Here is a 51,081-nt window from a genome sequence, read left to right on the forward strand (position 1 = left end):
AGAAAGATGGGCTATGCTCTGTCTGGGCTCCCACCAGTATCTTTCCGACAACCTTCACCTTGATCTTGGCCAGACAGCGGAGGGACTGAGTCTTTAGTGGCTTGACTGTGTCCCAGGCAGAACTTTTGGGGCACAGCTCATCTCCTTGGTCCTCAGGCTTTCTAACTTGTTTCATGCCTGCCTTTCCCCACAACCCTTGGAGCCAAGAGGGAGCATGGACAGGGACATCTCTGGGATCAGTACATCTCTGGGGCCCTTTACAAAATCCAAGGTGAAGGGTTGGTTCCTGCCTTATTCCCCCAAGTCAAGCAAGACACCAGGTGCACACAAACCATTCGGCCAAAAGCCAGAAAAGTTCCATTTGGAGCAGAAGCCCATGACCAGTCAGAAGCTAGAGCTGGATTGGAGTGAAAAGGGCCTGGTGTAAGCCCTATAAATAGCAGGTAACAAAGGCAAGAATGTAAGTTCCTTTCCAGTCAGAAGGCAGACAGGTATGGGCATTAGATGGGCAAGCTCTTTAACAAGATAACAGCCTTCACTTAGGACACGACCTGAGAACAAGTCAAGGCTATCCTATTACTGCAGGCAACTGGAGACTTTGCTTACACTGCCCTGCCCAGCACAGACCTGGACCCCGAAGACCCCAACCCCAGTGACTCCTTGACACCTCCATGTCAGCAGGAAGTAGCCAGAATGACGACCATCGACTCCTATCCCACGTCTTCTTGCTCAGCCCAACTATTTATTTTTATCTATAGACCCTGCATGAAGGACTGGTCTCTTCCCATCTCGGCCCAATCTTTTCATGTATCTAAAGATGGAATATGAGGGGTTCACTCCTGCCTCATTCCCCCAAGTCAAGCAAGACACCAGGTGCACACAAACAGGCTTGACCACATGCCTGTCCAAAGGCAGAGTATTCCAACCTGGGCTTGGCCCCCGGGAGACCACAGCCCCTCACCCAGGGGGAGCATTCCATTCTGGGCCTGGCCAAGGACGTTGCCATGGGCCCTCAAGAGGCCATAGGCCATTTTTTACTTTCTGCTTCCTTGTTAAGCCTAAAAGCCCATCCCCAAATCCAGTCCCTGGCACAACCTCCAAACCTGTGGGAAGGTCTGTGCCCCCAGCTGGCAAAAAAAGAAAAAAAAAAAAGTCCTGGCCTGTTGCCAATCGAGTCTGGCCTATTCCTTTTCCATTCTCCTCCATTTTCCTAACACAAGGTGCAAGAATTCTGCCCAGGAGTACAGTTCAAAAGGTTCCCATGAAAACTCCAGAACCGCTGAGAAAATCAGACCAAGGAAGCAGGCAACAGAAGCCAGGGGGGCCACCTGAATCTGGTTTATTGTTCCAGTTTCTCCAAACTGAGCAGAGCGGTGGAAGAAGCCATGTGGGGGGCGGCCAGGCTGTTCAGTGTGGCCAGCCAGTCAATGTATGTGGGGAGTCACAGTTCATCCACTGGAGACTCAAAACCCGGGAGACCTGGAACCCCCTCTTCACATCCTCCATGCCAAAGCCCCCAGGGGAGGCAGGATGCAGCAAGCATGTGTGTGGTCTCAGAGGAGGTAGGGGCAGCACAGCCGTAGGGTCCGGAGGCTGTAAAAAGCTCCATGGGAGCCTGGGTGGGCCTCTTGAGGCTGCTGGGCCCCGGCCTGTTCACTGGAGAGAAGTTGGGATGCTGGGCCGGTTGAGATGGGTCAGATGCAAAAAGGACCTTTGTAGGTCACCTCTCCCTGAGCTGTGCTATTTCCCATGGTCCCCAACCTCTGCTTTCCTCACCGACATCCCTGATCTGTACAAAATCCATCTCTTCCAGAGGAACCGACCCAGTGAGTGAGGCCCAGCACCCCAGCACCTCCCCGGGATGCTCTCCTGCCAAGAGCATTAGCACAGTGTTGGGGTTTCCAACCAGCCCCAAGAAAGGGAGGTGAGAGAAACCCATGGGGCTGAGGAGGGCTTGAGCGCAGGGTGGGAAGGCCTTCCCTGTTCAGCTCAGGGACTGAGGTCTGCCTACAGTCCTCTATCTCTTTGTGCTGCTATCCAGGGCACGAGTGCAAATCCCAGAGGGACCTCCAGTCCAGGCTCAGTGGGGACAACACCTGCGGACCTGCTGGGAAGAAAGGGAGAGAGATGGTCCTGGAGGAAGACTGGCTATAAGGGACAGGAAGCCACTGCCCTCCTCCTCCCACTCAGCTTAAGCCCCTGGGGTGGGTTATGTGCCCTGGCTAGTTGTATAGTGGGCCCTGGAGAAGGAGACCCAGACCCAGCTCCCCATCCCTACTAAGGCCCTTGAGGCAAAAAAAAAAAAAAAATCCCAGGGGCAGCAGAAGAGGCAAGACCCCGCCAGATACCTACCGTCATTAGGAGTATGCCAGACCCTGGAGCCCCCGGGCTGGAGAGTGGAACTTGTCAGAGTCCTCAAAAGACTGGTCTGTGGTCATCAAGGAGAAAGGGGCCCTAAGCCCTGTGCAGCCTGGAGACCTTACTTGCCTGTCCCTCTCTGGACCAGAAACAGTAGGTAGAGCATATAGCACTTCCTATAGGCTGTCAGCCACCCCTAGCCTTGGTCTGGGTCCAACAGGGCAGATGGAAAAGTGAGGGGTACCCCTCAGGCTTCTCAGGAGATGCAGCCCACATCCTTTGCTTTTTTTTTTTTTATAGTCCTGGGGCTTGAACATAGGACCTAGGAGCTGTCACTGAGCTTCTTTTGCTCAAGGCTAGCACTCTACCACTTGAGTCACAGCACCACTTCCAGCTTTTCCTGGGTAGTTTATTGGAAATAAGAGTCTCATGGCCTTTCTTGCCTAGGTTGGCTTTGAACTGTGATCCTCAAATCTCAGCCTCCCTAGTAGCTGGGATGAAAGGTGTGAGCCACCAGCATCCAGCTCTGCTCACACTTTTGTTCTTTCCCTTCTGAGCCTTGGACACCAGACATCTCTTTCAGAAGGCCCAGGTCAAGATAAGGAAGCAGAGGACCCAGGACCAAATCAGTAAGGTCAGAGGCTAGCCTCAGAGCATTGGTGCATGTGAACAGCAGCAGCATCCGGTCTGCAGTAAATGTGCGAACTAAATGTATCCTTTCACCATTTCCCAAACCTGCCTAGTCCACAGGGCGCTTCCCAGTGCTGGAGAACTCAAACACCCTAGTGTGTGCTGCCCTCTGGTGGACATAGGAAGAAGGCATGCAGTCCATGTGAGTTCCTCCAGTTCCTAGATGGTTGAGTCTCTGCTCTGGGATGAGTTGGTTAGGCAGGGGTGAGCTACTGGAATGGTTCCTAGGCCTTCTCAATCTGGGATCTCAGTCTCTTTCCCCTTGGCCAGGTGGCCAGATGAGTGTCCAGAGAGAGCCTGGCACTTCTAGTTGTGAGGCTCAGGAAGTGGAGTCCCAAAGGGCCTCCCTAGACCCTTTGTATGGGGCACTGTTGAGATGTAGAGAGTGCTGCGCCCCCCCCCCCCCCGCAAGGGCACTTCTCCGGCCACTATGAGGCTGGGCGTGGATGGCTCACCTGTAAGCCCCTCTCCGTGGGCTCTGGGGCAGGCCTGAGGTGGGGAGCTGGGTGGGCGCAGCACAGGGGCAAAGGCGCTCCTCTGTTTGACGGCGGAGATCATGTTGACAGGCGAGAAGGAGAAGACGCTGGTGGTAGGGGCAGCAGCCGGGAGGGACATGGAGGAGGCAGCCGCCAGCGGGGGGCTAGAGGGCATGACTCCGGGTCGGGGCGGGGAGGGGCAGGCGCAGCAAGGAGGGTGGTAGGAGACACAACAGGGAGACAGCACCAGAGTGAGCAGCGAGGTTGGGGTTCTGCATGGGACAGTGGGCCCCTTATGGTGTGCTGACCACACTCCAGGCTCAGATTTCTCTGGGGGAGGTTCTGGGTCAGCCCTTGCCATCTCAAGGAGTTCTGTAGACTCTTTCTTAGGGCTGAAGATGAGAAGGTCAGACCAAGTGAAAACTAGACAGTAAGGGAAGCCCCATCTCAAGAGAAATGAGGAGACTGCAATTCCTGCTGAAAACCACTGGGATTCTGAGATGCAAAGATATGTTTAAGGGCTCTGGGTTGCCAAAGCTAGAGTGAAAATTCAGGGCCCTTATCAGAGCAGGGGTGAATAGCCAGGGATGAAGTTTAGATGTAAAACATGTTTCTGTTATAGAGCTTCTTTGCCAAGGATTGTGGCTCATACAATCACTTGTCCACAGATATGCTCTCTTCCCCAGTCTCCCCTGTAAAAGTCTGTCTCTCTGCTCCCTTTCCCAGGATACTTCCCAGCTTAATGCTGTCTCCTTCATCCCCATTCTAGACCATGAAGACTTGTATTGCTCACTTCTAGCTGGTTAATTCTAAAGAAAAAAAGCAAGGAAGCTATATCATGAAGGTTTGCTGTAATCCAGCTCTGTAGCCATTCCGGGCTTCAGCTTGCCTTGCTGAGAACAGCAAGAGAGCTCCCTGCATACAGGTTTTACCTGTACCACTCCAACTTTGATACAATGATGCCATCAACAGCTGTCCTCTTCCAAAAATGTCTTGAGCCCATGGCCACCATCTCCTTTAAGATAATGCGTACTAGTAGCTGGTGAGGTCGCAGAGCTCCACAGAGCACTTGAAACCAATACTAGAAAATGCACTAGATCTCCCAAAGGCAGAGGTGATCACAGCCATATGGGTAGTAATAGACATGATGGGTCATTCTAGGGATGCTGATGGTTACTGCAGAGGACTAAGTGGAGACTCAGGCAGATGGCCCCAGGCTTCTGGCTGGCTGGGATGGTTCTAGTGTTGTTTAGGAGTGCTCTGGGAAACTCAATGGAGACGATACCACACGCAGTTGTGCCACAGAGCATCCTGCACCGAGCAGTGGATGGGGACCTGGGTAATAAGTATTGGCCTAGACACTATCATGAGGTGGGACTGGCCTCCCCATGAGTCCAGGGGTGTCCTGGATAAGTCTAGGCTGGTGTCTGGACAGTGCTGGAATTCTCGTTCTTGCTGCATGGGGAGACCTTGGGTGATCCGGCTTCTATCCCTGGAGCAGCGCCTTCCTCCACTGTTGACTGCACTATATGTGTAGGAAGTCTGGGGGTGGGGTGAGGAGGAGGAATTCCAATCCCAGGGAAACCTAGGGAGAGGCTGGAAGGCTACTGTCCCAGAATCAAAGGGAAGTGAACCAGTGGAACTCAGCCAGAGCAAAGGGTGGGGCAGGAGAGCCATTGGGAGGGATACCAAGGGTTATAGCCTGTGTGGACTCTGGCTGATGGGTCTTTTGATGGATCTCCAGAAGGATATGCCAAGCTGAAAACCCTATCCAGAAAGAACAGCACCCAGGATACAGGCCCCTGGGAAAGAAAGCCAGGCAGGTCTGTTTTCAACAATGCAAAGAGAGGACAAGTGAGGGAGAAGTGTGTGACATGTAGACACAACCTGCTCCTTCTTACACAGCTCTCACTACTTTGGTTCCTGCAGACTCCCAGGCTTTGGGACAGTCTCTCCTGTGAGAGGCTTCTTGCCAGTAAGCAAGGGCAGAGCAATCTCTGAGCTCAGAGCTTTGTATACTGTAGGCACATAACTAATGCCCAATGAATTTCCATTGAAATTGCAAAGTACTGGAGGGCTTTGCAAAATGCAAAACTATCTCTGGATGTCACTCACCCATGACATCTAGATGCCATCTTTTTTTGTTTTGTGGGTTTTTGTTGTTGTTGTTGTTGTTGTTGTTTTTTTTTGTCAGTCATGGGGCTTGAACTCAGGGCCTGGGCGTTTGTCTTTAAGCTCTTTTGCTCAATGTTAGTGCGCTACCGCTTTGAGCTACAGCTTCATTTCTAGTTTTCTGGTGGTTAAAGAGCCTGGAGATAAAAAGCCTCATAGACTTTTCCTGCCCTGGCTGGCTTTGGACTGTGGTCCTCAGATCTCAGCCTCCTGAGTAGCTAAGGTTACAGGAGTGAGCCATCAGCACCCACTAGGTAGTTCTGATCTGCCCCACCCACAAGAAGCCAGAGGGAGGTTTCCACCTACAGCAGAGGCGGACCTTCTCAGCTATACATGCCTCCTGAATTCTGCCTGCCTCTTCATGCACTGCAGCACCTCCAGATCTGAGAACCGCCTGAGGCAGGGCATAGAAGTCATCCTCTTTTACTTTAGAAACTACTCGCGGAATGTCAGACCGCTCCTGATTGGGTCCCTCCAATTCCGAATAAGGGCCCAGCCACCCAGAGCCTGAGCCTGACTCCACTATTACAAGGAGACATACCCTCCACCGCCCAGCTGGCAACACCTCAGGAGCCCGGAGTTTCCCAAGGCGCCCGGGAGGGGGCGCTAGCGAACAACCGAAGGCGGCGCCGGGCTTGAGCCCGGTTCCCCCGCAATTAAAGCGGGCTTCAGGGGGCGCGCAGGCTGGAGGCGATGTGGTGAACGTGGAGTCAGCAACGAAAGCGAAAGGTGCTAGAAACAGCTCGGCCGTCAAGCCCAGGACTCCCTGAGGGCCGACGGCAGGGACAGGTCCCATGGCGCGGGGACGTCTGTGCTTCCCATTGCCAGACCGGGGGTGCGCCCTGATGAGGCGGGTACGGATGCCCCCCCCCACCCCGTCCCCAGGGGCTGGGTCCCGGTCTCCCTCCCGAGGCTTTGGCTCTCCCTCCCCGAAGGCGGGGGACACTCACTGGCGAAGGGCGAGGTGGCGGTGGAACCATTGAGGAAGCTAGGGGACCCGGGCACGCCCAGGCCGGCCACACCCGGCGTGCCATAACCGCCGATGCCAGCTCCAAGCCCACTGCCGTAGCTGCTCTGCTGCGAGCCGGGGCTGGGCGCGAACCCGCGGGGGGACGTGCTGCTGCAGCTGCGGGCGTAGCCTGCGAGACACCGGAGGTCAGAGGAGAGGCGCTGGGAGAGATGGGGTCCGTCCGGGCGCCCCGGGATTGCAAGGAGGCGGTGGGGGGGGGGCGGGGAGGGGGCGGTGAGACGCACCGGGCTCCGGCCCCGGCGTGGCGTCCCCGACGGCGATGGCCAGCGGGCTGCTGAAGGCGTTGATGCCCACCACGGCGGGGTGCGGGTGGCTGGGCGCCAGGGGTCCGAGCGGCGCGGGCGCGCGGGGGGCGCTGTACAGAGCCTCGGCCACGTCGGCCGCGCGCTTCAGGAGCAGCTCCTGCGGAGACGAGAGCAGGGCAGGGCGGGGACGGCCGCGGGCGCCGCGCCGGGCGGGAGGGCGGCCGTGGGCCGGGCGCGCGCGGGGAGGCGGGCGCCGGGCGGCCTCCTACCTGGTTACTGCTGGGCATTCCGTACAGGGCCTCCGCCAGGTCGGCCGCCCGCTTCAGCAGCACTTCCTGGGGGCGGGGAGGAGACGGACGGAGGGACGGCCCCGGGGGAGCCCCTCCTCGCCGGCGCCGCACGGGACCCCCGCATTCCCGATCCCATCCCGCTCGAATACCTTGGGCAGCCTCTCCGGGTCTCCGGGGTGTCTGGGGATGACTTTCTGTAGCCTCTGGAATCCGTAGTCAATGGTGGGCTCGTTCAGGGCTGGGCAGAGGGAGCGGGGGGGATGATGTTTGGAGGACGCCCACGCCCAGATCAGGATTCAGGACATAAAACAACAACAACAAACATGCAAGCTACTGGTCCAGAAAGTTCCCTGCAGGCCCCCCCGTGGGTCACCTAAGTCCTCTGCCCCCTTTCTCCCCCCCCCAAAAAAAACCCCACCCAGGCACAAAGATTAGCGAGGTTCAGAGAAGTTTTCCTCAGTTCCCTTGTTTATTCTTTCATTCAGCAAGTATTTACCCACTGGGCTCTGTGCCAGGCTCTTGGCATCAGAACACACGCATTGTATGATCCTACTAGAGTTCAGGGGAAGAAAGGAAACTGAGGCCAGGAGTGATGCACATCTGTAATTCCAGCACTTGAGAGGTAGAGGCAGGAAGATCCTGATTTCATAGGCTGGATTATAAAAGGACACCCTCTCTCTTACACTGCACTTACTCCCAAAGATTTTCAAGCTTCTATTTTCTAGGGGCAGGATTCTAAGGAGAATGTTTTCTATTTGCATTTGGTTACATCACATTATTGTTGTTGTTCTGTTTATAGGTGGGTGCTGGTCCCTCACTCTTGAAATCCTAGCTACTTAGGAGGCAGAGATCTGAGGATGGCAATTCAAAGCCAGCTCAGGCAAGAAAGACCATGAAACGCCAATTAACCAGCAAAAAGCTGGAAGTGGAGCTGTGGCTCAAGTGGTAGAGCGCTTGTCAGCATTACACAATAAAGCTATGGTACAGTACCTGTGCTTCGAGTTCAAGCCTCAGTATTGGCACACACAGACACATTGGTTCCATTTATTACGGCTCAGATGTACTACTGCCCACAGTATCTGACCATTAGAGGTTTGCATGCACACCATATACAAAGAACTGACCACATCTAAGTACTTACAGCAACCTAGGGCTGGAGGATGCAGCAGACTGGAAGGCCCCCCTCCCTTCCCCTCTCTGGTCTTGCTCCTCCTCTTCCTGAGCCAGCCCCTTTCTCTCCCCTTCTAACCTACCTATCTCACAGCTCTCCTTTCTCCTTTCCCAACTCCAGATGTAGTGAATTTCCTTTAGTCATCCTGCTAGCATAAAGCCCTCCCTTTCCAAGTTTTACAAGGGCCAGTCCTCCATGACTTCCTTTCTTTTCTGCCATCTACTATCCTGTGCACCCCTAAAGTTTCAGTTTTTGAGGGAGGATCAAGCTATGGATTGTGTGACTTCACCCACCTATCTAGACATGCCACTGTGCTCAACCTTCCTGGGATAGATCACATACAGCTCACTGAGGGTTCAGTAGTGCCCCACTAAGCTGTCTGTGAAAGTGGTGGTGTGACAGTGAGAAGCCAGGGGCTTGGGCTAGAGAAGGCTACCCTACATCTCTTCGTGTCTTTGCTCTGATGTCGTGCAAGAGTTTGTGTGTGTGTGCGCGTGCGTGCACACACGTGTGCATGTGTATGAGTGCAGAGGTAGGCCTGGGGGACCCAAGGCCCCTGAAAGATTTGGGGGCCAAAGGCTCATCGGGGGCATCCTTGAAATAAACATACCCTTGGTGTGATTCTAAACCTTGAAGGGGTAAGACACCCTAGTGAGAAGGAAGGCCTGAGGCAGACAGAGTGTTCCAGAAACATCTGAGAAGCCAGAGGCTAAGGGCAAGAAACAGAAGGCTAGGGAAAGAAGGATGGTGTCTGGAGTTGCCCAGGAGTACAGGCAGGCGTGTCTGTGGAAGGGTGTGGCCTCCGTTGGGGGCGTGGCTAAGTGTGGGGGCGTGGCTACACGGTAGACTGTTCCAAAAGTGTTTGGAGCAGTTCTGTGCACTTGCTTTCCTGACCTTGGGTTTTCCCTCTGTCACCGGATTCCTTACCTGTGTAGACAAAGCGGCCGGGCGCTCCCTTGCAAAATTGCTTGGACTTGTAGGAGAGGGTCACCTCCACTACCCCAGGGATGTGTCGCGGGGGTGTCTGCACCCGGATGGCGTGGGGCGTGATGAGCTGCGAGGGGAGAGGGGAGGCCTGCAGGTCCCGTCCCGTGGGAAGGGCCCAGCCCCGAGGCCCGGAGGGAGACTGGCGGGGGGTGGCCCACCTCGCTCCACACGAGCACGTTTCCGAACACGACCTGCAACCCGTCGAAGAAGTTGTCGCCGATGACAATCACAGTGGCGCCTCCCGTAGTCCAGCCCTCCCCGGGGCTGATGGCCTTGATGCTGGGGGTGGCAGCTGGGAGGCAGGAGAGGACCCAGGTCAGGGGACCGCGCCAAGGTGGGGACTGGGGGCTGGCCAGGGCTGGGCTGGAGGGCCTGACCTTCAGAGGGATCCAGGCGGCGCGCCCTGCGGCCATGCTTGGAGTTGTTATGCACAAACATGTTGTCAGACACAGCCAGCACGTGTCCATCCACGCTCACGGTCGTGGATACCACCACCTGTGCGGAAAGCCAAGGCCAGATTGGAAGGGGCCTGCGGGAGGGGACTGTGGTGGGGAAGGAGCAACTTGAGGCCGGTGTTAGGATGCTGGGATTTAGGGTCCCTGGGCGGGAGGCTTTAGCTCCTCAGCTCCTCGGCTCCTCAGGTTCAGAGCTGGTGAGATTAGAGCTAGCTGGATCAGGTCACTCCCCTAGATGAACTAGAAAAACTCAAAGCTATGAAAAAACAAACCACAACCAGAACAGAAACAACAACAAAAATACCTCTGGCTCCTTGAGCAAAGAGGGTTTCCTGTCCTTGCCCAGGCCCCCCAGGCCCAATCCATAGTGCATGTACACATGGAGAGCTCTGGAGCCCATCAGCAGGAGCCCCTCCCCTGCTCCGGGAAGGAAACTGGGGCTGCCTTCTCCCACTATTCCCCTGTGCTGGGAGGTGTGTGTGTGTGTGTGTGTGTGTGTGTGTGTGTGTGTGTGTGTGTGTGTGTGTGCGTGCAGGTTGGGGATGTGCTAGGGGCAGCTGTTCGGTGCTTCACACTATGCAAATTACCTGGGTCGTTAATCATGTAAAAATGTCACAATTAGCATCTTCTTAAGTGGGACTTTAATGAAGCCTCCCTTGGCAGCCAGCTTAAGTTGAGATGGAGCTGCCCCACCCCCAGCAGGCACCAGGCCCTGGATGGCACAGGGCTGGGCAGAGAGACCTGCCTTGGCAGAGCCACAACCTGCCCTCCCTCCCCATCAGGCAAGGATGGGTTTGCCAGTGGAGTTTCTCCCCAAACCCACCTGGAAGCGGCGCATGTCTCTGGGGTTCCCTGCGTTCTTCAGGCAGTTCTGGTTGCACTTGAGGAAGAATTTGAGGAAGAACCTGAAACAGTGAGGCTGGTGGGCTCAAGAGTCGGAGGGTTCTACAGTAAACCAATTATTAAATGGTCAAAGGAACTAAAAAGAGACTTCACAGGAGAAGAAATAAAAATGGCAAAGAAACATATGAGGAAATGTTCAACATCCCTGGCAGTAGAGGAAATGTTCAACATCCCTGGCACTAAAGGAAATGCAAATAAAAACAACCCTGAGATACCACCTCAGTCCAGTTAGAATGGCCTATACTCTGAACTCAGGCAACAACAAATACTGGAGGGGATGCAAAGAAAGATGAACCCTTCTTCACTGCTGGTGGGAGTGTAAACTAGTACAACCACTCTGGAGAACAGTATGGAGATTCCTCAAAAAGCTCAGCATAGACATACCCTATGACCCAGCCATACCACTCCTAGGTGTCTATCCTGAACAACAGGATCCAGGATAGCACAAAGACACCTGCACATCCCTGTTTATCGATCGCTTCACAATTCACAATAGCCAAAATATGGAAACAACTCAGATGCCCTACTACAGATAAATGGATCCAAACAATGTGGTACCTGTATACAATGGAATACTACATAGCAATTAGAAATTATAAAATAATGGCATTTGCAGGGAAATGGTCAGATCTTGAACACAATGTTGAGCGAGACAAGCCTAGAACACAGAGAACGAAGGCGCATGGTCTCCCTGATATGTGGATGTTAGGGGGAAGGGAGGGAGAACAGTAGAGATCATGTCTGTAAAATGACAAACTTCTTTTCAAATGGTATTTCCACATGTTTTGGCCAGTGACTTTACAGTATGTCTCTAAAACCAAACAATTACTAAATAAACATAAAAAGGTCTAGGATAGACCTATCAGAGGATCACAATAGCTCAACAGCTATATACATATGATTATATAAGATGAGGCTAAGCAAAATGAACTCCAAGAGATGGAAACAGGAGGATTTTATCATTGTCATTAGGTTTTATGTACTAGGTGAATTTCCTGTGGCGTACCCCCTGTGGTCACTGTATATGATTTTGGTACACTGGATATTGTACATATGCTTATCTGTACTAGGGAAGAGAAAGAAAAATGAGGGAGGATGTAACAAGACAAGAAATGTACTCACTACCTTATTTTGTAACTGTACCCCCTGTACATCACCTTGTCAATAAAATTTAATTAAAAGAAAAGAGTCTGAGGGTTCTAGAAACAGATGAAGATCAGTAGCTCCCTGCCAAGCCTCTTTCTGGCAGGGTGACTCCCCATCATTTGCTCATGTCTAGGTGCACACCTCATAATGATGATGCCTGATGCAGGCCAGCCTCTCCAGAAGAACTTTCTCACTCCATAGAATGTCTCCCATAGACACACTGGGGGCAGCCCACACAGTGTGTATATACAGTGTGTTTACCACACCCACTTAACATATACTCATCACAAAGAGGATGCCCATTACACACAGTAGATGGACCTTTCACTTGTAAATCGCCCAACATAATATATACCCATCACACATCTGATTAAACTCCGCCTACAACATGCATTTACCACACCTACCCAATGTAAATGTAACACCATGTAGACAAGCCCCAGTTGGTGCCCATTACACACAAAGCCTCTGTCACAAAGCATTCCTCTCTCCCAGGGGATGCACATTCCATCACCCACACGTGTACTCAGTATGAATGGTACCTCCTCTGTAGCCACTGCACGTGCCATCTACTCTTATAAGAAATACTTGTCACACAGTTGTATATGGTGCATTCTGTATCTATGGCTTAACCCATCACACAGATGTTACTCTAACCATCATGAGTCTATGCCCACCATGCACAGGTGTCCTACAGACTGTGTGCACAGGAAGAATATGGAGCATGGTATATACATTAGTATGCATTTTGTTATATATTGTTATCCAAAACACAGTTATTGCACACCCCATGTAGGAGAGTCCTCTTGCATACATTCTATACTCGTGTACATATTCACAACCTTGTCACACACAGCACATGCCCGCCACAGACACACTGAACAGATACCAATGACTGTTTTCTTTTTTCACATACCATCATTGGGGAAAAGCCTAGGATAGGTTGTGATGGAGCCACCTTATGTACAAACACACAAGCACTTGTGTGTTCCTGGTGGTTGTGCACTTAGTAAACTCAGATCACCGTCACTGTCTACCTTAGCCTTTATGGAACGCTGTGGGCATCTGGGTGAATATCCTTTACCATTGTAGAGGGCAAGGCCAAAGTCTGTGGCTGGTCCTGGCATGTGGCACAGACTCTGGGCCACTGTGTGGGCTCCCATGGTCAACTTTCTTATCTTACTTCCACCCATCTGGGGTGTGTGTGTGTGTGTGTGTGTGTGTGTGTGTGTGTGTGTGTGTGTGTGTGTGTACGCGCACGCATGATAGTCCTAGAGCTTGAACTCAGGGTCTGGGTACTGTTCTGTAGCGTTTGTGCTCAAGGTTAGCTCTCTATCACTTTAAGCCACAGCTCCACTTCCTGCTTTTTTTTGGTGCTTAACTGGAGATAAGAGTCTCATGGACTTTCCTGCTTAGGCTGGTTTCAAAACATGAACCTCAGATCTCAGGCTCCTGAGGAGCTAGGATTATAGGTGTGAGCCACTGGCACACACACACACACACATATATATATATATGTATATATATATGTCTCCATATTTATAGTAAACAGTGGACAAGTTCTAAAGCCAGGGGAAGAGCCTCAAGTACTATATACAATAGCTATGCCTGTGTTATTTGTACACCTGCACTTGAGCATCCATTTAATTTGCCAGAGTTACTTCCAAAGTCTGCAAACACAAACTTGCTGTTCAGAGGAAGCTTTGGTAAGCTTAGTCTCCCAAAGGGAGCTCCTCCAGTACTGGGAAAGATTGGGTACCAACTATGGAACAGAGTGTCCCCAGGGAAGCCTCTTATGAAGAGCTGGTGACAGCCACTTTCCTGGAGGCTCCATGGGACCCAGCCTCTGTCCACTGTAGACACTGTGCAGTGTCACCTCACAGACTTACCCCTCCCCATGGGCACTCTCTTGGAGGAGGCCCGTTTATTTCCTTTTCCACAGAGCTTTCACTTCAGCACATCTTTTTATCCACGGTGGCCACCCTCCAGAAAACACTTCCACCTACCCACCCACAGAGCCCTCTGGAGACAGAAAAGTTAGAGACTTGTGTGCACATAAAAGTCTGGGCACTGTTGCTCCTCCTTGTCCCCCCCTTTTTTGCCAGTCCTGGGGCTTGAACTCAAGGCCTCAGCATTGTCCCTGAGCTTCTTTTGCTCAAGGCTAGTGCTGTACCATTTGAGCCACAGTGCCACTTCTGGCTTTTTGGTAGTTAATTGGAGATAAGAATCTCATGGACTTTCCTACCCAGGTTGGCTTTGAACTGTGAGCCTTAGATCTCGGGCTCCTAAGTAGCTAGGATTACAGGCATCAGCCACCAGCACCCAGCTTGGCTGGCTATATTTTAAATGGAGTCTTGTGGCATTTTCTGCCCAGGATGGCCTTCAACTGCAGTCCTCCAGATCTCAACTCCCTGAGTAGGTTGGATTACAGGTGTGAGCCACTAGCACCTAACTCCTCATCATCTTTATGATTTTTGTGTGTGTGTCTGTGCATGTGTGTGTGTGTGTGTGTGTGTGTGTGTGTCAGTATTGGGGCTTGAACTCAGGGACTTGCACTCTTGGCTTGGCTTTTTTGCTCAAAGTAGGTGCTGAGCCAGTTTAACCAGACATGTACTTCTGATATTTTTGCTGGTGAACTGGAGATAAGAGTCTCTTGGATCTGCCTGCCCTGGCTGACTTAGAACTGGGATCCCCAAATCTCAGTCTCCTGAGTAGTTAGAATGATAGGTGTAAGCCACTGGCACCAATTAATTTGTTTTTCTGGTCCTGAAGCTTGAACTCAGGACCTAGAAACTGTTCTTAAGCTTCTTTTTGGCTCAAGGCTAGCGCTTTACCACTTGAGCCACAGCTTCACCAATAGCTTCTTTTGGGGTGGAGGGGTTGATTAACTGGTGAGAAGAGTGCCATGGACTTTCCTGCCAGGGTGGCTTTGAACCATGATCCTCAGATCTCAGCCTCCTGAGTAGGTAGGATGATGACATGAGCCACTGGCACCTGGCTTTTAAAAAAAGTTACAATAATAACAGCTTAGGTGAAATGAGAGAGCCTTCCTCATCAATGGAGTATTCCTTGCCAAAACAAATGTTGGGCTGAATATGACTCAAGGGCAAACACTAGATTTACACACAACCTCTCAGGGGGGCCAGCACCTCATCAGGAACACACTCTCAGCACACTGCTCTAAGCAGCAGATGGAAAGCGTGGAGGCAATGACTGAACTCGGGGCTTGCCACAGGCGAGCAGTTCTTCCGAAGCCAGTATGGGGGGAATCACACAGCAGGACTGGATGCCGGACTGGATCCCAGCATCCCCGAGCTGCTGTGAGGTTTGCCTGCTTAAGGACTTACAGCTGAGTAACTCTCTACCTGAAAATTACTCCCAATGGGAAGCACACCCCTTCTGGCGGCAGCCCACTGCTAATGACAGACAAATGTCACACAGCAGGACTGATTCCTGGGCCATTCAACACTCCCCATCACCCCTCATGGGACTGGCAAGCTAGACCTTCCACTTAAGCTCCCCCTCTGCCCTAGCAAGCCTCCCACACTCCTTTTATCCCAAGACCTGTCTTCCAATAACCCACTTTCACAAGAATCTCCATTGCAGGCCCTCCTTCTAGGAATCCCAGAGTCAGAAACCAGGTCACACAGCTAAAGCTTCTCACTGGCATTTTCCTCCCTGGCTCCCCGAGAGATACACTTAGGGCTGAAATTATGTTCCTGCTTCCAGAGAGAAAACTGTTAGGAACAGGAAGAGTTGGACTGGGAACTTCCATGAGTTTTTCCCTACAGAAATCACAGAAGTTATGGAGTGAAGGTCTAGATTCCAGTGCTGTCTAACAACACCAGAACCACCTCCACTAACCACATGCAGCTGTGACAGAGGACTTAATTTTGTGGTTATTGTTAGTTGGTTGTGGAGCTTGAACTCAGGGCTTAGGCACTGTCCCTGAGCTTTTTTTGCTCAAGGTCAGCTCTCTACCACTTGAGACACAGCTCTCTACTTCCCGTTTTTTGGTGGTTAATTGGAGATAAGAGTTTCATGGACTTTCCTGTCCAGGCTGGCTTTAAACCGTGATCCTCAGATCTCAGGCTCCTGAGGAGCTAGATTACAGGTGTGAGCCACTAGTACCCAGATAAGGACCTAACTTTTAAATCTTGTGTGTGTGTGTGTGTGCAAGCGCATGGGTGCATATGCATGTGCATATGCACACACATGCCAGTCCTGGGGCTTGAACTCAGGACCTGGGCATTAGTCCTTAACTTTTTCTGCTGTGGCTCTACCACTTAAGCCACACCTCCACTTCTAGTTTTTTTGCTATTTAATTAGTGATAAGAGTTAGTGGCTGGGGCTGGGGATATGGCCTAGTGGCAAGAGTGCTTGCCTCGTATACATCAAGCCCTGAGTTCAATTCCCCAGCACCATATACACAGAAAATGGCCAGAAGTGGCACTGTGGTTCAAGTGGCAGACTTGAGCAAAAAAAAAAAGAAAAAAAAAAAAAAAGAAGCCAGGGACAGTGCTCAGGCCCAGAGTCTAAGCCCCAGGACTGGCCAAAAAAAAAAAAAAAAAAAAAAAAAAGATTTAGTGGCTCATGCATATAAATCCTAGCTACTCAGGAGGCTGAGATCTGTGCATTATGGTTCAAAGCCAGCTGGGTCAGGAAAGGCCATGAGAGTCCTATCTCCAGTTAACCACCAGGAAAAAAAATAAAAAAAATAAAAAATGGAAGTGGCATTGTGGCTCAAAGTGGTAGAGCTCTAGAGCAAAAAAAAAAAAAAACCTCAGGGACAGCACTCAAGTCTTGTGTTCAAGCCCCACGACTGAAAAAAAAAAAAAGTCTCATACACTTTTCTGCCTGGGCTGGCTTTTGAACCCCAATTGTCAAATCTCAGCTTCTTAAGGAGCTAGGATCATAAATGTGAGCTTTGATGTTCATTGTTTAAATAATCACAAGTGGCTTATGGCCATGGTGTTGAGCAGTGCAGATGTACAAAGGGAACATAGTGAATAGATGGGTGAACTGGGGTAGGACGTTCATAACATCTGTTGCATCCTGTGAATGCCTTGGAAACGAAGGCAGATTAGGAGCAAAGGACAGAATAAAATTGTGTGTGTGTATATATTATATATGTATATATATACAATTATACATATATACAAATATATAATTTATATATAATAGATATACATATTATATCTATTATAATATACACACTATATATATGTATATATATACACACACACATAAATATATATATTCCAAGACCGAAGTTGGCACTGCTGCCTGTGATGGAGATGGAGAATTGGGGGCGCATGGCCTCTTCTAACTTTTACCTTAAATGACTAGCTTCTGAGTGTCAGAAGAAACAGAACAGCTCCCAGGGCTGAATGATCTCCAGTGTTTTCCTTGTTTGCTGTTCTCCACCCCCAGCTCAGGAACAGAATACAGATGTTGGACCATGCATTCCTTTACTCTTTCATACACCCATTTCGGAAGGCTGATTAAACTCCTTCCATGTGTCATACATGGGGGAACTCAGAAGTAAACAACAGCTTGTAGAACTTAGGTACCAAAAGGAAACCCCAAAGTAAGACACAGTGGTGTGAGGCCAAGCACTACTGGCACAAGCCTGTAATCCTAGCTACTCAGGAGGCTGAGAAGTAAGGCTTGTGGTTTGAAGCCAACATGAGCAGAAAAGTCTGTGAGACTCTGATCTCGAATTAACCAGAAAAAAATAAGCTAGAAGAGGAGGTGTGGCTCAAATGGCAGAGCATTAGCTTTGAGATGGAAAATAGTCAAGAGCTCAAAGCCCAGAGTTCAAGTCCCACCAGCACAATAAAAAAATTTTTTTAAAAAAAGGCAGAGTGATGGGTATGGCAGGATGGTTTGCCAAATGTCACCTTTGGCAGCCACTTGCTTTGCCTAGGAGAGGCAAAACATTGGATCTTGGGCATCAGCTCTTGGAGAACCTCAAGGGAAGAAGGAGGTAATGTGGTGATGATACAGATAGCACATTGCCCAGTGGTACCTGACAAGACAGGAGGGGTGGCTGCGGGCCAGGGCCTTGGGGTTGGCACTGAATCACATGGGCTGTAGGATCCACGGGCAATGGGACGGACATCTGCACCGGGTACTTCACTGACTGTCACTTGCAAGAGTTGTTTTGCTTCCAGGGAAAAGCAGGCAGCAAAAGGCCTCTCTGCCCAAGAAGGAAAGAGGAACCAGAGGTGGCTGCAGTAGTTCAGGCCCAAACAGAGGCAGCCTAAGCTGTTTCCAGGACTTGGTCTGTAGTAGCAGTCAACAGACTGTCCCTAGGGCTACAGCCACCTGCTTGGCCTGGACCTGGCCTTCCTACCAGGATCCCCAACTAGGGTAGAGGTGGCTGCAGTGCAGATGGGCTGGAGGACTATAAATAGCCAGGGGCGCATACATTAGCATGCCAATGCACCCGCACCCCATCCTCTATGCTAATGGCCCACCATGCGCCTGAACACCTTCTGTTCCCCTGCATGCATTTGCATGCACAATTAGCATAATCTTGTATAATTAATGAACAGCGTCAATTTTAGCTCCTAAGTAATTTGATTAACATGTTGATAGGGCACTTACCAGGCTCTCCAAACCTCAGGGCTGGGCATGGGGTCTGAGGAGAGGGGGAGAGGGGGTGGAGAGACTGCTCAAAGCCCCCTGACTACCCATGAAGAATGGTAGTTGACTCTACTTTTCCCAAACCAGGCCTGAGGCGAGGGGAGGCAAGGAGGAGAGGCTGCTAAGGGAGGCCTCTGAGCACTCCATGTGGAGCAGGAGGACCGGCTGGAGTGCAGTGACTGAGGGGGGCCTGAGGATGACACCCATTAGTGGCACACAAGCCTGCACACACATGTGATGTCCCTCTAACTGGGGCTGCTTCTGGGAATGCACAGTATTTGACTTCACAGGAAGAGTAAGAGGAAGGACATAGCAAGGGTGGAGGACGGACAGGCTGACGAAGTCACCCAGGAGGAAGGCAAGCTTGTGGGTGGTTTGGGGTGGTGAAGGAAAGAAGCAGTCTGTTCCTCAGTCTTCAGGGGGTGGTGAGTTGGGCTCTGAGGCCACAGGCCTTGGCACCTCCTATTAAGAATCGTGTGAGAAGCAGGGTGGGGCTGGCAAGGCCTGGCATGTTCTACACCAGGCCACCCAGAAGAAAGAGGACAGTGAGAAGGCCAAATGTTGCTTCATCTTATTCAAAGTACCAGACATCCTAGAGCCCCAGATTGAGGTCCATGCCTTTCTGTACATCTCTGACTATGGTTGGAATCAGGAAGCTCTTCCTTGGCTCTGACTGAATGTTCTTGCTGCTGTCTAGGCTCAGGTGCACTTAACTTCTAAGATAAGTACTGGAGAAAAGGTGGCAGTGGGTGGGTCAGAAATGAAATGATGTTGTGGCAGATTCTGCACTGGGAACGGCTTAGACTCATCACATTTGACTTCACAACTACTAAAGAGAAGCTATCACTCCAGTTGCAGACTGTTCATTCTCTCACCACTCCCTGCATCTATATGAAGGGTCTCGGGCTTCTCATGTCTGCAGCCCCTCTCCTCTTCCAGTTTCCCCTGGGAGCCATACCCACAGCTCCACTCCCCGCTTCAGCCACTCAGGCCCCCAGCTTGGCTTCAGCTGCCCAAAGATCTTCCCACAAGTCCTTCTGCCATAGGGGTCCCTTGTCCTTGGCTAGCACCTTGACTTATGACCCCAGGTTAGATGAGGAAATCTCCCGAATCCCCTCTGTTTCTTCTCCCTGAAGTGCTCTGGGCTCTGAAAAGGGACAGGCAGGGAAAGGAAGTGCAGGTCATTGGAGTGGCAAGAGGGAGTCCTTTGTCCCACTTCAGCAAGGATTGAGACCTCAAGGGGAATTGCCAAAATGGGTGTGGATGTGGAAGCTTCTAGTTGCAGCAATTGTGGGAGCAAAAGGGCCCTGCTGGGAGGGGCAGCACATGAACACTATTAGGCTTTTAGGTTGTGTTTGATCTAGGGACTGAGATCTAAGCGTGTTCCTAACAAGGCAGACCACAGCTTACTTCGGCAGGTGGCTACGATCTGACCTGTTTCAACAGTGTCACTGAACAACACCCACTGTGCAGCAGGCACAACCACACACCAGGGAGTGACTACAGACTACAACCCACAGCTACTGTCAACTCCTAGGAGCCAGAGGAAGGGAACTATGGGCCTCACTTGAACAGGAATCTTCCATCTCCACCCCAGTCCTAGGGTCATCCTGGCCAATCAAGCCAATATTTAAAGCCATAGAGCTGTTATGATGTCTGATAAGGCAGTCATACATGGTTCTTTAAGCTTAAATACAGTTAAAAATTTACTTTTGCAGTCGCAGTTGCTACATTTCAGGTTCCCAATTTCTATGCATGGTTGTTGGGTACCATATTGGACCATACAGAACATTTTCATCATTGTAGAAAGTCCTCTTTGATAGGTAGTGGGTTTTTTTTGTTTGTTTGTTTGTTTCTCTTTTTTTTGTGTGTATGTGTGCGCGTGCACGTGCATGCATGTGTGCACCAGTACTGGGACTTGAACTCAGGGCTTTGAGCTCCTGCTTAGCATTATTTACTGCTAGTTGGTGCTCTACCACTTGAACCATACCTCTACTTCCAGCTTTTGCTGATGGATGATAAGAGTCTCTCAGATTTTTTCTGACTGGGTTGGCTTCAAACTGTGTCCTTAGATCTCAACCACCTGAGTAGCAAAAATTATAGGTCTGAGCCACCTGCTCCAGCCTCCTGGCTCTGATAGTGTCTTAAGCCTTTACAGCATTCTTTACTTCCTCTTATCCAATTATGTAATATATATCATCTCAACTGACCTATTTCTGAGTTCACCAAAGTCCTCCCTGCCAATTTTGAAGTGTTTTTAATGTAATGATGTTTTGTCTCTTTGGCTTCTCTAGAAGTTCTTGTTGGGGTAGGAGTGGGGGCAGAAAGAATTGTTTAAATCTCCATTTTCCTGAACATTTACCATGGTTTCTTCCCTATACCAAGTGCTAAATTGATTCATGGTGGGATTAGAGAACCCAAAATTACTGTGACAGGATGAAAGCTGCACCAAAAACAAACAAGAAAACCTGTAGGTCTAGTGTCAGAAGCAGAATAATCAGTGAACTTGAATATAGGCTCTGAGATGATCTAATTCTAGAACTGAAAGAAAAAAAGAATGACAAAAAATGAACAGAACCTAAGAAACCTATAGGGCACCATCAAGAATATCAATATATACGAAATAGGAGTCTGAGAAGATGAGAAGGAAAAGGGGCAGAAAGAATGTTTGAAGAAATAATGGAACTGAGCATGCCTGTAACCTAGCTACTCAGGAGGCTGAGATCTGAGGATTGCAATTAGAAGCTATACCGGGTAGGTAAATCTATGACATTCTTCTCTCCAATTAACCACCCAAAAGCTGGAAATGGAGAGCTGTGGCTCAAGTGATAAGAGTGCTAGCCTTGAGCTTAAGAACCTCAGAGACAATGCCCAGGCCCTGCATTCAAGCCCCAGAACTGGTACAGAGACAGAGACAGAGAGAGACAGAGAGAAATTTATATTCCAATAAGATTAACATCTTACTTCCCATCAGAAATTATGGCAGTCAGAGGCAATAGATGGTAGACTGTGCAGAAAAGAAACGTTTCACCAAAAACTCCACTATCAAAACCCAGCAAAACTATCCATTCAAATATGAAGGAGATGGGGCTTAGTGGTTGAGTACTTGCCTAGCATGCATGAAGCCCTGGGTTTTATTCCTCAGTACCACATAAACAGAAATGCCTGGAAGTGGCACTGTGGCTCAAGAGGCAGGGTGCTAGCCTTGAGCAAAAGAAGCTCAGGGGCAGTGCCCAGGCCTTGAGTTCAAGCCCCAGGACTGGCCACAGAGAGAGAGAGAGAGAGAGAGAGAGAGAGAGAGAGAGAGAGAGAGAGAGAGAGAGAGAGAGAGAGATTTTTGGGGTAAATAAGGATTGAGAAAAATCTGGAAGTGGTGCTGTAGCTCAAGTGGGTAGAGTGCCAGACTGGGGCAAAAAGAAGCCAGGGACAATGCTCAGGCCCTGAGTTCAAGTCCCAGGAGTGGAAAAAAGTACTTTAAACAAGAAAACTGCAGCTGGGTGCCAATGGATCCAGGGTGAGACTTTAGGATTGAGGTTTGAAGCCCAATAAGGGAAGGAAAGTCTGTGAGACTCTTATTTCCAATTAGCTACCAAAAAGTCTGGAAATGGAGCTGTGGCCCAGTGGCAGGGCACTAGCCTTGAGCAGAAAGGATCAAGGACTGCACCCAAGCCCTGAGTTCAAGCCCCAGGAACAGTAGATATACACACTCATTCACACACACAAACACATGGAAACTATATAAAACAATAACTATAATTAATGAAGATATAATGTTATCAACACTCTAGGCCATAAGAGGGGAGATAGAATGGAGCTATATTGGAGTATTGTTTTTGTATACTATTGAAATTAAGTTGCTGTCATCTAAATTAGATTGTACTAAATTGAGATATTAATTACAATTTCTAGAGAAATTGTTAAGAAAATAATTTAAAAATACAGCAGGGTTCCAGTGGCTCATGCCTGTAATCCTAGTTACGTGGGAGATTGAGATATGAGGGTCACTGTTTGAAGTTAGCCCAGGCAGAAAAGCCTGTGAGACTCTTATCTCCAATTAACCACCAAAAGTGGAGCTCTGGCTCAAGTGGTAGAATGCTAGTCTTGAGTAAAAAATCTCAGAGACAGTACCCCGGCCCTGAGTTCATGCCCCTACTACCACCAGCACAGAAAAGGAAAAAACCAAAACAAAACACCTAGTTAAATAAAAATACAATAACAACAACAGAATTAAACCATACAGAGGAAGATATCCATTTAATACATAAGAAACAGTAATGGAGGAATATAGAAAAACACAGAGACCAGATAGATAGATAGATAGATAGATAGATAGATAGATAGACAGATAGATAGATAGATAGCAAAACAGCAGATGTGATTTTTACTTTTTCAGAATTACATTAACTATTAATGGGTTAAATGATTATATTAAAAGGCAGAGATTGGGGAGCTGGGGATATGGCCTAGTGGCAAGAGTGCCTGCCTCGTATACATGAGGCTCTGGGTTCAATTCCCCAGCACCACATATACAGAAAACGGCCAGAAGTGGCGCTGTAGCTCAAGTGGCAGAGTGCTAGCCTTGAGCAAAAAAAAGAAGCCAGGGACAGTGCTCAGGCCCTGAGTCCAAGGCCCAGGACTGGCAAAAAAAAAAAAAAAAAAAAAGAATGTAAAAGGCAGAGATTGGCAGAATGGACTATATTCCAACTATACCGTCTCTATGTGAAGCATACTTTAGACTCAAAAGTTAAAAATGAAAGAAGAAGAAAATATCTATCATGTAAAGCCTAACTGAAAGGGAGCTGGACTGGACATAGTAAAATACAAAGTAACTTTTAAGGCAAAAATAGTTATGAGCCAGGCTCATGCCTGTAATCCTAACTGCTCAGGATGCTGAGATTTAAGGATTGTGGTCCAAAGCCAGCCCAAGCAGGAAAGTCTGTGAGACTCTTTGGTTTGGTTTTGGTTTTATGCCAGTCCTGGGCCTGAACTCAGGGCCTGAGCACTGTCCCTGGCTTTTTTTTTTCTCAAGTCTAGCACTCTGCCACTTGAGCCACAGAGCAACTTCCGACTTTTTCTATATATGTGGTGCTGAGGAATCGAACCCAGGGCTTCATGTATACGAGACGAGTACTTTACCACTAGGCCATATTCCCAGCCTGTCTGTGAGACTCTTATCTCCACTAAACTACACAAAAAGTTGGAAATGGAGCTCAAGTGGTAGAATGTTAGCCCTCAGCATAAAAGCTCAGGGACAGCACCCAGGCCCAGAGTTCAAGCCCCAGGCCCAGCCAAAAAAAAAGTTATGAGACCAAGAACCTTTTTAGTAATAAAACTATCAGGGTATCTAATGTATGCTAATAAAAAAAATCACTAGGCTAGGAAAAGTTTAAAACATAAAAGTGTTACTCTATCAGAAAGAAAAATTATAAACACATATACCTAATATCACAAATACAAAGTACATGAGGCAAAAAAAATGCAATAAAGGAAAGAAACAGATAATTCAATAATAATAGTTGGTGACTTCTATGCCTTACTTTGAATAATGGATAGAACTTCGAGGCAGCAGGCATTATAAACCACTATATCTCAAAGACATCTATAGGTCACACCACACAAAGACAGCAAAATAAACATTCTTCTCAAGTGTACATGGCACATTTTGTAGTCTAGACCATATGTTAGGCCATTTAAAAAGTCTCAGTAATTTTTTTCTGGGCATTGGTGGCTCACACCTATAATTATAGCTACTTAGGAGGCTGAGATCTGAGGACTGTGGTTCAAAGCCAGCCTAGGCAGGAAAGTCCATGAGATTCTTATTTCCAACAAACTACTCAGAAAAAGCCAGAAGTAGTGCTGTGGCTGAAATGGTAGAGCACTAGCTTTGAGCAAAAAGAGGCTTAGAGACAGTGCCCAGGCTCTGAGTTCAAACCCTAGGACTGGCAAAAAAAAAAAAAAATTACCTCTTCACTCTTGGTAGCTACATTTCAGGTGCCTAATTTCTATGCATGGCTATTGGCTACCCTATTGGTCAATATAGAACATTTCCCAAATCCTGATTGTTTTCATTTGTTTTTTTCCATCTATTACCTTCGAATTGACATAACTATTGTTATTCCCCAACTACCCATTGAATACTTGGAAAATATTGGAAGACAAGTATTTTTTTGTCTTCATTGTTTACTTTTTCATACCCAAAGCCTAGAATTTTGTACCTAGGACCTGGTACTTAGCTCAGTAAATGCATATTGAATAAATTAATGAGTAGAAACAAGTATGTGGCTTTTATTGAAAAAAAAAACTGAAGCAACATTAAAGAGCTACATAAATGAGAAGAGAAACTATGTTCATGAACAGGAAGATTGAGTAACATAAAGATGTAATTCTTAAAACTGATGTGTTTGTAACATTGTTCAAAACTCTTAGTGTGAGTGTTGATATGACACTTTATAAGTGGATTCTAAAATTTATATGAAAACACAAATTGCTGAAATATCCAATATTCTGAAAAGAATGTGGCTCATGATTGTAATCTTAGCTACTCAGAAAGCTGAGATCTGAGGATTATGGTTTGAAGCCAACTTGGGCAGGAAAGTCTATGACTCTTATCTCCAATTAATCACCAAAAAGCCAAATGGCTCAAGAGGTAGACTGCTAGCCTTGAGCAAAAAAACTCAAGGACAGCACCCAGGCCCTGAGTTCAAGTCCCACACTGGCACCAACACACACACACACACACACACACACACACACACACACGGGAGGTAGAGAGGTAGAGAACTTTCCCTACACTCTTTTCCTGTATGTTATAAAGTTATAATAATTAAATGATATGATGCTAGCTAGCTCTGGGACTATTAGCTATTAGATCCATCAAAGGAATAAAATCCAGAGTTTGGAACAAATCCACAGATATAAGGAAACTAGCAAGGATGTAGCTTCTACTACAACTCAGTGGGAAAGTTAAGCCATTTCATAAATGATGCTGGTACAATTAGCGATTCATAAACAGAAGATAATTACATTGATTCATTACTTCATACCAAACCCCCAACTTGGTTACACACAGATTACAAGTTTAAATCTGGAAAGGAAAACTATGAAGCCTTTGGAAGAAAATATACAACAGTATATTCATGACCTCAGCAGAGGAAAAGATTTGCCAAATAAAGTACAGAGTAAAACCCATGAGGGAAATAGTGATAAACTCAACAGCACTGAGATACTCATGTATGTCCCTGAGGGAGGGGCAGTGAGGATCTAGAAAGGGTCACCAAAGTCAACACCAAAACTCCCAAATGATTAGAAAAGAAAAGGGGCAAAAGACTTTAGTATACATTTGGAAGTAATGCGAATACCAAGAAACAAAAAGACATCCAACTTTGCTATTAATCAGGAAAAAGCAAATGGAGGCCATGACAAAATTCCCTATATACACACTAGACTGGTAAATAAGATGTTTGATAGTACACAACACAGCCCAGAGCGGGGAGTGTGTTACTGAGTGCAAGCACATTTGAAAACAGTTTGACATTAACCTGTGAAGTTGACACTGTGCATACAGTCTAGACCTGGCCATTCCAGTCCTCGTTTATATCCTAAACAAACACTTGTACCTTTTCAAATTAGGAGACACAAACAAGAAAGTCCATATCAGCTTTGCTTAATACGGCAAAATACGACAGACTATAGCAAAACACAGCAACACAGTTAAGTTTTAGAAATGTAATACTAAATTATAAAAGACTACTACAACATGATATAATTGTTATAAAGTCAAACACAGGGGCTAGGAATATGGCCTAGTGGCAAGAGTGCTTGCCTCGAATACATGAAGCCCTGGGTTCGATTCCTCAGCACCACATATATAGAAAATGGCCAGAAGTGGCACTGTGGCTCAAGTGGCAGAATGCTAGACTTGAGCAAAAAAAAGAAGCCAGGGACAGTGCTCAGGCCCTGAGTTCATGGCCCAGGACTGGCCAAAAAAATAAATAAATAAAAATAAAGGGCTGGGAATATGGCCTAGTGGCAAGAGTGCTTGCCTCCTACACATGAAGCTCACAGTTCAATTCCCCAGCACCACATATATGGAAAACGGCCAGAAGGGGCGCTGTGGCTCAGGTGGCAGAGTGCTAGCCTTGAACAGGAAGAAGCCAGGGACAGTGCTCAGGCCCTGAGTCCAAGGCCCAGGACTGGCCAAAAAAAAAAAAAAAAAGTCAAACACAGGTATAACTATACAATACGTTATATAGAGATCTTATAGTCTATGATTAAAAACAATCTAATGTATAATAATCATCACTACATAAAATTATATGACAATTAACTGTATTAATAATATAATTAATATTGTGTAACAATTATATAATAACTTGTAATATAATATATTATAATTGTTTTTATCATATGTTATTATCATTATAATTGTATATTAATTATATATAATAATTATTTTGCTAGTATTGGGGCTTGAACTCAGATCCCAGTGCTCTTGCTTGACTTTTTTGCTCATGTGTTCACTTTAATTATATTTTTAGAAAAGCAAAGTAACACTAAAAATTCAGTTTATCTCCTTTTTTTCCTTGTCAGTAGTGGGCCTTGAACTCTGGGCTGGGAGCTGTCCCTGAGCTCTTTAGCTCAAAGCTAGTGCTCTACCACTTGAGCCACAGCACCACTTTTGATTTTCTGGGCTTTAATTGGAGGTAAGAGTCTCACAGACTTTCCTGCCCAGGCTGGCTTTGAACGGTGATTCTCAGATCTCAGCCTCCTGTGTAGCTAGGATTACAGGTATGAGCTACTGATGCCTGGCTCTGTTTATAAGAGAGGTAGATAGTAGTATGAAATGGGAGTACCACCTTCATTGGTGTTTCTAATATTCTTGATTTCAGCTTTCTTGATAAGTTCCTAGTGAATATAGACTATGTGTTTCATGATTTCTATTTTGTTTTATTTTTATTTTGTATATCATTTGGAACCTAACAAATGGATCAAATATTTGTATATAAGTAATAAAATCATAAAAGTACTAAAAGAAACCATAGGATAATATAAAATATCATTAAATAAACTTATAAATTAAAAATATATAAGATTCTTTTAAGTTCAAAGTACTTGAAAGATAAGAGACTAGGAGTCTTGAACTCCCATTTCCTGCAGAAAATGTTTCTCTTCTCCATTTCTCCCTATTTTAACCTGTCATACTAAAATAAACCCTTGCTAGAACTAAAAAATAAAATAACTTTGAGGAATTGGGCAAACACAATCTTTTATGGAAGAATAAGCACAGGATAATAACAGTTCAGGGAGAATGAAACACACAAAATCATTCTAATCTCACTCAGAGTAATAGAAACAAAAGTCAAGGAGATATTCCTGTTCAGTTACACAATGGAAAAAGAGGGGGGGGAAACTATGGTGGCCACTGCTTGTGCAGTCATTTAACATAGGATATTACTCTTGCTTGGCTTGAACTCTACCACTTGAGCCGTACCTCCAGCCTAGCTTTGTGCTGGTTAGTTGGACATAGAGTCTCCAGGACCTTTCTACCTTGGCTAGGTTTGAAGCATGATCCCCTGGATCTCAGCTTCTTGAGTAGCTAGGATCACAAGCATGACCCACTGATGCCCAACTTACTCTTTCCTGAATGCTGGTCTTGTTATAGAGCTTAGTGATTTCTTTCTGTTTTTTTTTCTTATTTATTGTCAAAGTGATATACAGAGAGGTTACAGTTTCATACATTAGGCATTGGATACATTTCTTTTTTTTTTTTTTTTTTGGCCAGTCCTGGGGCTTGGACTCAGGGCCTGAGCACCGTCCCTGGCTTCTTCTTGCTCAAGGCTAGCACTCTGCCACTTGAGCCACAGCGCCACCTATGGCCATTTTCTGTATATGTGGTGCTGGGGAATCGAACCCAGGGCCTCATGTATACGAGGCAAGCACTCTTGCCACTAGGCCATATCCCCAGCCCTGGATACATTTCTTGTACTGTTTGTTACCTCTTCCCTCATTCCCTCCTCCCCCCTAGAGCTTGGTGATTTCAATGTTGATATAGATAGGTAATTCTTCAGACACGCCTCATTTCAATTCCTGGAACACCTTTTCTCCATTATCCTTATCCTCCCATTTCTCTTGGCCACACAATACCCATAAAGACAACCCTTCAAATATTCCACCTATAGGCAGCCCACTCCCCACCCCTCTATAACGTCCAGCTTAACCCCTGTGTAGATCCTCAACTCCAACAATCCATTGGCTGCACAGAAGCTATGTTTTGTTTTTTTTCCCTCCTATACTCCTCCCCTTAGTCAGCTCCCCACTCCTGTTCCTTCTGGTACATACTATCGTGCAAATGCTTTTCATTTTCTTACCCTCTCAGGGTTCCTACTGTTCACCTGGCAAACCCCTAAGTCTGCTTTCATGAGACCACCCACCTGTTCTGCATTTGCACTTGTGTGGCCCAATATGGCCAAAGAAAGTTCTTACTGAATGTATGACCCACAAACCTCACACAGGCGTTCAGTGTTGCTTGACCATCTCGTGGTATTTCCCCAGTCCATTCATCCTCCTGGACAGCTACTTCATGCCCTCTAGTATTCCTCCCCATCCTCAACGACCGCCCTTTCTCCTGAGTTCCCTGAGAAAACCAAGCACTCAGAGGAGGATGTCAACATCCTGGGGGTCCTCCATCTCCCCTGGTGTTTCCATGGATGAATTGCCTGTGCTCCCAGCTAAAACCAAGGTGTGTGCCTGTGATCTAGATCCCATCCATTAGGCCAACAGAGAGACATTGCTTTCACAATCCTCCCTTCCCTCTCTGTGTCCTCACCCCCACCCCCCTTCCTTATTCAGCACTCCTCATCAGAACTAGCTATATGTTTTTCTTGCCTTTGCATTGTGCTCCAAGCACCCTGGGATCCTTTCAAATCAAAGTATAAAATTGGAAAGAGGTCCCCTGTGTGCTATTTCTAAATTCTCTCCTTCCATTCTCTCTTAGACACCATCCTATCAGACCCCCGGCCCTTCCATCCACTGAAATGCTTCTGCAGAGCCACTCTTCGCACCAATACCCTCCACAGTGCTGAATCTAGTGGTCAGTTCTGCGTCTTTCTAGCATATTCATGAGCGGTTGTCTGATGCAGTTGCCTATTCTTCTGTCTGGGTTCCAGAGCTTGCGGACACTCTGATTTCCCACTTCATTCCTTGTAATTTCTGCCCATTCTCCTTTGCTGGTCCACATCTGCACCATCTCTAAACACTTGGCACCCCAGGGTTCACTTCTCAGACCTCCTCTCTTTTCTATCAGCATTAATTCCTTAGATGATCCTATTCCTTCAAGTTTCTATCTGCAAGAAGTGGCACTGTGGCTCTAGTGGTAGAGCACAAACGAGCCTTGACCAAAAAGAAGCTCAAAAGGACAGTGCCCAGGCCCTGAGTTCAAGCCCCAGAACTGGCACCAAAAATAAATTTTAAAAAGTGTCCTTTGCAAATTTCTATCTGCAGCCCACATTGTTCCCTTGGATCCATACATATGTTTAAAGCTTTATTTTCCTAAACATTTCCTCCTAGATATTTAGTAGGGTGTGTGTGTGTGTGTGTGTGTGTGTGTGTGTGTGTGTGTGTGTATGTGTGTGTGTCTGTGTGTGTGTGTGTGTGTGTCTGTGTGCTAGTGCCAGTATTGGGGCTTGAACTCAGGGTCTGGATGCTCTCCCTTAGCTCTTTTGCTCAAAGTCTGGTGCTCTATCACTTGAGCCACAGCTCCACTTTGGTTAGTTGGCATCTGAGCAAACTCCCAATTTCTCTCCTTGCAAACTTGCTCCCAAAATCTCCTTCTCAGTAAACTCCAACTTTCCAAATTGATCAAATCTGAAACCTTGGAAATAGCTCTGATTTTCTTCTCTGTCTCTCCTCTTTCCTCTCTTCCCATAACAAAGTCCAAATGCTTCTTACAACCTTCCTTTTCACATCCAGTCTCCATCACCAGCATCTCTGACTTGGATTATTGTCATTGCTTCTAATTCATGTCCCTGCTCCCAACAGGTCATCAGATACATGGCAGCTTGAGCTATCATGTTCAAATATGTCAGCGTTGTCCTCAAAACTGCCCCCACGGTGTCTACATCCTTCAGAATAAAAGCCAAAGTTCTGTGATGGCCTAGAGGCACAAATACATCCTGCAAGGAGTTATACAGTGTAGCCTTCCTCCTACCCCATCATTACCTCTCCTTCATCAATGTCCCTGACTCTGCGGATCCCTAAACACAATGAAGTCCTGCCTAGAACATCATTTTCCTAGTTATATACATGGCTTGGTCCTTTACTTCCTTCAGGTCACAGTTCAATGGCAACTTTTCAGTGAGGCCTTTAATGCTCTAAAATTTCAATACTCCCATCCTAGGTGTCCCTTGTTCTTTTTTTCTCCTTCCTTCCTTTCTTTCTTCTTCCTCTCTTTCTTTTTCTCTCCATCCCTTCTCTCATCTATCTTATAAGGTGGCACTGGGGCTTGAACTCAGGGCCTCTCTCACTAGCGTGGCTTTTTTGCTCAATGCTAGCACTCTACCACTTGAACTACAACTCTACTTCTGGCTTTTGGGTGGCTAATTGGACATAAGAGTCTCATGAACTTTCCTGCCCAAACTGGCATCCTCAGATCTTGGCCTTCTGAGTGGCTAGGATTGCCAATGTGAGCCATTGGTGTTCAACTTTCCTTGCTCTTTTTTTTTTTTTGCCAGTCCTGGGGCTTGGACTCAGGACCTGAGCACTGTCCCTGGCTTCTCTTTGCTCAAGGCTAGCACTTTGCCACTTGGGCCACAGCGCCACTTCTGGCCATTTTCTGTATATGTGGTGCTGGGGAATCGAACCCAAGACTTCATGTATGGGAGGCGAGCACTCTTGCCACTAGGCCATGTTCCCAGCCCTCCTTGCTCTTTCTTGATGTTTTGTTTTTCTCCTTAGTATGACCACCATGTAATATGGTAGGTCTGGTTCACTTGGTTAGTTTATGTCTATCTCTCCAAATTATAAACCTAGGAACACAAGGCTTTTGTCTATTTTGGTCACTGCTTAGATTCATGGAAGGGACTTTAGCACAGAAAAGATGCTCAAAAGTTATTGGACAAATACACAAAATACTTAAGTGGCCAAGGCATGGGGAATAAGCATTTTTTAAACTGCTGGCAAAAATGCAATTGCTATAACCTCCACAGAGGCCAAACTGGTAATAACTATCAATATTGCAAATGCACATGTCCTTTGGCCTAACAATTCTCCTTTTAATAATATCCTTCCTATAAATTTACACAGCTGTAAAATGATACACGGATAAAGTAATTCACAATAGCATTTTTTTCTATCCCAGAAAACAGCCCAAACGTCTAGCAATAACAGAGCAGTTAAAGAAATTGTGGTGTATTCATACAATATAATCTTCTACAGTAACAAAAAGGACTTCTGTGCCCTGATACAAGCTCTCAGACCTGTTTTTCAGAGAGAAAGAATAGGACTAAAAAGAAAGTGTCTAGAATGTGAGAATAAAGGGAAAGGTTCACAAATAATATACCAAAGCCAGATGTTACGCTAGCACTGGAAAGGCGGGGTAGGAGGATCACAGGTTTGAGGCTAGCCTGGACTACATAGCAAGACACTGTCTCAAGGAGAGAAGGGCATATTGTATATTTGTATTTTCTTGAATGGGCACGGAGTATTTCAGGATCCACATACAAAGACTGGAAACAATGGGTGTTTATCTTATTTGGAGGGAAATAGGTGATGAATGGAAGCAGAGGAGGGAAACATTTCCTGTTAATCCTTTTAAATATCTTGACTTTTTTTTTTCATCTTGTGAATGTTTTCTCTGTTAACAGGAGAATAAAGTACTGTTTATGTGCCCATATGGAACCATCTTGAAAGTATATTGTTGCCAAAAAAAGGTAAAGTGCAAAAGAATGTGTACAGCACACGCTACACGGAGAGGGCCAATTTCATTACTTATGCGTTTGATCCTTTGCATTTTGTACTTCCCTACTTAAAAAGAAATACCGTTTAAAACTGGTGGTGGGAGGGAGGGGAGAACGCATTTGCACAAGCATCATTCTGACAGCCTATGACTGAACCCTGCCAAGAATCCTTTTCTCTGCGAAGTTTTCCCGTAGCTTCTCCCTCAGAGAAGCCCAACAGCACAGAGGAGCTGAGACTTGCTCCAGCCAGTCCTCCTCCTTTCTCCCCCTCCCCCAATCTTCTACAATACCCCTGGTCTTCGTAGCTCCTTTCCTGAGGGAACACAGGGAACCCAGACACGCGGCCTTCCTGGTGGTTCACAGCTTCTCACAGGGCTCACGGGAGTGGGGGTGAGGCGGGGTGAGGGTGCTGGGCTCCTCCCCTACCCGCAGCTACATGGCTGACCCCAGCCCACCTCCCCAGAAGCTCCAGGCCTCCTCCCCAAGCCTGTACCTGTCAATAATGACCGGGTCTGAGGGCGTCTCATTCCGGTTCCCACAGCTCTTCCGGTCACAGCACCGACTGAAAGAGAAGGGGGAAGAAGGTTGGGGGGAGGTAGAGAAAGAGACTGCTAGTGTGAAGGTGGACAGGGCAGCCTGAGTGAGGGTGTGGAGGTTTGAGGCTATGTCTGAGGAATGCCTGGGCACAGGGGCTCACTTGCAGGGGTCTTGGGGGACAAAGGCAGGGAGGGTCCTGGCAGACCTTGACAGCTTCCACTTGTGGCTAAGCTTGTCCTCAGGAAAGGGCAGACCACCTGCGGAGTCTCTCTCACTGTTATGGAAACACTGTCTACTTACAGAAAAGGGCTCAAATTATAAGCATGTAGTTCTTGAATAACAAAGTATCCTGCCCCAGCCTTCAGCACACCACATGACCACCATCTCAGAAGCCCATCAGGCCCAGCCTCTCTCCCCAAAGGTGGTCACCATCCCAACCACAGGTTTTTAAACACCAGTCTCCTTTCCACCTATCAGGAGCTGCCTCTGGGGGCCTAGGCTGTGTAACTAGCCGGGCACCTGGAGAACTCATAGGAAAAACCAAGCTTGGGGTCATGGAGAAGAGGCAGCCCGGAGCCCCTTATACCACCCCTGCCCTCCAGAGAGCTGCCCTCAGATGCTCTCCTCCCTCCAGCTCTGAGCTAATGGGGAGGGGGAGGGGTTCCTGGCTGCCTGGCTCAGGCCCTCCCTCCGTCCCCCTCCTATGAACCCTTCCCCTGAGCTTTATTATAGTTAAGCTTCCAGTAACCACAGGAGGCTTGTCTTACAAAAACACATAAACAGGCCAGGCTAATGGGGCCTCAAGGACCCTCTCCTCCATCAGCTCTGTGCCCAGGGACCTCACTCTTTCCTCACTCCTCCTCTCCCCAGTCTTCTCCAGGGAGCAGGGGTAGGGCCACATCTTCACAAAGGAACAAGGCACGGGTGATTGAGTCCATCTCACCTGCACATGATCTCGTGGGTGAGCAGAACTCGGCACATTTCAGGGTTCTTGTCCTGCCCCTCGTAGATGATGGCCTGGGGGAGGAGGGACGTGCTCAGGGTGGAGGGGAGGAGGCTCCTCTCAAGTCTAGGTGGCACACAGACACGGACGAACCTGTGTGTCCACGCTGGCATCTCCACCCCAGAACAAGGGGAGGCCCCGCTCCCAGAGAAGACCATGCCCTCTGTCTTGTTCTGGGGGAGCCCAGGAGTGCAAAGCAAGAGTTTTGAGCCTGATTGCCCAGAAAAAGGAGAACTCCTTTTCCCCAAACCAGGATCACTACCAAAGTGGCAACAGTGGCAGGGAGGTCTGCAGTTGGTTTGTCTGCAAGTAGCTCTTTCTAGGCTTGGGGCCTGCAGGGACCCATACCATGAGGGTCAAGGCAGGTGGGCCTGATGTGCTTCTCTTCCCACCCGGCATCATGCTTCTCCTTCCCCTAGCATCCTCTGTGCTGGTCCTAGACAGCCTCTGTCTCTGTCATCAGTGTATGTCTAACAAGGCCCACACAACCCCTCCTTCCTGCCTCCCCATCCCCTTCCAGCTCAGGCCTGTCACCTCCTTGGACTGTTGGATCCCCTACTCCCCAGTCTCCTAGCCACTCTTTGCCCTGAGCTTCCAAAACTGGCTCCTCCGGGCCTCCCAATTTTCTTCCTCCATTTGTGGAATCTTTTCCTCTCTGGGCTTCTTTCACACCCTTTCACTCATGCTTCTACTTGTCCTGCCTTCCTTACCACAGTGACCACGGGCTTTCTGGACACCAAATGTTTCTTCCTCTGCAGTGGGATTGGGTAGAGGTTACTAGAAGCCCTCTGTCTGTTCAGGAACACTCAAGTTGCTGCCTTATATTCCAGAACCACTAATCAGGCCCATTTAGACTCAACAACTTCCTGATTAGCCTGTGTAATGTTTCTGCAAAGCTGGAGACTTGAATGGGCCTTGCAGAATCCTTCAGGGCTAATGGAGGTTTCAGTTTCCCCAAGCTATTTATACTGGCTCCTGAGCCGGCTTTCTGTGACTGTCACATCAGCCAGGTGCCAAGAGTCTGCAATGGTAGCTTTTGGCCAGCACCCTGCTGTGGTTCATGTTGGTGGCAGAGGTCCTTCCCTTGAGATCTGTTCTCAGGGGATGGGAGCTTCCTCTTCTATACAAGCTTCCCTTAGGAGCGCCCCTAATGACTGACTCATAGCGGGTGTAAAAGCCTGGCTTCTTTGCTTCACTAGCCAACTCTGGTTCTTTCTCTAGTGCTGCCTGAGGATCAGGCAGAGGCTGGAGTCTATCTTAGACCACCTGTTTGCTGAGCATCTTCCTACCCAGCTCTGCTTTCTCCTAAGGAGTGCACTCCCCTGTTGCTCCAATAAACTACATGCACCTGAATTCCTATCACAGGCTGGCCTGCTAAGGAAATATGACCTATGCTGATGTCTTTTACAAATACTGTCTTTTTTAGGCTAGCAGGCAAGAGTAACAGTCCTACTGCAATAGGCTGGAAGAGCTAGGCTAGGAGGGTAGTGAGGCACAGGGGAGATAGGCTAAGGGTGAGAATGTTCACTGGGATCAACAGGATATGGTGGCGAAGAGGGCAAGGTGGGCCTGAACATCCCTGGGCTGGCTCACCTGCTTAGACATGGAGTCAATGAGACGCACATAGAGGTCTTGTTCTGTCCGAAGTCCTGGGGTGGGAAGGTGGAGAGATCCTGTTGTAAGGGCAGCACCTGCGGCTTCAGGTGATCAGTCTGCCCCCCACCCCTGCCCCAGCCCAGATGAGGAGCATCCCCTGTGTCACAGGGCTGCAGTAGCCAGACATCTTATGGGTCTGGGTCAAGGAGGGGCAGAAGCTTTCACTTACCATTGTTATATACCAGCCGCAGGCGGTAATGGATTCCATTGTTTGTCTTTTCTGTCCCGGGCTCCTGTAGAGACAAACAAGATGCTCAGGTGTTCAGAGACATTACAACTGCCTTCACCCACACCCCTCTCTCCACCACTGCTATTTTCCCCTCCCTTTCAGTCTTTCACCCACCCTTCTCCATTCATTCATGATCTAGCCACTTATCTGTCCCAGTGTGTGTGTATGTGAGGGGGGTCCCTGAAGCCCTCCTGTCCTCCTCCCAGTGCAGGTCCCAGGTGAGCCCACGAGCCTCTCACACGGTCCTTTTCCACGAAGTCGATGAAGGCTGTGCGTTCCACCTCCACGGGCTGCCCTTGCCGGTCATACATGGCCAGCACAAAGTGGAAGAAGTTGGATTTCCTGAGGTTGGAGGGGGGCTGCTTCTCAAAGTGTGCTCGTGCCAGGCCCACGCCACTGCAGGAGGAAAGGAGCTGGAAAACCACTGGCAGAATCTTTTGCTGAGAAAGACCCCAGAACTTCTGGCCCGCTAGGTGGGCTAGCCAAAACCGGGTTCCAACATGCCAAGAATGTGGGGGCAAAAATTAAACTGGATGGGCTTTTCATCCTAACCAGGACCGCCTCAGTTCCAGAAAGAACCTTCCAGCACTGAGATCATCCCAGCCTTTGGGAACATGGGGCACAGCAGATGCTGTATGAAGACATCCTGTCAGGCTCCACCGCTAGACTTTCCCTTAGGTCTCACATTTTGAGGTGCCAATTGTCAAAATTAAATTATAAACCAAGGACCCTTGAGATCACCTGTTACAGAATTATAGGGCACCTGGGTGGTTCTGGAACCAAGTTCCCACTGTAAGCCAGCTGATGGCTGAGGCTTCATAGCATTGTCTGAGAAGTGATGGTGTCCATTAAACTACCAGAGACATCAAACTGGCTTCAGGCCATGCCTGACCTGAACCCTGTGCTATGACTGAGTGTGTGGAACAGCCTCCTCAGGTGTAGAGGAGTTGCCTCCAACATTGAGAAAGACAACCATGGCTCCCTAGGCAGGAGGACTTTCTAGTGTGGCCCAGGGCTTTCTTCAATCAGAAACCATGCATGGAACCAAGACCAGGGCTAAAACTGAAGGAGAACAAAGCTCCATTTACTAGGTCTCTACTCAGCTGCAGTGGTGCACAATCTCTGGATACACACAACAAACTGGGCAGAGTTAAATGTGTTGAAGGGGAGGAAATTCACAGAGAGAAAGCCAGAATGCAGGACAGAGTGAGAGATGCCTCCCCCACTTCCCCTGAAAGGTGTCACCACATTAGGAAGAAACAAAGCAAAACAAAAAACAACTAGCCAGGCAACTGTGGCTCACAGCCTGTAATCCAAGCTACTCAAGAGACTAAGATCTGAGGATCACAGTTGGAAGCCAGCCCAGACACAAAAGTCTGTGAGACTCATCTCCAATTAACCACCAAAAAGCCAGAAGTGGAGATGTGGTCAAGTGGTAGAATACTAGCCTTGAGTGGAAAAAGCTAAGGGACAGACTCCAGGACATGAGTTCAAGCCCCAGTACTGGCACGCGTGTGTGCACACTATAAAGAAGAAAGAAAAAAATACCTTGTGGGACACGAGGGGCACTCTACTGTGACAATGGCTGTCAAATTTATCACTACTTCACATTTTTTTCACTTACTATTTATTTTTCTCCATGTAATTTAAAATCAATTTATTCTTCGCCTTGGCTTCATGCTAAGCTGCAGTATCTGCAGTGTCATGAACGTGAGGGACTTACAATGTATGTCTCTCCCTGGGAGCTGCAGGGGGGCCATTGAGATACTGACTTAGGAGGCAGAAATGAAGGGTCTTCTCCTCCCAATCCAGGAAAGGGGGAGAGGCCACCAGCAGCACCCTTCCCCAACCCCTCCCACCCCCAGGCTACAGTCTTTTCAAGTAGAAGCCTTGACCACCCCATTCACTGTCTTCCCTAACCAGCTGAGAGGCAGGGAAGCCCAAAGAGGGCTTTTGATCACAGCAGGTCCCTGATTACTGTTGATGAATATGCTAATGAGGCACCAACCCTGAGCTCCTCCCTCCTCCCAGAGCCAGCTTAGCTTGAACTTTACCAGGAGCTGGTTCCAGGACAACCTTAGCGGCAAGGGAGGCCTAAGAAATGGCCTTGTAGAGCAATCCCAGATCACCTATGCCCTTTATTTTGTCGTTCAAAAGAGCCTCGGAGGTTTTCAGTCAGTGGCAAGGACAGTTGAGAGAGAGGCCTTGGCAGAGGAGGGAGGATGCTGAGAAAACAAAATCCCCTGGACCACTCAGCCTATTCTTTCTGCCCAGATGCCCCATGCACTGCACAGACTGAATTCTAAACTGGTGCAGAGTAAATCAGTGATGTTGGCTTGAGCTTCTCCTCCCACCCCACCCCACTCCCTTGGCAAATGTCAGGCAGATTGGGGTCCTGGCTATACAGAGTTCCTGCCAGCCTGCTGAGAACCAGATCTGGGAAGTCTGTCCTAACCCTGAAGCCAAACCCCCTTTGCTGGGCCTCCTTATGTGAGGAGGTGAGAGTAGGGAAGAAAACTGGCTCCCCTGGGGTCTGTGGATAGGGATCTGGTGCTGGGTGGGAGGGTGGGAGCACAGGCAGGGGCCATCCCACATGCCCTGCCAGCTACCTCCACAGATCCACACTCCCTGAGCAGCCCACTCCTCTCTCCTACCCTGTACTGCTCCCGGGATCTGAGACACAATCACGCTCCTGGACTCACACACGTCTAGTTTACAATGTCTAGTTTACATCACCAGGACAGGCTCATTATTAGGGCCAAACATAGAACAATATTAATGATAGCCCCTTCAGAGCGGGAGGCCTGCATGCAGCATGAGCAAGACCTCCTCTGAGCACGCAGGCTGCTTCCAGCTCTAGGCCTGGGAACGTCTCCTGCTTACCTAAAGCACACCCTTGCTGGACACGTGAGGAGATCAAAATCTTTAGGAATTTTGCTCTAAAGACATTCTAGTATTTCCTTTGGACAAGTCACAGAGTGACACAAGGAACAGCCTAAGGGAAAGAAAGGGAAGCTAGGAAAAAGAGGCAGGCTGGACCATGCCTTCCTTCTCTGATTGCCCCCAAGGTTCCAGCATCTCCAACTACAGTAGGTGATGTCAACACCTGTTGAATGGAACTTCAAGCCCCAAAGGGAGGAGGGAGAAGAGACTTTTTTTTTCCTTTTCCTTTTCCTGTGGGAGTAGCTGATGCTCTGGTAATGAGAAAACAAAACAAGAAAGGACAGAGAGAAAGAAAGAGGTATACTCTAATGACTCAGTGGTCGGAGTCCTGATGGGCACATCATGAGCACAGGTGTATGGGGATACAAATGAGAGGTGAGGTGCTGTCTTCTCCCAGACTAGCTTAGAGAGAAGGCTGTTGGTAAACGTCTTTGGTCCTGTAGTATCCAAGGTAGAACTAACCAAGACAACCACTGGAGTGTGTTTGTGTGTGTCTATCTAGTATATCTAGTGTGTATATCTAGTAATGTGTTTTCTTTATCTAAGAGAAAGAAGGAAAGCCAGCTGAGCAGAAACGTCTGTGAGACTCTTATCTCCCAATGACCCAGCAAAAAAGTTGGAAGAGGAGGTATGGTTCAAGTGGTAGAGTGCCAATATTGAGCAAAAAAACAAGTAAGAACAAGAGGCCATGAGTATCAGCCCCAGTACTGGCACTAAACAAACAAACAAACAAACAAACAAATGAAGGGTACAGAGGGAAAGGAGAATAGAGCCAGCCCCCACCTCCTCGCCCCTACAGCCTGGACAGTAAGTGTTTCATTTAGTTTCCCCTAGAAGAAGACCTTGAGACAAAGATTCAAATACCAACAGTTTATTTGGGCAGTGATTCCAGGAAACAGGGATTGGGGAAAACAAAGCTGGAGCCTATCAAGGGCGCATTTTCAACGAGCTCCCACTGGGGCAAATGGTGCTCCATCCTCAGAGGAGCTCTGGAGAGACAGAATGAGCACCTCATCAGAGGGGCAGGCAAGGACTCAGGAATGTCTGTCTCACAACTCCAGTCTGGCCCCCACCACCACCAAAACTTTATTTAGTTTCTATGGTGGCTTTTCTCTAGCACTTCCAGCTCCCCAAACTTTTCAACAGCCAGAGATATGTGGGCAGAGCAAGCTGTGGCCTCCTCAAGAAGTCCTCCAGCAATGACAAGCAGACCCTTTACTAAAGGTCCTGAGGGGATATGGACTGGGTACCAACTCCCAGCCACCCCAAGGTCTGGGCTATGAGGAAGCCAGCCAAGCTACAGCCCCAAGGGCCTGAGTGCAGCTTGGCAGATCCAAGTTGTAACAAATGTGAGGAGCACTGGTCCACCCTGCGCATGTATTGCTGGAGCCGGTAATTCAGAGACATTTCATTCACTTAGCATCACTAGGAAACAAAGCATACCACAGAAGCGCCTTTTTTAAAAAGATAAATGCAGCTGAGTGACAAAAACAGCCACATTAACCACTTTTGTAAGCCTCCAAAATTGAATCACATATTTCCTTACTTTCTTTAAAAGACTAATTTAGACACAATGTTCAAAATGCTTTCCTCCTACTCTAGAGGGTGTTGGTAAGTATGGAGGGGGTGTATGAGTACTACAAAACCCAGACTTGGGAGGGGAAAAAAAAATCACTTTTGTATTTCTGCCATGCCCCACTTTCCCTCTTCTCACTTCTGGCCCCCAGATAAACCAGGAGTCTGTGACACCAGAAAAAAATTTTTTTTCCACATGCACTTTTTTGTTGTTGTTGTTGACAGGAAACCTAACTTGTATCAAGCCTGGATGTACCCAGGCTTCCTGAGCCCTGAGCTGGGAGTCAGCATCAGAGGACCCCCCAGGATCACCCTGTAGATTGTTTCTACTCCAGAGTACACAGGGTCCCATGCGGGGATGTAGTGGGGACTACAGTGTCTAGCTGTTATTGTGGGCACTGCCCAGCAGGTCTCTGGAGATGTCCCAGGATCCCTGACCCTGCCACAACTCTCTAGCACAACGTCTCCCTTACATCTCTGTTCTCTATTCCTAAGCCACACAAATCCTTGATCACATGCTTGCTACAGATATACACAATTTAATTACAGCAGTACCAGCCCCTGACCCTCTTCCTGAAGACAGGGCATCCTGGAGCCTTCTGCCTTCCCTGTCACATCAAATCCGTTTCCCTACCCCCATACCAGGGCTTGAACTCAGGTCCTCGAAATAGTTCCAACTGCTTGCTTGGCTGGTGTTATACTACTTGAGCCATGCTTCCAGCCAGGCTTTTTGCTATTTCCTTTGAGATGGAGGCTTGTAGGTGTTTCTATTCAGGCTGGCTTCAAACTGGACCTCTCTTCCTTTTGAGTAGCTAGGTGTGAGCCACCAGTGCCCAGCTTCCCACCAAATCTTAACCCTTTTTGATAAGCCCAAGTTTCTGAGAAGTGCTTTGAACCACCTTCAATTGTGGGATGCTGAGATAATGGCACAAGCCATTGCTGAAGCCATCAGCAATGGAAAGAAGCTCCCCCCAAACTCCATCAGGAGGCAAACGGGGTTGGGGAGTGGCGACAGAAACACCTCCTACATCTTATCCCAGGTCTCAGTTCTCCCCAAAGTCTCTCTGCACTAAATCTAGCTTATCTCCCTGACACTCTGGCATGGCTTCATCAGTCCCCTGTCCCTTTTCTCCACATCCTCCCTCCCTCTAAGCATCCCATTTGTGCCCACACTGCCCTACAGACATTCTCTGTGCCCCTGAGACTGTTAATGTTCATCACACCACACCACACTGGTATTTCTGCCCCCAGCCATGATCTATTGGCTTGGTCCTGCCCAGCCAGAGTCTGGCTGTGTCACAGATTAGAGAAGATCAAGTCAGTAGCACACCCATCTCAACCGTGTAGGTAGAGAGGGGAGGAGGGCCAGATGGCTAGAGGCAGGTGCACAGCACCTGTGTGCAAAAGGTGCTAATGAGAGAGGAGGGTTGGGGCACAGAAGCTCCAGGTACCCTATTTCTACTTCCCAATATCTGCCCCAGGCTCAGATGGCCCAGGTCTTGTAGGATACAGAGTGGGAAAGAGAAGGAGGATTACTAGCTTGATCTTCCTTTCTCCCTCAGCTCTACCTACAGACTGTGTAACCCACTCCCATTTCTCTTCTGCCTACCCTCCTAGCACCCACCCACAGGCCGAGCTGCCAGGTCCCAGGCTGAGGAGCGTCTGGCTATCAATTATTAAAGCAAACAAAAGCATTTCCTAGCAGGGAGGCTGGCCTATAGCTGCTTACAGGAAAAGCAGCCCCAGCTGGCTTTCCTCTCCCAGACCCTGCCTGTGTTCTGTGACCAGCTCATGGGAAAAGGATTGGCCAGAGTTCTCCAGGGGTCTTCTGCAGGGAAAGGGCTGGCCTGGGCCCACCAGAGGTCTCCCCAGTTTGGGAAGCACATCAGGAGAAAACAGCTGTTTCTGTGCTAAGCCCTTAGCAGCACTTCGGACTAACTGCAAGGGAGGCTGGAGAGTGGGTTGGGACTGCACCTGTGGGTCTTGGAGATAAAAGTCCTATTGGTTCAGGGAAGGAGCAGTCAGAGCAAAGACTAGGGATCCTTGTGCAGACTTTGCTGGTAAGAAGACCCTGGCAGGGAGATGGGAGCCTCACCACAGCCTTCCTTTCATGACTGGACAGGGTGAAGACTCCTCTTCTCTCCTAACCTCTTGCTCAGACCATTCTTTCTCTTAGCAGAGTTCTCCCATTCCCAGTTTTACCAAGCCTTCTGAGCCTTTTCCTCCTTGCCTGCCTTCTATTAAACCTTGGTGTTTATGTAAAGGCTGAGTTGTAAAATTGGGGAGAGATAGCTGATTTGGTGCCTGGTTCCTGGTGCTTTACCAAGGTAAAGATGGGGAACCCAAAAGGAAGGGATACCCAGAACTGCCTGTGTCCTGTGTGCTGTGGACAGTGGGGTGAATGGACCGCTATCTGTACCCTGGAGGAAGATGGGGACAGTCAGAGGGGAGCAGAGCCTGCCACGTGGTAAGCATTCTCAAGCAGTACTAAGCAGGGTGGAGGGCACAGACAGAGCAGGTGCTATGTTGGGGCAGGGTCTTGAAGGCTGCTGAGACTGTTCAGTGGACATGTGGGTTCTGAGGGCAGAGGACTGATTAAAGCCAGGACTTACTGGAAGTCCTGCGGATTCTCCTATACCAAATGCCAAGTCTACAGAAGCTGAGAAAGAAGGCTGGCATCAGAGTGTGATAAGCATTGAATGGTGACTGTTCAGGAAGAAGTGGGGCAGACAGAAACTATGAATTTGGCTTATGGTAAATATCCTTAGGCAGCTAAGCACAGTTTCTTGAGGCAGGATGGGAAGACACAGAGAGAGCAGAGGCTTGGGGGTCACTTTCGTTTTAATCAGGGCAGAGATATGATCAGAGAAAAGTACTTTGGAAATGTGGCTTTGATCCGTAGTGCATAGAAGATGGGTTGTGGGGAGGGGTGAGAAGCTGGAGTGGGAGCACTAGACCAGGGGCCTGAGGTAGGAAACCAAGACACAGTCATCCTTCCAGCCATGAAGGAATGGGCACCGAGACTGGGTCTAGGACACAGAAACCTTTAACCGAGTGGCTGTGGGATGAAGGCAAGGAAGGCATCAAAGACAACTCTGCTCCAAGGAGAAAAGGAAAGTGAAGCCAGGTAGGGGCTGAAGAGGGAGGTAGTGTGGGACAGAAATGCTCCTTTTGCTGTTTGGGAATGGGAAGACAAGAGCAGACAACTAGCTAAAGGAGAAGATTCAAATGGGAGAGGTGCCAGTGTGAGGAAACATGAGGAGCAAGGAGTGGCTCTCCCCCCTGGAAGCCAGGAAGACAAATGATCAAACATGTGGGAGCTCCCAGTCTAGGTCTTGAGAGAAAGAGAAAGTTCCTGGACTTGGAGACAAACAGTCCTAGCCTGAAGAAATCTCCTTGTTAAAATTGCGGCGCCCCTGGGAGTTCCAGTGAGGCGGCTCTGGAGACTCAGACTGATCCTCCACCCAGTCCCTACAGACAACACTGTTTGTGGTGCAGTCCTGGATGGGAGGGGGCAAGCCTCATCCCCCCCACACGCTTCCTGCATCCCACCCAGGCCCCAGGGCACCACCTCTTCCACACTCTCATCCAACCTGCTGCCTCTGGGCAGGCACAGAGGGGAAGGTCAGATAGACTGGGTTACAGAACCAAAAGGAAAACAGGCTTGACACTCAGCCTTATACATACAACATAGGAAAAAAAAACCAGCTAGTGGTAAGAAAGAGGGAAGGAGACGACACATGAGAATGCAGACAGTTGTTTGTATAAGAAAGGTGGGATCTGGCTCTCCATAGACCAGTTTTTCTGGAATATAGTTATATCACTCTAAAGCTTATGGCAATTAGTTTGCCTGCAAGACCCCCTTCTTGTCCAGAAGAACTCAGCCCCAGACAGTCCCCATTGCCACCCTCCCCCCCCCATGGCCATGAAAGGTCAGGCTTGCAGAAACACAGCTTCAGTGGCCCATGAAGGGCCCCCAGTGTCTGTTACTGCGTGAGGTTGGGGAGCACTATGATGGGTATCCCTGGACAGGAGTGGATAGACAGATGTGCCAGACCAGGTCTACCTTGACAGCTCCCTATGAATCCTTTCAGGCTGCTGGACAGCAGTGGCTCAGACCTTGCAGAAACCCAGTCAGTGACTGCCTCAGCAGACAGCAGATTCAGGCCCTCCCTAAAGCCAGCTGCACTGAAATCCCCATAGTGTCCAACCTCTCTATGCTCAAGGCTAGGTTATAAAAAGCTCCAGGTCCCAGGCGCAGTAGGGGCTAAGTCAATTAGCCTTTAAAGTTCCCATCCAAATCTCCACGTAGGTCCCGCCTAGAACTCTGTCAAAGGGAGCGAGAGGAGATGGACATGGGTGAACTCCCCGGGGCTCCCTACTGAAAAGACACCTGTCAGAGAGGCGGAGCCCTGGCCCATTCCCAACCCCTCAGTCCAGCCACGCCGACTGCCCACCGTCTCTTTGCACTCTTCACCCCCCCCTCCCAGCTGTAGTTCTGGACTTGCGTGGGGAAGGAGGGGCGTGGGAAAGGAGGAAGGGGGCAGGGTTTCTTGCCTTTCTTGGCAGAAAGCCGTGGAATTGGACAAGCTGAGGCATCGGTACTGCCCAGGAAGGAGGGGTTGGACGTTCCTAGACGGTTGGTAGCTGTGGGTCATGGCTCAGGGTCGGCAGACGGAGGGGATGCGTCCTCCTCCCAAACCCTGGACCGCAATTCGCGACTGTCAGAAATCAGAGCCGGGACAGCCGGGGAGTAGAGGCAGAAGCCCCGCCCCGGCCCGCCCCAGATGCTCAAGAGACTAGGGCATAGGCGCTTGGGACAGGGTGAACTGGAGAGCTCGCCAGCACCAGGACCGTCCGGAGCTAGGGCTCCCTCTACCCTCAGTCCCAGCACCTCGGCAAAGCTGAGCAAAGGCTCCGAGCGGCTCCGAGCGGTCCGACCCGAGTTCGCGAGCTCCCGTCGAGCGCTTACCTCTGCGCCGCGGTGCTGGAGTCCAGGATGCCGGCGCCCTGCATCCAGGAGCGCACAGAGCCCAGGCCGGCTGGCAGCAGCGGCTCCTCCTTCAGATTCAGCCCGCCGCGGGGCAGAGCGTCCTGCGCAGGGAACATAAGGACGCGCAGTTGGTGGGCGCCCCCACTGCCCGGGATCGGGTCCCGCCGAGGACGTGGGCTCAGCCGACCCGACGGCACCAGGCGCCTTCCAGGAGCGCAGCGCGGCGCGCGGGCGGGACAGCTCCGTGCGCGCTCGCCTCTGGGGCGCTCCCTCGGAGAAAGCGGGTCCGCGGGCGCCGGCGCTGTCCCCTCCCCTCCTGGGGCGCGGGGCGGGGAGATGGAGGGATTCCCCCGCGGCCTGAGCGCTGGCGGGCGGACTGAGAGCGGGGCGGGGAGGGCGGGGAGCACAGCCCGCACCCGGTCCGCACGGAGGCGCCCCAGAGGCGCGCTCTGGCGGCTGCCCAGGGCCGTGGTCGTCGGAGTGGGGGGGGGGCGCTCCAAGCGCCCCAGGAACTGCCGCGGGCAAGGCGGGGGCGCGGGGCTGCCCGCCCTTTCCCCCCTCGCCGCCCCCACCTCCTGCCCGCCCGCGGCGCCGGCGCGGGGCGCTGATTACCATCCGGGAGGCGGAGGCTGCGGGCGCGGAGCTCGGCGGCGGCGGCGGCGGCGACAGCGGTGGCAGCGATGGCAGGAGCAGCAGCAGCCGAGCGTCCCGGGGAAAAGCAGGGGCAGCGCCGAGCCAGCAGACGCCGCCGCCGGCACCACCGGTGCCCCGAGTGCCCCGGCGCCCTGGCCCTGCCGCAGCCCCGGGAGGCAGCACCTGGAGCAGCAGCAGCAGCAGCCCGGCCGACTCCCCCCGGGGCCCGGTTCCCGCGCCGCCCCGCCGTGGCCGCCGCCGACCGCCGCTGCCCGGGGCCTGGCCGCGGGCCCGGGCCATCCCGCCGCCGCCGCCGCCGCCGCCGCCGCCGCTCCCGGGGGAGCGGGAGCCGAAGGGAGGGAGCGCGGGCGGGAGGAGGGCTGTCGCGAGCGGGCGGGCCCAGGGGACGAGGGGCCGGGGGAGGCGGGGGCGGGGCGGCGCGGCCGGCCGAGGGGCGGCCGGGGACGTGACATCATCGGGGGAGGAGCGGCCGGGCTGGGGCCGCCGCGGCGGGGCGGACCCTGGCGAGTCGGTCGCCGGGGTTGGGGGGGGGGGCGGGTGGTCTGCGGCCTGCTGGAGGCCGCGCGCGAGGAAAAGAGGGTCCGGCGCGGACCCTGGAGGCTGGGCCCTGGGCGATCTGGGGCTGCGCGGCCGGGGAGCCCGGCCGAAGCCTAAGGGCGCCCAGGAATCTCTCCACGGCCTCCCCGTCGCCACCGGACGAAGCTTCAGCATCGTGGGGGCCCCATCTCCCTCCTCCAAGTACGCGCCGCCGTCTCCACGGCGGACGCGCGCAGTCGCTGGACTTGGCTGCTCTTTTTGACGCTTCTTAGCTCCGCTCTCAGGGTTCGCCTTCCTGTGTGGTCCTCTCCACGAATCTCCCCCAGCGAACCTGACCTCGGGTTCACCTTTGACTCAAGTCTGTCTGTCTGTCTCCCCACCCCCCCTTTCTCCTCTCTCTCTCTCTTTCTCTCTCTCTCTCTCTCTCTCTCTCTCTCTCTCTCTCTCTCTCTCTCTCTCTCTCTCTCTCTCTCTCTCTCTCTCTCACACACACACACACACACACGGTTCAGGGTTATGGGTTCAGAGCCCAGATTGTCTCCTCTTTCTCAGTCACCTCCCCTCTCCCGATCTTATTCCTCTTTTATTAGTTCCTGGCGCAGAAATCATCTGGCCCATGACTTTGGGGCAGAACCGTTGCTGCCCCTCTCCCAGCGTTCTGCTCAGGTGTGTCTTCACCGGGATAAGCCAGTTACTAAGCCCACGTTTCCTGCAGTACAGCACGGCGATGGCCTGCCCTCGTTGCCGCTGGCACGCCAAGACTCACATCCTCTTTTGGGATCTTCCAAGTGTGCAGTTAGTCTTCTGCCTCCTATTGACCTAAATGAAAGATCCCAAGGGGCACCTTTGGGCTACCTCCCACCTCAGAAGCGCCACCCCCCCCCCTTTCAGGCGTCTTTCTTTTGCTTTATTCCTCCCCTTTGCGGGGGGTGGGGTGCTATTCCCACTCAAACTGTTCAAGATCTCAGCTTTTATCCCTGGTTGGATTATCCATGGTGCCTCTCTTTGGGGTGAGGTCCTTCACAATGGCCAGCCCCATCTGTTTAGCTGACTCTGAACCTTGTTTCTCACAGTGTGACCCCTGCACCAGAAGCACTGATATTACCTAGGAGCTTGTGGGAAATGCAGACTGTTGGGCCCCACCCAGACCTGTCACATCAGAACCTGCACTTGAAGGAGATAGGAGGTGATTTGTGCACACATTACCTTTGAGAAGCAGGGCTCTTAGAGAACCCTCCAAAGCTGTCCTGTGCTTGCTCAACTTACCTTCCTGGCCTTCACGTGTCTCCCTGGCTCTCTAATTTCCAGTGAGAACCCTGCCTCTTGCCTAGTAGAGAGGCCACGGGCAATCTTAGCCGAAGCCTGCTCTTACTTGTTTCTCAGTTCCCTCCCGTATTCTCTCCCTCTGTCCCAGAGATGCTTGTGGAACCTCTTGTTCAAGCCTTCCTGAAATTGTCCCAGCTGGTCCCCTATTTGGGTCTTGGGCTCCCTTCTTTTCTCAGATCTCCCCATTGTAAAAAGAATGCCCCAGTTCCCTCTTCAACCCCTGCCGCCTCTTTTCTGAGGAAGTTCACAGGAGCATCCAAGCTTTGCCAGCCCCAGCAAGCTACTCCTAGAGGCCTTGGGCTCTGGCTTCCTTCCAGCTCTGCTGTTTGCTTCTATTCTCGACTCCTCAGGCTTTCTGACCAGCATCATCCTCTCACCCTACCTCCTCCTCTTACACACCCTGGGGAAACTGTCCTGAACAGCAAGTCATGGTTTCTTCTCTTATCCTCTAAACACTCAACCTCTAAACTAAGGCTGCTCTATTTGCTCCCTTCTGCTTTTCTCTCCTAAGAGAACCCACATGTTCCCCCAGCTCCAGAGTTGGGAGAATTGCTCGTCTTGCTTGTCTAGCATGGGCCTCTGTCCTGTTTCTGTCTGTGCTGTCAGCTTGTGAGAAGAGCCTGGCTGGATGATGGGGCAGAAGAGAAACCTGCCTCCAGGGAAGGTCCCTATCACAAGTGGCTCTGCCACTGGGCTATGATGGGGCTGCTTGCTCTCCACAGACCCATTCCTTACAAACCTGCACTTCCCGTGTATGTGTCCCTAACCATCTCCTGATCTGCTGCCCATCTGGCTTGGGGCTAAGGAGTCATCTCTTGATGTCTTTCTATCCCTACCCACAGCCAATTGTTTGTGAGGTCTTAGGAATTCTCCCTTCATGTCTTCTCCCTGCTCAAGTTCTACAGAGAGTATCTGGTTTTCTTTGGTTTGGGGCAGTAATGGGGTTTGCACTTAGGACCTTACACTTGCTAAGCAGGCACTCTACCACCTGAGCCATACCTCTGTGAATATCCTTAATAGTGAAACTTCTCTTTCTATGGACTTTGTACTACTCTGTTGTTTTTTTCTATTGCCTCCAGCTGTGCAACCTCACATATATTCTGTTCTCCTGACACTTTTTAAAAATGTTCCTGGAATGGGGCCATCACTTGCTTAGGAACTGTTAAATGTTTCGTGTAGCTTCCCAAGTAGACATTTGGGGACTCAGTTTAGGAGCATTCTAGGCCCTTGGGTGCCTAATCCAATTTCTCTCAGTAGCCAGCCTTTCCTCCCTTCCCTTGCTGTGCAAATTCCTGGCTTGCCTGATACAAAGAGCTCAACATTGTCCAAACTGAGTTCCTACAATCTCAGCAGTCCCTTCCAGCAAGAATGCTGTCACTCAGGTAACTATTTTTTTTTTTCTGTCAGGGAACAATGGGGGCCCTGAGCCTTGTCTTAGTGTTGCATCATGGTTCTGGAAGGTTCTCTTCAAGACACAGTTGAGGATTAAGTGCTCAGAATTAACCTGGAGTAGAATACCACTTTCCTGCCTAGGTGGCATGGGTTTTTTTTGTCAGTTATGGATGGGGCTTGAACTCAGGGTCTGGGCAGTGTCCCTGAGCTTTTTTTGTTCAAGGCTAGCACTCCATCACTTTGAGCCACAGCTCCATTTCTGGTTAATTGGAGTTGAGAATCTCATGGACTTTCCTGCCTGGGTTGGCTTCGAACTGTGATCCTCAGATCTCAGCCTCCTGAGTAGCTAGGATTAGAGGCATGAGCCACCAGCACCCAACTACCATGGGTTGGTTTTTTTTTTTTTTTTTTTTTTTTTTTTTTGCCAGTCCTGGGCCTTGGACTCAGGGCCTGAGCACTGTCCCTGGCTTCTTTTTGCTCAAGGCTAGCACTCTGCCACTTGAGTCACAGCGCCACTTCTGGCCATTTTCTGTATATGTGGTGCTGGGGAATCGAACCCAGGGCTTCAAGTATACAAGGCAAGCACTCTTGCCACTAGGCCATATCCCCAGCCCCATGGGTTGGTTTTTATTCTTTCCGATCTCCAAAGAATAGGAATGAGCCAGCCAGGATAGTGTTTGAAGATTCTCAGAACCTGTAGCCCCAGAACTTCTGTGTTAATGCTTCTGAGCTAAGGAGCCAGCTAAGGAGGCCGAATGGAGAGGTTCTGTTCCAGTCCTTGGGGCCAGAGTTGAGTATGTAAACTTTGTGTCCATCTAGAGTGTCCTAGAATGATACAGAAGTAAATAAATGAAGACACTGGGTTAAGCCCAGGAAGGCTTCCTGCCTGTGAGGGAAAATGGGCATCTCAGGCCAAAGAATCAGCCTATGGGAAGACTAGCAGAGCACAATGACTGGGTTTATTGCCCTTGCCTTCAAAGTTAAAGGGTATTAGCACTTAGGACATTGTGTTGGTGCTGGACATGACATACTAAGGAACTTGAATTTGTTTCTGTAAGTCTAGGTCTTAAATGAATTTTTTTTCAAATTAAAAGAAGGGAACTCTTTCCTTTATTATTATTTTTCCTCATCAACTGCCACTGCACACTATAGAAAACAGACCCAAAAGTTGTTTTAGGGGCTGGGGATATAGCCTAGTGGCAAGAGTGCCTGCCTCGGATACACGAGGCCCTAGGTTCGATTCCCCAGCACCACATATACAGAAAACGGCCAGAAGCGGCGCTGTGGCTCACGTGGCAGAGTGCTAGCCTTGAGCGGGAAGAAGCCAGGGACAGTGCTCAGGCCCTGAGTCCAAGGCCCAGGACTGGCCAAAAAAAAAAAAAAAAAAAAAAAAAAAAAGTTGTTTTAGGCTGAGGCTGTGTGTTGTACTGTAGCACCCCCTGGAGGCCTCAGACTATCAGGCACTTAGATCCACTTGCTGTTAAGTCGGCCCAGGGGAATTTTTTAAAGTGAGAGTACAGGAATTAAAGTATACATTCATCACAGCTATTTCGTAGTTCCATGAAGAACACCATTGCAGAGGGATGTCCTGGAAGCTACAGCCCGACTTGCATCTTTCCTTTCTGTTGACCCTTGAAGTTTTCAATCCCATCAGGAAAAACCCAGGCCACAAATGTTAGTCTTATCTGAGGATCCATCCCATTCCTGGCA

The 51,081-nt window shown here is 49.6% G+C and overlaps 1 protein-coding gene across 2 annotated transcripts; it reads right to left on the reverse strand.

Annotated features, from left to right (window-relative positions):
- Positions 1-1,331: 1,331 nt before the first annotated feature.
- Ebf4 (EBF family member 4) lies at positions 1,332-46,113 on the reverse strand. Of its 2 annotated transcripts, XM_048348921.1 has the most exons (18): positions 46,075-46,113; positions 45,442-45,563; positions 36,191-36,347; positions 35,892-35,955; positions 35,660-35,715; positions 34,007-34,080; positions 33,020-33,088; positions 10,698-10,779; positions 9,797-9,914; positions 9,578-9,711; positions 9,360-9,486; positions 7,411-7,499; positions 7,241-7,306; positions 6,951-7,128; positions 6,647-6,835; positions 3,504-3,701; positions 2,353-2,428; positions 1,332-2,107 (listed from the first exon to the last, which is right to left on the reverse strand). In XM_048348921.1, the coding sequence occupies exons 1-17, from the start codon at positions 46,075-46,077 to the stop codon at positions 2,358-2,360; spliced, it is 1,797 nt and encodes a 598-aa protein (XP_048204878.1). In that variant the 5' UTR covers positions 46,078-46,113; the 3' UTR covers positions 1,332-2,107; positions 2,353-2,357. The 2 variants fall into 2 exon arrangements, with proteins under 2 accessions (XP_048204878.1, XP_048204877.1); XM_048348920.1 differs by lacking the exon at positions 46,075-46,113 and having other exon boundaries at positions 45,442-45,578.
- Between the last annotated feature and the right edge of the window lie 4,968 nt (positions 46,114-51,081).

The sequence above is a fragment of the Perognathus longimembris genome, chromosome 6, assembly GCF_023159225.1.
Source record: "Perognathus longimembris pacificus isolate PPM17 chromosome 6, ASM2315922v1, whole genome shotgun sequence".
NCBI lineage: Eukaryota > Metazoa > Chordata > Mammalia > Rodentia > Heteromyidae > Perognathus > Perognathus longimembris.

Excerpts from the sequence above, each read along its gene's own strand:
- Ebf4 (XM_048348920.1), bottom strand. The coding sequence starts at position 45,578 with ATGTTCCCTGCGCAGGACGCTCTGCCCCGCGGCGGGCTGAATCTGAAG. Across the intron at positions 35,716-35,891 it reads GCGGCTGGTATATAACAATG|GACTTCGGACAGAACAAGAC; the intron begins GTAAGTGAAAGC and ends TTCCCACCCCAG. Across the intron at positions 7,129-7,240 it reads GAATGCCCAGCAGTAACCAG|GAGCTGCTCCTGAAGCGCGC; the intron begins GTAGGAGGCCGC and ends TCGTCTCCGCAG.